General features: G+C 39.7%; 1 protein-coding gene across 3 annotated transcripts; it reads right to left on the bottom strand.

Moving 5' to 3' along the window:
* Window positions 1–38696: 38696 nt before the first annotated feature.
* On the bottom strand, window positions 38697–67132 carry ICOS (inducible T cell costimulator). Of its 3 annotated transcripts, none has more exons than XM_049887938.1 (6): window positions 65326–67132; window positions 51338–51670; window positions 46343–46678; window positions 45317–45423; window positions 43944–44028; window positions 38697–40905 (listed from the first exon to the last, which is right to left on the bottom strand). In XM_049887938.1, the coding sequence occupies exons 2-6, from the start codon at window positions 51648–51650 to the stop codon at window positions 40865–40867; spliced, it is 882 nt and encodes a 293-aa protein (XP_049743895.1). In that variant the 5' UTR covers window positions 51651–51670; window positions 65326–67132; the 3' UTR covers window positions 38697–40864. The 3 variants fall into 3 exon arrangements, with proteins under 3 accessions (XP_049743895.1, XP_049743893.1, XP_049743896.1); XM_049887936.1 differs by having other exon boundaries at window positions 66966–67046; XM_049887939.1 differs by lacking the exon at window positions 51338–51670 and having other exon boundaries at window positions 66966–67046.
* Between the last annotated feature and the right edge of the window lie 4957 nt (window positions 67133–72089).

Here is a 72089-nt window from a genome sequence, read left to right as displayed (position 1 = left end):
TACAAGAAAAGTGGTGGCCAAATATGCCTGAGACATCATATTGATTAATTGATTTATTAATTTAATAAATATTTATTGAGAACTACTGTGTTGGGTGCTAAGAATACAAAAGTTAGAAAAAGAGGTACAGTTCCTGCTCCTTGGAGATGACAGCTAAATGAAGGAGAGGGACATTAATCAAAAAAAACCCGTGTAAGTATAAAGTTACAAATGTGATTAGAACTATGAAGAAAAATTGTATGGCTCAATAAGACTATCTGACAAAGAGTTGTTTGTTTGTCTACTGGTATGCTTGGTGGGGTTGGCTAACTTGTATGCTTGGTGGGGTTGGCTAGAGAAGTTTCTCTAAGGGAATGTTGCTTGAGGTGAGATCTGAAGGATGGGAATAAATTGAGTAGGTTGAAGAAGTTGTGGAAGAGTTTCCCAAGCAAAGGGCATAACACGTGCAAACCCTGTAATGAGAGGAAATGCATATATTCAAAAAATTGAGAGAAGACTGGTGTGGCCAAAGCACGCATGACATAGGCATACTTGGTTTAATACGTGGCTGGTGAACCTGGTGGAGCCCTGGTTAGCAGCTCGGCTGCTAACCAAAAGGTTGGCAGTTCAAATCCACAAGCTGCTTCTTGGAAACCCTATGGGGCCATTCTACTGTGACCTATAGGGTCACTGTGAACTGGAATCGACTCAATGACAACAGGTTTTGGTTTTCAGGTGAACCTGGTAGGTGCCTTGTTAAGGATTATGGTCTTTAACCTGAGAGTCATGGGAAGCTGTTGACAAGCTTTAAAGCATATCAGATTTACATATTGAAAAAAAAAATATATCCCTTCAGCTAAGGTGTTGAAAATGAAGTAGATGGGGACATACAATACTGCAAGATGAGGGGAATTTCCAGTTACGGCTAGATCATTCTTTTAAAAGAGGGAAAATGGGTGACTCGATGATTTGCAAGTAAAAGTTTCTTTTCTGCATCAGAGAAGAGTAATTTAAATTCTTTCTGGCTTATGGAAAATGAAGACAAAATGAATATTTGTATTTCATCACTGTCAACCTTTTTATCTTCTCAATGTTTCTCTTTCAGGACAAAATGCAGATGAATTTGCATAAAGTTTTACTCACACACAGATTTGGTGACCTACTGACTCAACTTGTTTTTCAACTTGACTTATTTTCCACGTTTTATTACAACCCGTCTGCGATCTCAACCACAAACATTGTGGCTGAGATCTCAGACGGGTTGTAATAAAACATTTCTCTTATTGTCTGAACGAAAATACCATGAAACAAAACTATCTGGAAGTAAATAAAGTATTTTCGAAGATTAAAAACTGATAATCCAACTGGAGCGTATATCCTTGGTTACCCATAAACCTAACCTAACCCATTGCCGTTGAGTCGGTAACAACTCACAGCAAACCTATAGGGCAGAAGAGAACTGCCCCATAGAGTTTCCAAGGAGTGCCTGATGAATTTGAACTGCCAACCTTTTGGTTAACAGCCATAGCTCTTAACCACTATGCTACCAGAGTCTCTGGTTACCCATAAAGTGAGGTTTAAAAAAAGAAGAAATAAAATTCTTTTAGGGTCCTTAAATAGTCCATGTTCCTTCTGATGGCACCAAAGACATACAAGTTCTAGCATAGTGGTTCTCCGCAGGGGTGATTTTTCACCCAGGGAATATTTGGCAGTGTCTGGACCCTGGGTGGTGCAAATGGTTTGTGCTTGTCTACTAACCAAACGGTTGAAGATTTGAACCCACCCAGTGGCACCACCAAAGAAAGGCCTGGTGTTCTGCTTCTGTAACGATTACAGCCAAGAAAACACTATGGTGCTCAGTTCCACCCCCTAACAGAATCAACTCAATGGCAATAGGTTTGGTTTTGGTTTGGAGATTTTTGGTTGACATGTTTTGGAAGGGAGGTACTATTGGCATCTAGGGATGTTGCTAAACACCCTACAATGCACAGGACAGCTCCTCCCTCTCTTCCTCCAACAACAAAGAATTATCCAACCCAAAATGTCAATGGTGTCAAGGTTGAGAAATCCTGGTCTAGGACGTTAATTCACCAACCCCATTCCACTCGGTTTGCTATAGGTCTTTCTTTCTTTCTCCCTCCCTCCCTCCCTCCCTCCCTCCCTTTCTCTCCCTCCCTCCTTTTATCGCTCTCCTTCCCTTTCTCTCTCTTTCTTTTCCTTCCTTCCTTCCTTCCTTCCTTCCTTCCTTCCTTCCTTCCTTCCTTCCTTCCTTCCTTCCTTCCTTCCTTCCTTCCTTCCTTCCTTCCTTCCTTCCTTCCTTCCTTCCTTCCTTCCTTCCTTCCTTCCTTCCTTCCTTCTTCCTTCCATCCCACCTTCCTTCCCTCCCTCCCTTCCTTCCATCCCACCTTCCTTCCCTCCCTCCCTTCCTTCCTTCTTTCTTATCTTCCTTCCTTCTTTCTTTCCTTCCTAATATCCATAATCTGAAGTAAGACTTCTCAATTTTTCTCAGATGTCACAAAATATCTCATGGGCATGGGGCACTTCCAACCTGGTGTATCTTGGAATCCATGAATGATTGAATCAGCTGTTATTGCAGTGGCTCCTGTTCTCAATATATCAGCCATTATCTCTCACCAGGACTCACTCATCTCCCTGCATCCATTTAAATCCCTCCTCCTCCACCCAGCAGCCTTTTAAACATGCAGATTTAATCTTGTCAATCTCCTGTTCATTCAAAAAAACAAAAATACTTCAGTGGATTCCCAAGAGGAAGTCCAAAATCTTTATCAACCTATGAGACCCTACATGATCTCCCTCTGCCCCACCACCTCCTACTTTCTCAGTTTCATCTTGCATCACTCTTCCTCCTCACTCCAGCCATGTGGGATTTCTCTCAGTTCCTTGATATGTTACCTTCTGGTCTTACACAGAGACTTCTCATAAGCTCTTCCCTCTGCCTAGAATGGTGTTCCTTTTATTCACTTAACTAACTCCTAGTTATTCTTTAAGTCTCAATTTAAACATAACTTCTCAAGAAAACCTCCCCTGATTCCCAGACTAGGTACAAAGCACTGGAATACTTGAGAATATTTAATTATTCATGTATAATTATTTGTTTAATGCTAACACTGACTCTCTCCACAAGACTATAAAACTAAAAGAACTTCGCATTTCAGACTGTACCACGGACTTCTGATTTTTATTTATAACAACATGTAATGGACTTTATGTTCCCTCCAAGAAAATAGCAGACTTAGGCAAAATTGGGAAATAACCTAGTCTCACAGTAGCATTGCAGAATGACACACATCTGTCCATCCCAATACAAGGTCATTCAGCCTCTAATGTTGGCCTTGCTGGCTATACTAGACCCATCTCATGCGCCCCATCTCCTGTTCTCCCAGACCATTCTTTATTCTAGCCATTGCTGCAGCAGTCAGCTTGTATAATCTTGTATTAGTTGTTCATATATCTCTAGCTTTTAGCCTGGGACTTTTCTGATGTGTCATGGAACACCTGGAGGAATCTGCTTGGACTCATACATGTGCAGTTTGGAAATGCAAGGGGCTTAGTGTCTTGTAGGGCAACTCTTGACCAATGGTTGGCGGGAGATAATATTCTCCCACCATCCCAACTGTCTTGGACAGACTACTCTGGAAGGCATTCTAAATCCTCTTCAGAAGGCCCTGGCTGGTTTGAGCCCCAGGTGCCCACATTGTTGTTCAAATCAATAATACATCCTTGAGATGGCTTTCCCTCCTTCCCTGTTTCCCGATCCATCACTCATGCTCTCCAGGATCACTTCCAAAATAAACTACCTGCACATAAACCCTTTTCTTAGGTTCTTATTTTGTGGGGAACCTGGCCTAAGACAGTTGTATGTTGTGAGTCATGTTAAAGCAGTTATTTATTCACACAGCAAATAAATTCTACAGAAATCTTGGATCTCCCTGTGGTAGGCTAAATAATGGGCCCCTAAACCTGTCCAGGAAACCCTGGTGGCGTAGTGGTTAAGAGTTCAGTTGCTAACCAAAAGGTTGGCAGTTGGAATCCACCAGGCACTCCTTGGAAACTCTATGGGGCAGTTCTGCTCCATCCTATAGGGTCGCTATGAGTCAGAATCAACTCAACAGCAATGGGTTTGATATTTCTTTAAACTGTCCATGTCCTAATCCACGGAGCTTGTGAACAAAAGGGACTTCGCAGATGTGATTGAGTTAAGGTTCTTGAGATGAGGAGATTATCCTCGATTATCTGGGTGGGCTTGTTATAACCACAGTGGTCCTTATAAAAGAGAGGCTGGAGGGTCAGACCCACCTGATATTCTCCATCTTACAGATCAGAAAACTGAGGCTCAGAGTAGTTAAATAACTTACACGTTCCATCCAAGAATAAAATAACCAAAGAATGAGATGAATAAGAGAGGTTTCTTCTGTTTTTGCTGTGATAGGGAACATCACTAATGTTCTCCCCAACTTTAAGAAGAAAATAAAATTTGTTGTTATTAACGTTAGGCACATCAATCACACTCACATTTAATCTGCCTGCATTTTTTATCAGGGCCGTCTCCCTTTAATGTTGTGTCCTCATTTTATAGGTGAACTGTCGAGTATTTTTTAATAATATATGCAAATTTTGTGAAAATATATCATTTCCTATCTTGTTTTGATCATCTTGACACCGCATTTTCCTGTTACACAAACATTTTAGAGTGTGGTTTGTCCTCAAAGACTGTGCCAATTGAGAGGAAATGTTTCTGTGAGTTGTCTGAGTTATATGTGGCCATTTTTGATGAAGTCTGCGATTCTAACAGCTGTGCCCTAAATTAAGAAGAAGATGGGCATTTCTCCAGAGATGATCCAATTCATCAAGAACCTGTCTTGCACATAACATAAAACTTTAATAATTCAGCCCTACTGGAGGCCTGGCCAAGCTGAAACATGTTGTTTAAAGAACTGCAGTTTGATGACTTTGAAATACAAACAAGAACTTAAACTAGGTAAATAGAATTTGGCCAAAAATAGGACTCCAGAAATCTGCTTGAACAAACAACTAGCTAAGAAAGATTTATAACTGGTGTATCAATTATTTCTATGGGAGTGGATGTTTTCATGATGCTTGAGGGTACTTTGAAATTTGTTCTCATAAGTAACTTAAACGTTCTTCTTGAAATACTGTTTGCACTATAAATTTATTTAGCAAATTAATCATGGAATCTTAACATTTTAGAGCTGAAAGAAGCCTCTGAAAAAATCCAGTCCAACTCTTTTCTTTGAAAACAGTTTCTTGGATCACTCTTAATTCCATGATCATAGTACAAGGGCCAGCCCTCCACCCAACCCCTCAATCCAGCACGGGTACCTGGGGGTAGGGGAGGTCCAGAACAACAGGCTCCTTCTTATCTGCTGTAAGAGGAAATCACACAAGAAATCATCTGATTTTATACAACACTGGTCCCACTGCTCCTGCAAATGAAGCCTATGTTCTGTACCCTCTACCAGCTTTCTCCCCAGAACTGGATCCATGGTTTAATATCTTATGTTCCTATACTCTTCGTGGTCACTTCCACTGTGAAAAGCTCAGAGCATAACCATCTTCTCAGCGTCTTGGCTAGTTAATCTTCTGCCAAACTTCACTCCTTCTCCATCCCTCTGTAATCCCCATTCAACTGAAATGTTCTTGAATTCCCATTCTTTGCACTGTTATCCATAATTTGTTGTGATTCACATAGTTGAGTGCCTTTGCATAGTCAGTAAAACGCAGGTAATCATCTTTCTGGTATTCTCTGCTTTCAGCCATCTAACGTCAGCAATGATATCACTCATTCCACATCCTCTTCTGAATCTGGCTTGAATTTTTCTGGCAGTTCCCTGTCGATGTGTTGCTACAACGGCTTTTGGATTATCTTCAGCAAATTTTTACTTGTATGTGATATTAATGATACCATTCAATAATTTCTGCATTCTGTTGGACCACCTTTCTTTGGAATGGGCACAAATATGAATCTCTTGCAGTTGGTTGGCCAGGTAGCTGTCTTCCAAATTTCTTGGTGTAGATGAGTGAGCACTTCCAGAATTGGATCCATTTATTGAAACATTTCAACTGGTATTCGGTCAATTCCTGGAGCCTTATTTTTCATCAATGCCTTCAGTGCAGCTTGGATTTCTTCCTTCAATACTATAGGTTCTCAATCATATGCTATCTCCTGAAATGGTTGAACGTCATCCAATTCTTTTCAGTACAATCACTCTGTGTATTCTTCTTTTGATATTTCCTGCACCATTCAATATTTTGCTCATAGAATTCTTTGGTATTGCAACTCGAAGTTTGATCTTTTTCTGCAGTTCATTCAGCTTGAGAAATGCCGAGCATATTCTTCCCTTTTGGTTTTCTAATTCCAGGTCTTTGCAAATTCTTTTCTAACACTTTACTTCGTCTCCTTGAGCCACCCTTTGAAAGCTTCTTTTCAACTCTTTTACTTTATGATTTCTTCCATTTGCTTTAGGTACTCTGAGTTCAAGAGCAACTTTCAATGGCAGAGCCAACACATCACTATAGACAGAAGCACCACACCATCCACCCACAGAAAAAGCCTAAAAAACTGAGTAAAACAGAGACAAACATTAATCCTGGGACCCTAAGTGTCAAGTGAAGGGTTAAAGAACTCAACCGATCACTGAATGGAATAAGAAACTGGCAAAGAACAGAGGGTAAGGGGAGAAACAGAGTGGAGGTCGCCTATCAGCTAATGGGGCAGTGATTTGTTATCTTGGACTCCTGTCAGAGATCTACAGAAAGAGCGTACAAGAAGGCAGCTTCACAGAGCTCCCAGCAGGAGACAGAGCACTCAGTAACCAGCATATGCGTTTTCCCACCTCCTCTTCCTCCCCCTGCTTGGCCTCCACCACTTTCTGGCAGGCCATGGTTGTACTCCTGGGGAGACACTAGCTCCTTGCCACTTGGATTCGCCCCACCCACACCAGCCAGCTCCTTCAGTGACATTTTTTTGTTGTTGCTGTTGTTGCTTTTTTTGATTTTGTCTCTCTCTCTCATCTCCTTCCTTTCTTTTCTCTTGAACACCTGGCTCCGTGTCCCAGCTCCACTCCTCCTTGACAGGCTGTGAAGTGCTGCTCAGCTGGGTAACCACTTCCTCGGTCCACACCTCCATGCTGGTGGGCTCCCTGGGGGCACTTTTTTTTTTTCCTTTCTGTTTTTCTTCATATCTTGGTTGCTCATCTCTCTCTACCTTCCTTCTTTTCCTGTCTCCTGAATATCTGGTGCTGTGTGCCATCTCTGCTCCTTCTAGATGGGCTGTGCAGTGCTGCTCAGCTTGGGAGCCGCTTCCCTGTTTAGAACCGAGAAGCCAATGAGCTCCTTTGGGTTTTTTTTTTTTTTTTTTCTCAGTTTCTTGTCTCTTTCTGGGGGAAAAACAGAAAACACAGAGGGGATCATTGAAGAATTGTTGGCAGAAAACATCCCTAGTATCATGAAAGATGAAAAGCTAACCATTCAAGAAGCTCAACAAACTCTGTATAGTGTAGACTCCAAAAGAAAATCATCAAGGCATATCATAATCACACCTGCTATAATCAAAGACAAAGAATCCTGACAGCGGCTTGAGAAAAATGAAAAGTTGTATACAGAGAGGAAACAATAAGACTAAGCTCATCTGATTACTCGGCAGAAACCATGCAGGCAAGAAGGCAATGTGATGACATATATAAAACTTTGAAAGAAAGAAATTGCCAACCAAAAATAATACATCCTGCAAAACTCTCACTCAAATATGATGGTGAAACTAGGACATTTCCAGACAAACAGAAATTAAGGGAATATGTAAAAACCAGACCAAGTTTACAAGAATTATTAAAGGGAGACCTTCAGTTGAGAACCAACATCAGATGACAGACTGAATCTAGGACACAAGACCACATCAGCCAGATACCAACCTAGGTAATGAACTCTCAAGAACAAATCAAAACTAAAATATTTAGAACAGGGAACCAGAGAGGTTAATCTGTAAATGACAACAATGTCAGAACAACAAAAGAAGGAATAAATGGTATAGATATAGAGCTTTCAAATGGAGAGGAAGTCAAGGTGATACCAAGTAATAAAAGACTGGTTTAAATTTAGGATGATAAGAGTAGATTTCAAGGTAACCACAAAGAAATTTAGCAAAACTACTCATCAAAATAAAGAAGAAAAACATAAAGTCTTAGTGAACACAAAATCTACAAAAACAAAAGAAATGAAAAAAAAAGATCCACGAACAAAATGTGCAACTTTCAGAGCCTCTTTTGACATCCATTTAGGTCTTTTCTTTCTTTCCTGTCTTTTTAATGACATTTGGCTTTCTTCATGTATGATGTCTTAATGTTGTCACACAACTCTTCTAGTCTTCAGTCATTAGTGTTTAATGTGACAAATCTATTCTTGAGATGGTCTCTAACTTCAGTTGGGATATACTCAAGACTGTACTTTGGCTCTCATGGACTTGTTCTAATTTTCTTCGGCTTCATCTTGAACTTGCCTATGAGTTGGCCCCTTGCCTTATTCTGACTGATGATGATACTGAGCTTTCCCATCATCTCTTTCCACAGACGTACTTGATTTGATTCCTGTGTATTCTATCTGGCAAGGTCCTCATGTGTAGTTGCCATTTATGTTGTTGAAAAAAGGAAAGGTATTTGCACAGAATAAGTCACTGGTCTTGAAAAATTCTATCATGCGATCTCCAGCATCCTCTTTGTCACCAAGCCCATATTTTTCATCTACCGATCCTTCTTTGTTTACAACTTTCAAATTCCAATGACTAATAATTATTAATGCATCTTGGTTGCATGTTTGATCAATTTCAGACTGCAGAAGTTGGTAAAAATCTTCAATTTCTTCATCTTTGACATAAAACCCTTACTAAATTTATGTCTTACATAAATTTGAATAATAGTTTTATTAACTAGTCTTTCTTGTCAGTATATGGATATTTTCCTGTCATTGACAGTGTTGTTGTACTTCAGAATAGATCTTGAAATGTTTTTTTGACAATGAATGTGATGCCATTCCTCTTCAATTTGTCATTCCCAGCGTAGTAGATCATATGATTGTCTGATTCAAAATGACCAACACGAGTCCATTTCAGCTCACTAATGCCTAGGATATCCATCTTAGTCATTCCATTTCATTTTTGACAACTTCCAATTTTCCTAGATTCATACTTCATACCTTCAACATTCTGATTATTAATGGTTGCTTGCAGCTGTTTCTTCTCATTTTGAGTCATGCCACGTCAGCAAATGAAGGTCCCAAAAGCTTGACTCCATCCACATCACTAAAGTTGACACTACTTTGATGAGGCAGCCCTTCCCCAGTCATATTTTGAGTGCCTTTAAACCTGAGGGACTCAACTTCTGGCACTTTATCAGACAACATTCTGCTGCTATTCATAAGGTCTTCATTGACCAATTTTTTTAGAAGTAGACTGCCATGTCCTTCTTCCTAGTCTGTCTTATCTGAAAGCTCCACTGAAACCTGTCCACCGTGGGTAACCCTACTGGTGTTTGAAATACCAGTGGCATAGCTTCCAGCACCAGAGCAAAATACAAGCCACCAGAGTATAACAAACTGACAGATGAGTGATGGGTATAGATTACAGATAGATAGTATCTTAATTATCTAGTGCTGCTATAACAGAAGTACTACAAGTGAATGGCTTTAACAAAGAGAAATTTATTTCCTTACAGTAAAGTAGGCTACAATTCCAAATTCTGGGCGTCAACTTCAGGGGAAGACTTTCTTTGTTGGCTCTGGACAAAGATTCCTGTCATCAATCTTCCTCTGGTCAAGGAGCTTCTCAGGTGCAGGGACCCCAAGTCCAAAGGACATGCTCTGCTCCCAGTGCTGCTTTATTGGTGGTATGAGGTCCCCCACTCTCTGCTTGCTTCCCTTTCCTTTTATCTCTTGTAAGATAAAAGGTGGTGCAGGCCATACCACAGAGAAACTCCCTTTATGTTGGATCAGGAATGTGACGTTAGTAAGGGTGTTACAATCCCACCCGAATCCTCTAACATAATCTAATCTTGCCTCATTAACCACAGGCAGAGATTAGGATTTATAACAGGAAAAATTACAACAATCACAAAATGGAGGACAGCAACACAATACTGGGAATAATGGTCTAACCAAGTTGACAAATATTTTTGAGGGACAAAATTCAATCCATGACAGATAGATAAATAAATAAAGATATAGATAAAGATAGATAGATGATATAGCAAGAACTCACACCTACCTTTACCTTTACCTAGTAGTGCTAAAATTGTGAGGAATGCTAGGCACTGTAAGACATGGCCACAACCCTCAGGGAGCTTATATTCTAGTCAGGGAGATAAGATAAATATCCCTGAGAAGATGAAGGTAAATAAATTAAAATTTATTCCTTCTTTTTTAAATCTAGTTTTTAGATTCAGCATGCTCCCACTGTCCCATTTTTTGGAAGTCTTCTCTTCTTCCAGAACTACCAGAGAGATTCAGAATGAAATTTCATTCAAGTAAAAAGGAGTAGCCATTGTGATAACCACAATTCCTCTTCCTTCTTCTTCAAAATAATAAAATACCTATTTAAAAAAAGAGCAAACAATGATTAAGTTTTATACAAGATCTGATGAAGTACAGGTGGTCAGGAAAGGCTTCTGAAGAGGTGGTGGGATTTGAGCTGAGCCTTGAAGAATAGATGACATTTGGATACATAGAGAAGAGCATCAGGCTTCCAAGAAGGAAGAAAAACAATGCCAAAGGCATAGAAGTAGAAAGTAAATGGTACTGGGGGTAGGATGATGGTGACTAAATCAATAATGCTGAAGAGAAGGCTTTTTGAAGGTTAAGAAAATAATAAGGAAAAAAATCTAGAAAGATAGCTGGAGCAAAATTATGATGAGCCTTGAATGTCAGTCTAAAGTGCTTGGATACTGGAGATTCATTCTAGGTTCATAAACAGAAGAATAGCAGGGCTCTATTTCATGAACCCCCATGTGTCTATCAGTTTGTCATACTGGGGGAGATTGCATGTTGCTGTGATACTGGAAGTTATGCCACCAGTATTCATATACCAGCAGAGTCACCCATAGTGGACAGGTTTCAGCTGAGCTTCCAGACTAAGACAGACTAGGAAGAAGGACCCGGCAGTCTACTCCTGAAAAGAATTAGCGAGTGAAAACCTTATGAATAGCAGTGGAACATTGTTTGATATAGTGCCGGAAGATGAGACCCCCAGCTTAGAAGACACTTCAAAGACGATTGGGGTAGAGCTGCCTCCTCAAAGTAGAGTTGATTTTAATTACATGGATGGAGTCAAACTTTCAGGACCTTCATTTGCTGACGTGGTACGACTCAAAATAAGAAGAAACAGTTGCAAACATCCATTAATAATCGGAATGTGGAATGTATGAAGTATGAATCTAAGAAAATTGGAAATCATCAAAAATGAAATGGAACACATAAAGGTCGATACCCTAGGCATTAGTGAGCTGAAATGGACTGGTACTGGCCATTTTGAATCAATCATATGGTCTACTATGCTGAGAATGACAACTTGAGGAGGAATGGCATTGTATTCATTGTCAAAAAAACATTTCAAGATCTATCCTGAAGTACAACACTGTCAGTGATAGGATAATATCCATACACCTACCAGGAAGACCAGTTATTATGACCATTATTCAAATTTACGCACCAACCACCAAGGCCAAAGATGAAGAAATTGAAGATTTTTACCAGCTTCTGCAGCCTGAAATTGATCAAACACACAATCGGGATGCATTAATAATTACTGGTGATTGGAATTCAAAAGTTGGAAACAAAGAAGAAGGGTTGGTAGTTGGAAAATATGGCCTTGGTAATAGAAAAGATGCTGGAGATGGAGTGATAGAATTTTGCAAGACCAACAACTTCTTCATTGCTAATACCTTTTTTCACAAACATAAACAGCCACTACACACATGGACCTCGCCAGAGAAAATACACAGGAATCAAATCGACTACATTTGTGGAAAGAGATGATGGAAAAGCTCAATATCATTAGTCAGAACAAGGCCAGGGGCCGACTGTGGAACAGACCATCAATCACTCATATGCAAGTTTAAGCTTAAGCTAAAGAAAACTAGAAAAAGTTCATAAAAGCCAAAGTTCGACTTTGAGCATATCCCACCTGAATTTAGAGACCATCTCTAGCATAGACTTGAGCGTTGAACACTAATGACCAAAGACCAGACGAATTGTGGAAGGACATCATATGTAAAGAAAGCAAGATGTGATTAAAAAGACAGGAAAGAAAGAAAAGACCAAAGTGGATGTCAGAAGAGACTCTGAAACTTGCCCTTGAACATCAAGCAGCTAAAGCAAATGGAAGAAATGATGAAGTAAAAGAACTGAAAAGAAGATTTCAAAGGGCAGCTCAAGAAGACAAAGTATTATAATGACATGTGCAAAGACAGAAAACCAAAAGGGAAGAACACTCTCAACTTTTCTCAAGCTAAAAGAACTGAAGAAAAAGTTCAAGCCTCAAGTTGCAGCAGGAAGGATTCTAAGAGGAAAATATTAAACAATGAAGGAAGCATCAAAAGAAGGTGGAAGGAATACACAGAGCCATTATGCCAAAAAAACTGGTCGATGTTCAGTCATTTCAAGAGGTAGCATATGATCAGAAACTGATGGTACTGAAGGAAGAAGTCCAAGCTGCACTGACAGCATTGATGAAAAAGAAGGCTCCAGGAATTGAAAGAATATCAATCAAGATGTTTTGACAGACAGATGCAATGCTAGAAGTGCTGACTTGTCTACGCCAAGAAATTTGGAAGAGAGCTGCCTGGCCAACCAACTGGAAGAAATCCATAATTGTGCTTATTCTCAAGAAAGGTGATCCAACTGAATGCAGGAATTCTCGAACGATATCATTAATATTACAATATCATTAATATCACACACAAGCAAAATTTTGCTGAAGATCATTCAAAAGTGGCTGCAGCAGTACATCAACAAGGAACTGCTAGAAATTCAGGCCACATTTAGAAAATGGTGTGGAACCAGGGATTTTACTGATGTCAGATGGATCCTGGCTAAAAGCAGAGAATACCTGAAAGATGCTTACCTGTGTTTTATTGACTCTGCAGAGGCATTCGACTGTGTGGATCATAACAAATTATGGATAACATTGTGAAGCATGGGATTCCAGAACACTTAGTTGTACATAGATCAAGAGGCAGCTGTTTGGACAGAACAAGGGAATACTGTGTGGTTTAAAGTCAGGAAAGGTGTGTGTCAGGATTATATCATTCCACCATACTTATTCAATCTGTATGCTGAGCAAATAATCCCAGAAACTAGACTATATGAAGAAGAATGGGGCGTCAGGATTGGAAGAAGACTCATTAACAACCTGCATTATGCAGATGACACAACTTTGCTTGCTGAATATGAAGAGGGCTTGAAGCACTTACTGATGAAGATCAAAGACCACAGCCTTCAGTATGGATTACATAAAAATAAAACAAAAATCCTGACAACTGGACCAATAAGCAACATCATGATAAATGGAGAAAAGATTGAAGTTGTCAAGGATTTCATTTTACTTGGATCCACAATCAACACCCATGGAAGCAGCAGTCAAGGCGTCATGGATTGAATTATGCACCCCCCCAAAATCTGTGTATCAACCTGGTTAGGCCATGTGTGGTTGTCCTCCATTTTGTGATCGTAATTTTATGTTAAGAGGATTGTAACACCACCCTTACTCAGGTCACCTCCCTGATCCAACATAAAGGGAGTTTCCCTGGGGTGTGACCTGCACCACCTTTTATCTCTCAAGAGAAAAAATGAAAGGGAGGCAAGCAGAGAATTAGGGGACCTCATGCCACCAAGAAAGCAGTACCAGGAGCAGAGCTCATCCTTTGGACATGGGGTCCCTGCACCTGAGAAGCTCCTCAACCAGGGGAAGATTGAGGACAAGGACTTTCCTCCAGAGCCAACAGGGAAAGAAAGCCTTCCCCGGGAGCCGACACCCTGAATTTGGACTTGTAACCTACCAGATTGTGAGAAAATAAATTTCTCTTTGTTAAAGCCATTCACATGTGGTATTTCTGATATGGTAGCACTACATAACGAAGACACAAGAAATCAAAAGACAAATTGCATTGGGCAAATCTCCTGTAAAGGACCTCTTTAAAGTGTTGAAATGCAAAGAAGTCACCGTGAAGACTAAGGTGCACCTGACCAAAGCCATGGTATTTTCAATTGCATCATACGCATACAAAAGCTGGACAATGAATAAGGAAGACTGAAGAAAACTGACACCTTTGAATTGTGGTGTTGGCAAAGAATATTGAATATACCATGGGCTACCAAAAGAACGAACAAATCTGTCTTGGAAGAAACACAACCAGAATGCTCCTTAGAAGCAAGGATGGTGAGACTGCATCTTACATACTTTGTACATATTGTCAGGAGGAATCAGTCCCTGAAGAAGGACATCATGCTTAGTAAAGTACAGTATCAGCGGAAAAGAGGAAGACCCTCAACGAGGTGGATTGACACGGTGGCTGCAATGATGGGCTCAAGCATAACAACTGTTGTGAGGATGGCACAGGACTGGGCAGTGTTTTGTTCTGGGGTGCATAGGGTTACTGTGAGTTGGAACCAACTTAACGGTGCTTAACAACAACAACATTTCATGAACAGGAGCCCTGGTGGTGCAGTGGTTAAGAGTTCAGCTGCTCACCAAAATGTAGGCAGTTCAAATCCACCAGCTGGTTCTTGGAAACTCTACGGGGCAGTTTTACTACGTCCTATATGGTTGCTATGAGTCAGAACTGAGTCGACAGCAATAGGTTTGGTTTGATTTGGTGGTTTTACTTCATGAACAGCAAGTGAAATAACCCGTTGCCTTTGAGCAGATTCCAACTCATACCGGCCCTATAGGACAGAGTAGAACTGCCTCATAAGATTTCCAAGGAGTGGCTGGTGGATTCGAACTGCTGACCTTTTGGTTAGCAGCTGAGCTCTTAACCACTGTGCCACCAGGGCTCAATATAATGAAAACCATATTCAAGGAATTTTAACATGGCCTCTACCTATAGGAGGAGTTAAGGACAAGAGTAAGGATGAATAGATAGGGGTTACTGAGCCAGTGTAAGTCCTAACTGATAAGATTCTGAACTATGTTATTGGCATTGGGAATAGGAAGAAAAAGAAAGATCCAAGTTGTAATGGAGAATCAATAGTGTTTGGGAGATTAAAGTTGTCTTAATTAGTACCCTGGTGGCACAGTGGTTAAGCGTTTGTCTTTAAGCAAAAGGTCAACAGTTCCAATTCACTAGCCGTTCCTTGGAACCCTCTGGAGCAGTTCTACTCTGTCCTATAAGGTCGCTATGAGTCAGAATTGACCAATGGCAATGGGTTTGGTTTTTTTTGTACACTAAGTAACCATAGCATATGCCATAGATGGGAGATGTCCAACACTATTCCCACTTCTATACTCCTTTGTGCAGGATACTTTCCTGAAATGAAGTGATTCTATTACTCTGTTTATGTAACAACTTCTGTGTGGTTTCTTTCCTTTGAGTTCTAGAGACAGACAGCTTGAGCGCTATTAATCACAACTCTGTGAATATGGAGTAGATAAGAGAAGCATATAAATAGAGAAAAATAAAGATACATGTTTCCCTCTCTGATGCCTTTAACCTTTTAAGTCTAGACATGAGACCAAGCTGAATGACACAAAACGCCAAGAAATCACAAGCAAAAAAGAGGAGATGTCACAGAACCAAAAGCCCAATGAAGAATGCAGGCTGGTGTGGCAAGATGGAGGAAAGGATCTCTCTCTCTCATGTAAACCTCTGTTCATTTTGTCTATTTAGAGCCAGGATGGGGTTGCCCATGACCCTTGTCCGCCATACGGTCTAGCCAAATATTCAGAAATCAATAAAATATCCAAAGATTCTGTAAGTCACAACAGTTTTCGCTTTCTTTCAATTACTTCTAAGACCTCATATGACCACAGCTACTGAAATCAGAGTTCTGAAAGCAATAACAAACAAGCAGTGAGGGGGCAATGAGCTTCCACTCTCTATTATCCATGTACTTTTTTTATATCCTCTGGGTATTAAATGTGTCACATATTTTATCTAACTTGTCTGAACTCCCATGTAAAGCTCTCTGAAAGCAGGTCTCTCGCAACTAAAGGTACTTAATACCTGCTTTCTGGGTTGGAAATACAAAGATAATAAACTGCTGAAATTTGAACTGGAGAAGCAAAAGTCTTAACCATCTTGTTTCCTGGATCAAATCTTCAGTAGTTTTCTTTCGTCCAGTAAACAGCAAGATAAATGGTCTACAATAAAATCAACAAAAGCTGGTGACTTCTTTGGGGATTTTACTGAGTAGAAGGGGGAGGCCTCCCACATGATTAACTTTGGTTGAATCAAAAGTTTTTAAATTATTAAGGAACTGAAACTTGACTAAATCAGGAACCATGTGGTCTATAACAGAAAAGCTTTTAAAGAAAAATAACATAAATTTCCAGATAAACCAAGCAGGTGGTTTCTGTAACATCATGACCAGGATGAGTGCTTCCATTTGTCCTTAGTTCTGGATACAGTCACTGAACTGAGGCCATTCCAGGACAAGAGGAAGGGGGTAACATGTGTTTTCTTAGAAAAGGAAAAATTACCTATTGAAACAGCCCTCTGATTTATTTTAATAATGTTTCCATTTCAGTTGGATGAATTAGTGTGAGGATGGGAGTTTTGATGTGCCTGTTTTGCTAGTATAAATGGCTTTTACTTATTATATTTTCCAACAAAAAGGAAAGAACACAATTCTCACTAGGAGAAAGGATACTCACATTTTATTGAGTCTACCTTTTTTTTTACCATGGAGTACCTAGATGGTGAAAACGATCGATGCACTCAGCTACTAACCAAAAGGTTGGATGTTCAAGTCCACTCAGAGGTGCCTTGGAAGAAAGGTCTCATAATCTACCTCCGAAAAAGCAGCCATTGAAACCCTACTGAGCACAGTTTACTCTGACACACGTGGGGTCGCCATGAGTTGGAGTTCACTCAAAGGCAATTTTTTTTTTTAATGGTACCATAAGCTAGACACTGTGAGGGAGGTTCTTTCATATACGTTCTCACTTACAGAAGTAGTAGCAATCATGATAGAATTGTAGTGGCATAGCTATCATTGACTGAAAACTTACTGTGTACCAGTAAATGCTAAGTGTTTTACACAGATCACCCCATTTCCTCCTCACAAAAACTCTGTGAGGTAGCCATGATTATCCTCCCTTGTTACCGATGACAAAATAAAGGTGCAGAGCCAATAAGTAAATGCTCAGGATCATACAGCTACTAAGAGAAAGATCTAAGATCCCAAGCCAGATCAATCTGGTTATATAATCCATGCTTTTTTCTACTATACCTTCAGCCTTTTTATTATCATTTATCTATAGCAATTGTGTAAATAACTCATATCTACAAGTAAATACATACATTGACTTTTTAAATAATAGTTTTATTAAGATATAGTTCATCTACCATAAATTTCATCCATTTAAACTGTACAATTCAATGGTTTTTAGCATATTCACAGAGTTGTGTAACCTTCAGTACTATCTAATTTTGGTTTTCATCACCCCCCAAAAGAAGCTCAATATCCATTAGCAGTCCCTACTCATTCACCCCATGTATACGGGTTTATTTTAGATCCTACCTCCTTCCTCCATCCCCCGGAAATCATTAATCTACTTCCTATGGATTTGCCTATCCTGAAAATTTCATATAAATGAAATCATACAATATACAGCCTTTTGTGTCAGGCTTCTTTCACATGGTATAACGTTTTCAAAGTCCATCCAAGTGTAGCAGGTATCAGTACTTCATTTACCTCAACTTAAGATAAAACTAATTCAAACTCGTGAAAGATGTCATCACCATTGAATATCCTCTCCCATGTTTGTCTTATTAGCTCTTCTTGTTAATAATGATTCCCATATAATTATTGCAGCCCCTATGTGAGAACAATCAATATTGTATTTTTTAAGGATTCCATGTTGTTTTGAGTTCTCAGGCCAAATGGCTTGGGACTATATCACCCATTTATAAATCAATGGCAAAAGGCCCCAAAGATCCCAGATCTGTTCCAGCACACATGGGAGGACAGGCCAGATTAGAAGAAGTTAGCACTTCTTAAGTCTGCTGGGTAAGGTCTTTGTGTATTTATCTACATGATAATTATCTGTTTTGCTCCTCTGGGATTTGGCTTCCCATGAACTCTCTCTCATGATTCTTTCTATGCCCTGATATCTGATCTCAATGGTACAAATATTTAGATTGAGTGATCAGATTGGGACTGGGTGCACTATTGCTTCCTAGCACTTGGATTCTTTCCCATTCCTTCATTAGGTAATATAATCAGAAAAAGATTTGAAATGTTGGAAGCAACCTTAGTCAACATCATCTTTTTAAGTGGCTTACCAAGGCCACAGAGTCAGTTAGTACCAGAGCTGGTGTTAGAGCCCAGAGAGTAGGGTCTACTTCTTGGTAAGTAGAAAATAACATAGATGGACTTCAGAGTCAAGGCTGTGAATTTCTGCTCTGCCACTTCTTAGGTGTGTGGCTTTGCATAAGTTACTTAACTTCCCTGAGTTGTTTCCTCATGGGGTGTGAACATTAAATGAGATGGAGTGTATAAACTAGCAAACACTGCACAGTTGCATAGCCTGTGTGCTCATTAAGTGTTCATTGCCATCCCTTGTAGTTCATGACTCCTTGGTTTTAGACTTTGAGCTCCCTCCCAGGTAGTTGACCAAAAACTGTGATTATGATTGCCTCCTCCATTTCCAGAGCAAAGAGACTGGTGGGCTCCTGGCTCCCTAAGGTTGCATCCTTTGGTGAGTTGTAACCTGGGTGTCAGTTGTCACAATGCCAGAAGAGACCAAGGGACTGTGGCTTTGAAAGCCACAGCGGGTCCCTTCCATCAAGGAGAATGCTTCATTCAAGTCCTGAAATTATTAGTCTTTTCAATCTCTGTTATCATTATCCCACTCTGAGCAGTTTTTGTAGACTCCTGGTAGGTATTTTTGGATAGAAAGTAGAAGTTTATTGTTCCTACTTTGTGGTTCCCAAGGGCAAGAGTGAACCCAGAATGTGATCTGAACTACCCTCTTATGCCCTAGACACATTACACCATCATATACAACATAATCCTTGTAATTGGATCATATTACATACAGTTAGAATTTTACCATTACAAAATATTGTCTTAATTTTAACTAAGATGCTTACTCCTCAAAATCTAACTGAAAACTTTCTAAGCTACCCAATATCCTAGCTAAACAAACATAGAAACTTTGTCTGGCAGTAATGTACATTCCAAAATTCCTCCTTTGTCATAGATTATTGATATATTTGATCAGTAATAGATCAATAATCATAGATTATTGATCATTTTTACGTTTTGTTATTCTCCCAGATAAGGGTCTATTTGATTCTGAAACATATTTTTTTCTGTCTTGCAATCTTTTAACCCTCACTGGCAGGCCTACTGCTCTGCTTGCTACTGGCTTCTCCAAAATCTCCCCAAGGTTGTTCTGGTGCCGAAGCTAAAACTGTCTAACGTATCAACACCTTTGCTTCAGCCAGTTGGAGGAAAAAACACAAGACACATCCCCTGATAATTAATTATTCAATTGTCAATTCGTTGTACTGTGGTGGCTTGCATGTTGTTACGATGCTGGAAGCTATGCTACTGGCATTTCAAACACCAGCAAGGTCACCCATAGTGAACAGGTTTCAGTAGAGCTTCCAGACTAAGACAGATTAGGAGGAAAAGCCTGACAATCTACTTCTGAAAATTAACCAGTGAAAACTCTATGGATCATACCAGAATATTGTATGATATAGTGTTGGAAGATGAGCCTCGTAGGTTGGAAAGTGCTCAAAACACACAGTGGCCACAACAACAGACTCTAGCATACAAGTGACTATGAAGATGGTGCAAGATAGAGCAATGTTTTGTTCTGTTGTAAATGGGGTAGCCATGAGTTGGAGCCAAAACAACAGCAACCAACAACAACTATATGTAAAAACTGAGCTAGATTCCATCGCTTTCTAGATAACTGAATGTAAATTACTTAGCATTTCTAAGCTTCATTTTCCCCATCTGAAGAATGGAAATAGTAATACTACTCATTACATAGAGTCGTTTTGAGTATTAAGAAAGATAATGAGTATAAAGGACTCAATACACGCATAAATGATCAACCGATGTTAGCTATTACTGTTGTTGTTGTCATTAGATAACAAACAGAAGATACAAAGACACATAAAACATGTTCCCCACCCTCAAGGAATTGCAGTCACAAGACATCAGCATATAACAAAACAATAACATGGGAGATATCCTAATAAAACATGTGATGTTATTATTTGTCAGATGTGTGAGGGGTGGAGTACTGTGAGCTAGAATAAAACCTGGAGAATCTTCAGGAAAAGGTGAGTGATGGATGAAGTACACTTAGCTAGGTAGCAAGTGAAGAGCAACATTCCAGGTTGGAGAAACAGCAACAAGCAAAATACCAAGATAGGAATGAACAAGTGTTTAGAGGACCCTGTGTGGCAGATTAAGTGTAGAATTCATGTCAGTGTAGGCTGGAGCCAGATTATGACAAACACTGAGTGCAACTGTACATTGTAGGCATTGAGGTTTCAAACCGCAAAGCTGTGGAAGCTTAATATGGTAGTGGTATATGGGGTGGGCCAGAGAGACTACAGCAAAAAGTGAATATATTGTTGCAATAGCCTGAATTTAAGGTGAAGTGCAGAGATTTGGATGGCGAGGTGGGAAGGAAAGCCAGGTCTGAAAGATACTTGTTGTTGTTATTGCTGGCAAGTAGGCTCCAACTCATGGTGTCTTAGTCATCTAGGGCTGCTATAACAGAAATACCACAAGCAGATGGCTTTAACAAAGAAATTTATTCTCTCACAGTCTAGTAGGCTAGAAGTCCAAATTCAGGGTGTCAGCTCCAGGGGACGGCTTTCTCTTTCTGTCGGCTCTGGAGGAAGGTCCTTGTCATTAATCTTGCCCTGGTGGAAAAGTTTCTCAGTGCAGGGATCCCAGGTCCAAAGAATACGCTATTCTCCTGGCTCTTGTTTCCTGATGGTATGAGGTCTTCCATGTCTCTCTGCTCACTTCTCTCTTTTATATCTCAAGAGAGATTGGCTCAAGACATAATTCAATCTTGTAAATTAAGTCCTGCTTCATTAACATAACTGCCACTAATCCTATCTCATCAACATCATAGAAATAGGATTTATAATACATAGGAAAATCACATCAGGTGACAAAATGGTGGACCATCACACAATACTGGGAATCATGGAGCAGCCAAGTTGACAGATATTTTGGGAGGACACAATTAAATCCATGACACATGGTGTCATTATATATAACAGAACAAAATGTTACCCAGGATGAAGACGGTACATGAAAGACCCTTAGAGGGAAGAAATGGTTCCTGATTTAATAGGCAAAGGGTGAAGTGGATGGGGGCGTTTTTGCAAGAAGGGAGGGCCAGATGCTCTAAGGTTTTTAATCTCAGGAGGCAGTGAGAATGGGGGAGTAATGGTACATACAGTGTCATTAATGAAATATGAAAGTCATTCATTCTGTCATTGGTTTCAATAACATGAATTCTGAACTATCTTCGCCAGACCCTGTGCCAGGTTATTGAGATCCAGAGATGAACACATCAGTACCTGCCTTCCAGGAAATAACAGTCTAGTCAGAAAGGGAAACTAGTTGGAGGAAGAAAGATAAATTTTTACTCATAAATTGATACTTGTAAAAAAAACTTAAATGTCATCTAGCACACTCCTCTCCCTATCCCACCTGAAACAAACATTAAAGATGAGAAAACTAAAGTCCAAAGAGAGCAAATGGCTTGTCAAAACTCATACCTCTAGTTGCTGTGAGAGCCAGCCCAGAAGGTAAGCCCAGAATTCTTTAAGTCACGTAAGACTGTCATCTCACCACACCTACTGCTTACTGTCATGACCACATATTTGTCACTCAAGCATGCATTGCCTGTGACATTGTTCATAGAGTATCACACAAGGGAATGAAAGCCCATGGCAAGCTGCAAAGTGTGAGGGAAGATAGAGCATTGCTAATTCACTTCTCATGTGTTGGTGCCTTTTTGCCTCCAAAAAGATTATCACTTACTTACATGGATTATGTATACAATGCTTGCAAGAATTAGATATTATCCACCATCTAAACTGAAGCCTGTCTTTCCCCTTTCCCCACTGCCAGTATCTAAACATGCTCTGCTCTTGGCACTACTTTCTTGGTGATACAGATTACGCCTCAAAATAAAGAAAACAAAAATCCTCACAATTGGACCAATTAGCAATAACATGATAAACAGAGAAAAGTTTGAAGTTGTCAAGGATTTCATTTTACTTAGATCCACAATCAACACCCATGGAAGCAGCAGTCAAGAAATCAAAAGGTACATTGCATTGGGCAAATCTGCTGCAAAAGACCTCTTTAAAGTGTTAAAATGCAAAGATGTCACTTTAAGGACCAAGGTGCACCCGACCCAAGCCATGATATTTTCAATCACCTTGCGTACTCACCTACATGGGAAAGCTAGGCAATAAATAAGGAAGACCAAAGAAGAATTGGTGCCTTTGAATTATGGTGTTGGCCAAGAGTATTGAATACACCATGGACTGCCAAAAGAACGAACAAATCTGTCTTGGAAGAAGTATAACCAGATGCTCCTTAGAAGCAAGGATGGCAAGACTTCGTCTCTCATACTTTGGACAAGTTATCAGGAGGGATCAGCCCCTGGAGAAAGACATCATGCTTGATAAAGTAGAGGGTCAGTGAAAAAGAGGAAGACCCTCAATGAGATGGATTGATAAAGGGGCTGTAACAATGGGCTCAAGCATAACAGTGATAGTGAGGATGGTGCTGGATGGTCACTATGAATCGGAGCTGACTTGATGGCACCTAACAATAACAACAAACATGCTTCCGGTCTCGTCACTTTTTTCTCTTCTGTATTTCTCAAACTGGTCATCTTATTTCTATCCTCAACACTGTTCCTTAGTCTAGACTCGCACTACTGTTGCCTCCTAATTTTTTGCCTCCCCGACCCCAATCCATCTTTTTGTATGCCATTACAGAGCTGAACATGTCACTCCTCTGCTTAAAAACTGCCGGTTTATTTATTGGCTACAGATTAAGGTCTAATCTCCTTAGTATAACCAGAAGTTCTTTTCCTTTCAGAGTTCCTTGTCACTCCTTTCAAGGTACTCTACGTCCCACAAAAATAAATAAATAAATAAAGTGACCAACCATTATCTCAATACCCCAAGTTCTTTTATCCTCCTGTGTTGTTAAAATTGTTGTTGTTTTCATTTAAAACGACAGAAATTTATTGTCTCATGTTTCTGGAGGCTAGAGGTCTGAATTTAGGGTGTCAACAGGGCCATGCTCTCTCCGAAGCCTCGAAGAGAAGATTCTTTCTAGTCTCTCCCAGATCTGGTATCCCCAGGTGTTCTTTGACTTGCAGCAATAGCATAAATTCAATCTTTGCCATTTTCACATGGCCTTCTCTCTGTGGCGTTTCTTTTGAAGGACACCATACATATTAGATGAAGACCCACCCTGCTTCAGCATAACTTCATGTTAACTAATAACTTCTTCAAAGACCCTATTTCCAAATACGGTCACATTCACAGGTACCAGGTATTAAGACTCCAACGTATCTTTTGGAGGAACACAATTTGATTTACAACAGTGGGCTATATGGTCCCTGTGGCAACTACTCAGTTCTGCCACTTAGTGCAAAAGCAACCGTAGACAATGTGTAAACTTATGGGTGTGGCTGTGATCCAATCCAATTTTATTTATAGAATAGACAGCAGGCTGGATTTGGTCCACTATAGTTTGATATTCCATATCTTCCTATGTTTTTTGCACATGCTGTTTATTCTGCATCTTTCCCTCCTTCTTGCTATCTGAACACCTACTCATCCTTTAGTGCCCACCTCAGAAATTATCTTCCTTGAACATAGATTTCTCTTAATAGTATATATTTATAACACATACCTTTGCAAAAAATATGTGGATACAATGTTACATACAGAATATACACTATAAAAAAAAAACTGTTGCCATTGAATCGAGTCTGACTTATAGTGACCCTATGTTGTTGTTGTTGTTAGGTGCCATCAAGTTAGTTGCAACTCATAGTGACCCTACATACAACAGGATGAAATACTGTTCAGTCCTGTGCCATCCTCACAATTGTTGTTATGCTTAAGCCCATTGTTGTAGCCACTGTGTCAGTCCATCTCATTGAGGATCTTCCTTTTTTTCCATTGAGGGTCTTCCACTTTTTCGCTGACCCTCTACTTTATGGAGCATGATGTCTTTCTCCAGGGACTGGTCCCTGCTTATAACATGTTCAAAGTATGTGAGATATAGTCTTGCTGTCCTTGCTTCTAAGAAGCATTCTGGCTGTACTTCTTCCAAGACAGATTTTTTCATTCTTTTGGCCGTCCATGGTATTACTCAATATTCTTCTCCAACACCACAATTCAAAGGCATAAATTCTTCTTCAGCCTTCTTTATTCATCGTCCAGCTTTCAGATGCATAGGAAGCAATTGAAAACACCGTGGCTTGGGTCAGGCGCGCCTCAGTCTTCAAGGTGACATCTTTGCTTTTCAACACTTTAAAGAGGTCTTTTGCAGCAGATTTGCCCAAAGCAATGCATCTTTTGATTTCCATGGGTATTGATTGTGGATACAAGTAAAATGAAATCCTTAGCAACTTCAGTCTTTTTGCTGGTTATCATGATGTTGCTTATTGGTCCAGTTGTGAGGATTTTTGTTTTATCTTGAGGTGTAATCTGTACTGAAGGCTGTGGTCTTTGATCTTCATCAGAAAGTGCTTCAAGTCCTCTACACTTTCAGCAACCAAGGTTGTGTCATCTGCGTAACGCAGGTTGTTAATGAGTCTTCCGCCAATCCTGATACCCTGTTTTTCTTCATGTAGTTCAGCTTCTCGGATTATTTGCTCAGCATACAGATTGAATAGATATGGTGAAAGGATGCAACCTCTGATGCACGCCTTTCCTGACTTTAAACCATGCAGTACCCTCGTGTTCTGTTCAAACGACTGCCTTTTGATCTATGTACACGTTCCTCATGAGCACAATTAAGTGTTCTAGAATTCCCATTCTTCACAATGCTATCCATGATTTGTTATGATCCACACAGTTAAATGCCTTTGCAGAGTCGATAAAACCGAGGTAAACATCTAGCAACCCTGTAGGACAGAGTAGAACTGCCCTATACTGTTCTCAAGGAGTGGCTGGAGGATTTGAACTGTCAACCTTTTGTTTAGCATCCAAGCTTTTAACCACTACACCACCAGGGCTTCAGATATGCTATATAGAAAGGTAAAACATATTCTAAAATATAACAAATGATAGGAAAATAAGATGAAGCCAGGAGTGATGTTAGAACGTAAAACGCTTCTCATATAATCCTACCCATTTGCTATCCCTTTACAGTTATTCACTTAAGCCTCTGGGGCCCTTATGCCTTTATGTCTCTTACTCCTCCCCTAGACTGCAAGTACTTGAGGACAAGAAATTCATCTTAATCGTTCTTGTATCTCCAGTACCTCAACTAAAGCATGGCACTTGTTCATAAGTACTTGTTGGGTGAATGAGTAAATAAATGAATGAATGTATATCATAATCGTCTTTATCACCTCTCCCTCACCACCCCCCACCCCGTTACTGAATAATGATGTCTTGGTTTGAACCCATCCAGAGGTACCTTGGAAGAAAAGCCTGGCAATCTGCTTCTGAAAGGTCACAACCCTGAACACTTCCTGGAGCACAGTTCTACTCTGAAACACATGGGGTTGCCATGTGTCGAAATTAACAGGATGGCATTTGGTTTGGTGTTTTGTTTGATTTTTGATTTTATATATAATGTGTAAAGTAATGGAGAGAAATTCAGAGAGAAATGTCTGAGTACCTGGAGGTATGGTCATCCTCTTTGGTGAAAGTAGATTAATCTTTGGGAATACATTTAATATCAAGAAAGAAAATCTAGAAAGAAAAGAAATGGAAAAGAGAGCCAGTAAAAGAGAATGAAAGGGAGGCTTCAAAGAGGAAGGAGTGGTAGGGGAGGTAGGAGAGACAGGAAAGATGGTCAACAGTTGTGAACGCTCAAGAGACCGCAAGCTTTCTTGAGTCTGATATGTTTTGCACTCCCCATGCCCTGAATGTGGTAGGTGTTAAATAAACATTGTCAGGTCAGAAGTTAGGCAGATAAACTTTAAAGCCTCAGGAGCACAGCATGTTGAGTGACTTCCTTGTCTTCAGATTTTAGTTTGGGCCTCCATGTAAACACATCATCATACTACTTACTGTAGTTATGTTTATGTCATCTTTAACCCACTTCTGGCTACCTGTTCCTCTGGACACTAGAGCTCTCAGAAACAAACCTTTTGCCTACATTTACCCAGACTCTAGAGCTGTCATTAATACCTTCCGATGAAGATCAAAGACTACAGCCTTCAGTATAGATTATACCTCAACATAAAGAAAACAAAAATCCTCACAATTGGACCAGTAAACTGCACTTGAGAAATGAAGCAACGCATTGCATTAGGCAAATCTGCTGTGAATGACCTCTTTAAAGTGTTAAAAATCAAAGATGTCACTTTGAGGACGAAGGTGTTCCTGATGCAAGTCATGGTATTTTCAACAGCCTTCTACACCTGTGAAAGCCAAGCAGTGAATAAGGAAGACCAAAGAATTGATGCCTTTGAATTATGGTGTTCATGAAGAACATTGAATATACCATGAACTGCCAGAAGAACGAACAAGTCTGTCTTGGAAGAAGTACAACCAGAATGCTGCTTAGAAGCGAGGATAGCCAGACTTCGTCTCACATACTTTGCACATGTTATCAGCAGGGTCCAGTCCCTGGAGAAGAACATCATGCTTGATAAAGCAGAGGATCAGTAAAAAGAGGAAAACCCTCGATGAGATGGATTGACACAGTGGCTACAATAATGGGCTCAAGCATAGCAACAATAGTGAACATGGCACAAGGCCAGGCCATGTTTCATTCTCTTGTGCATGGGGTCGCTACAAGTTGAAACCAACTCAACCAGTACTTAACAACAACAACAGAGGTCTCAGAAGCAACCATTTTATCTACATTTATCTACTCTGGTTGTTAACTCTTTGAAGAATAAGCATTACTTATAGAACCAGTTTGATTTCTGTACCTGTCTAGGCATTCCTGACTTACTCGTGCCCTAAGGTGTAACCTCTGGGTCCCTCTGCACAGTCCTGGGTAGTCTCACCTTACTCTTCAAAGTGCATATGCCAAGCTGGGCACTTACATTGTTTCTATCTTTTTGCTATTTTGAATGATGTTGCAATGAACATAGGTGTGCATACGTCTATTCATGTCACGGCTCTTATTTCTTTAGGGTATGTACCTAGGAGTAGGATTGCTGGATCATACGGTATTTCTATTTCTAGCTTTTTAAGAAAGTGCCATACTGTTTTTCATAGTGGTTGTACCACTTTACATCCTGACCAGCAGTGTATAAGAGTTCCAATCTCCCAACAACCTTGCTAACATTTGTTATTTTCTCTTTTTTTGATTAGTGCCATTATTATTGGGGTGATTTTTTTTTATGGTATCTCATTGTAGGTTTAATTTGCATCTCTCTATTTTTTGTTGGTTTAATGGCTAATGATTTGAGCATTTCTTCATGTGTTTCTTAGCAGCCTAAATGTCTCTTCTTTGGTGAAGTGTCTGTTCATGTCCTTTGCCCATTTTCAACTGCATCATTTGTCTTTTTTGTTGTTGAAATGTTGAAGTTTTCCATAAATTTTAGAGATTAGACCCTTGTCAGATGTGTCATAGCCCAAAATTTTTTCCCAGTCTGTAGGTTCCCTTTTGACTCTTTTGGAGAAGTCTTTTGGTAAGCATAAGTGTATAATTTTTAGGAGGTCCCATTTATCTAGTTCATCTTCTGCTGTTTGTACATTTTTAGTTATGTCTGGTATTCTATTTATGCCATATATTAGGGCCCCTAGAATTGTCTCTATTTTTTCTTCCATGATCTTTATAGTATTAGTTTTAATATTTAGATCTTTGAACCATTTTGAGTTAGTTTTTGTGTATGGTGTGAGATATGGATCTTACTTCATTTTTCTACAGATAGATATCCAGCTTTGCCAGAATCATTTGTCAAAGAGACTGTCTCTTCCCCATTTAATGGACTTTATGCCGTTGTCAAAGATAAGCTGTCCATGGGTGGGTGGGTTTAGGTCTGGGTTCTCAATTCTGTTCCACTGGTTTATTTGTCCTACCAGTACCAGGCTGTTTTGACTACCGTGGCTATATAAGTAGTTTCTGAGATCAAGCTGTGTGAGGCCTGGTACTTTGTTATTCTTCTTCAGTAATGCTTTACTTATCCTGGGACTCTTTCCTTTCTATATAAAGTTGATGATTAGTTTTTCCATCTTGTTAAAGAATGCTGTTGGAATTTGGATAGGGATTGCATTATATCTACAGATCGCTTTGGAAAGTATTGACAGTTTCACAATGTGATGTCTTCCTATCCATGAGCATGGTATGTTTTCACCTATAACATTTTCAAAGTTTTATCTCTCACTATGGAAAATAAGGTGCCTCCTTCAAAAGCTAGAAATAGAAATAATATATGATCCAGCAATCCTATTCCTAGGAATATATCCTAGAGAAATAAGAACCATCACATGAATTGACATACGCACACCCATGTTCATTACAGCATTATTCACAATAGCAAAAAGATGGAAACAACCTAAGAGTCCATTGACTGATGAATGAATGAACAAATTACGGTACATACACACAATGGAATACTATGCAATGATAAAGAACAATGATGAATCCACGAAACATCTCACAACAAGAATGAATCTGGAGGGCATTATGCTGAGTGAAATAAGTCATTCAAAAAAGGACAAATATTCTATGAGACCACTATTATAAAAACCCAAGAAAAATTTTACCCACAGGAGAAAACAATATTTAATGGTAATGAGGGAGAGAAAGAGAGGGAGGCGAAATCACTAAATAAATAGAGACAAGTGTCAACTTTGGTGAAAGGAAAGACAACACACATTGTAGGCGAAGTCAGTACAACCTGATCAAGGTGAAACCATAGACACTTCCTAGGCACATCCCCTGAGCGACCAAGTTGCTGGGGCTAAGGGCTAGGAACCATGTTCAGAGGATATCTATGTCAATTGACATAACATAGTTCATAAAGAAAATGTTCTACATCCTACTTTGGTGAATAGCATCTGGCATCTTAAAAGTTTGCAAGCAGCCATCTAAGATACATATGTTGGTCCCATCCCATCCAGCAGAAAGGAGAATGAATAAAACCAAAGACACAAGAAAAACATTATTCCAAATGACTAATGGGCCACATGAACCACAGCCTCCACCAGCCCGAGCCGTGAAGAACTAGATGGTGCCCAGTTACCACCACCAACCACTCTGACAAGCATCACAATAGAGGGTCCCAGACAGAGCAGGAGAAAAATGTAGAACAAAATTCAAATTCACAGAAGACCAGGCTTACTGGTCTGACACAGACAGGAGAAACCCCCGAGACTATGGCCCCTGCACACCCTGCTAACTCAAAACTGAAGCCACTCCTGAAGTCCACCTTTCAGCCAAAGATTAGACAGGCCTATAAAACAATAACACACATGAGGAGCAGTGCTTCTTAGTTCAGTCATGTATATGAGACCAAACAAACAACACCTGCCCAAAAGCAAAGATGAGAAGGCAGGCAGGGACAGGGAAACGGTGAATGGACATGGAGAACCCAGGGTAGAAATGGGGAGCGTGCTGACACATTGCGACGATTGCAAGCAATGTCACAAAACAATTTATGCATAAATTTTTGAGTGAGAAACTAATTTGTGCTGTACACTTTCACCCTATGCACAATAAAACTTTTAAAAAAGATTTTATTCATTTGACATCAAATAAAAAACACTCGTATCATGTATATTCTTATTCTACAACACCTAAATATTAGGTGGTTGCTATAGGGTCACTCTGAGCCAGAATCAACTCGATGCCAATGGGTTTGGTTTTTTGGTTTAATTCATGTATATTTTCTGTGTAGGATTGCCACAAATCAAATTGCTTGTTTTAGTTTGTAAAGTCTTTCCTTCCTACCCATTCTCATAGGGGTAAACCCCTTCTCCCCATCTAACTTTCAAGAGATAAATAAATATATGCTGCTATATAAAAGCACTAAGAATGGGAAAATGGGAACTTCCAAATTGAAATAAAATCTAAATAGCCTGCTTTTTTCTTCAGCAAGCTATCAGAAAGTAGATGGAGGAAATATCTGGTGATTTCAGTGATTTCCACAGTGATTTGGGGACTTCAGGAATTTCTCAGAAATTTAAGAGGTAAATTGTGAAATGGCTGACTGTGTGGCTTGAAGAAGTACAAGACCATACCAAAAGAAATTCTTTAAAGATCTGAATTCATCTTCCAAACTTAATTTGTGTCCATTTTGCATATAGAGGGTTGTCCTTTCACCCACCCGAGGAAAATAAAGAGCTGAGGCACAAGCTGTCAGCAGTGACCTAAATAACACAGCAAGAGTCTGATAGACCCAGAAATTATCACCAGATAAAGATTTTAAGAAATGCTGAAATTCACCTCCTGGGGATGGAACTAAAGTTCTTAAAATGATAGAACAGTAAAATTGTAGAGATAAAAGACACTTCAGAAATTATGTCGTAGATGAGGAAACAGAGACTGAGTGTGTTGGACAGTGGAATCAGTAGAAGGCGAAGATGTGTGCACACACTAAAGCAAAGGCACTTCCACTATTTAAAAAAAAAATCACTTGCAAAGGTTAGAATTAAATGGAATTGAGTGTAATTGCAGGGCTTTACCTGCAACAAGCCCAGGTTTCATAAGTCTGGAATTGCTACACCCCTAGCTCCTGTACCCAACTACAAAGAACGTGAGGACAATGAAAGTGGTAATACCGAGAAAGAAATTGGAAAACTCAAAACTAGTGACAACTGTGGGAAAATGAAGAGGTGTGAGGTGCAAAAGCCAAAAACCAAAACCAAACCAAACCCACTACCGTCAAGTTGATTCCCACTCGTAGCAATACTATACTTCAGAGTAGAATTGCCCCTTAGGGTTTCCAAGGCTGTAAATCTTTACCACATCTTTCTCCTGCGGAGTAGCGGGTGGGTTCAAATTGCCAACCTTTTGGTTAGCAGCCCAGCACTTAAACCACCAGGACTCCTTAAAAGCCAAAAAGTTTATAATTACGAGAATAGAAAATTGTAAAATCACATTGTAAACTGCTTTCATGTAATTAAAAAAAAAAAAAAAGTCCTAAGCTATTTTTTTTAAAGAAAATGTTTTAAACTCAGGTTTGTCTTTTTTTTTTTTTTTTTTAACAATTCATATGTTAATTTGATCTACAGCAGCATTAACTACCGCTTCTTTGGAAAAGCAAATTATACTACGGAAAAAATGCTTAGCAAGACTTTTTGTTTTGTTTCTTTGTGGGGGTGGTAGAATTTCTAGACTGTAGGCATCAGAACTCAGCCTCGTTATCTCTTCTGAGCCCTGTGTCCTACCTCTGCTCTGCCTTTAAGTAAAAAAGGCTTCCAAATGGCTCCCACAGCCAGTTGTGGCTGCAGGTGCTCTTCACGACCACAGTAGGGGAGAGCTTGAATTGGGTGGGGTGCTTGAAATGGTAATATTCAATGCCTCCAGGAGCCAGTGTTTGTTGTTGGTGATGAAAATAGTCAAAGGAGGGAAAAACCCAAACGACTTCAAATAAGCCAAAACTTCAAAAGTTTAAACACTCAGAGGCTGGCATTTGAGTTAAGGATCTTTTGCAGGTTGAGCTTTGCTTAATTAATGCCCCACCCCGGCCTTTACCAATAATACATTTAAAAAAAAAAAAGAGAAATCGAAACTGTCTTTTGGAAATCAGATAAGGGGAAAATTAGGTTCATTTAGCTCAGAAGGTGAGGAAGAGGTTTACTAACTTCAAGGGTATAGTATGATCTCAGGAGAGGCTTGGTGGACTTGTCCTAGCAAACATTCAGCACAAGTTAGTCTGAGCTATTTTTATTAATGGCCAGAAGAAATTGGTTTAAATTTTAACAAATAAGAAATACATTCTAGTAAGAACTACTGAAAAAAAGATTGTTTATACAGGAAATACCCATCTCTGCATATTTTAAGAAGTCAGGGAGCCATAGCTGGAGGGGCTGGGGGGCACTGAGCTTCTATTAAGGGTGATGGAAAGATATGGAAACAGACAGTGGTGATCGTTGTACAACGTAATGAATGTAATTAATGTCCCTGAATGGTACATGTAAAAAATGTTGAAATAGAAAATGTTTTAACCAAAACCAAGCGCACTGCTGCGGAGTTCATTCCAACTCGTAGTGACCCTATAGGACAGAGTAGAACTGCCCCATGGGGTCTCCAAGACTGTAATCTTACAGAAGCAGACTGCCACATCTTTCTCCCAAACAGCAGCTGGTTCGAACTGCTGACCCTTCGGTTAGCAGCTGAGTGCTTAACCACTACGTCGTGAGGGCTCACTCCTTTGTGTATGTATATATATTTACCACAATAAAAAATAAAAATAAATTTAAAAAGAATGGATTAGAAGGCAGGAGAATGATTACATTTCTTCCCTAAGTTATATATGTATTTGAGCATATCAAAGCTCATCTCACTTCTGTGATACCTCTAGATTTATTTGAATTATTATTTCAAACTTCTGCTGATATATTTTACACAAGGAAGCAGATGAAAGCTTTCTGTGACTACAAGCTTCTCCTGTTGTTCTAAGAGCAACAGAGGATGGTGAAGTGGGATAAGAAGCCTAGTGGAATGGAGGAAAGGTGCTACAGAACTTAAGAGAGCTGTCTCGGAGCCAAGTAAACAAGAGACACCTGAGAACTGGAGTCAGGCAGGTATCAGGGACTCCACTTCCACCCAGGGCTTCCAACCCTGCTGAGAGTATGCTTTTTCACCCCAGATATGCTGGATCAGAATCCAGAGTTTAACAAGATCCCCAGGTGATTCTTACGTATAATACATTCTCTGAGAGCCAGGGCTCTACTAGTAAGGAGCACTGGTGGTATAGTGGTTACAGTGATGGAAAGGTCATCAGTTTGAAACCACCAGCAGTTCCTCAGGAGAAAGCTGTAGCAGTCTGATTTACAGCCTTGGAAACCCTATAGGACTGATCTCTCTGAGTTAGAATCTACCTGGGGGCAGTGGGTTTGATTTTGGTTTGGCTGTATTAGTGGTTCTCAGAATCGGTCCCTAACCAGCAGAATTAGCATCACCCGGGAACTTGTTAGAAATGCAAATTCTCAGCAGGTGTTCAAACCTAACAAACTGGTTCAAAGCCCTGCTTCCACCAGAGCCTGAGCTGTTCCATCTGAAAGATAAGGAGTTTTGGGAACACTAACTCCGAGGTCAAGATGGTAGCCACTAACCCTAACTGTCCTATATCATACCATCTGAGTCCATGTTAGTAGGACTCTCCCCTCCTCCCCAAGTGACTACCCCTCTCTGCAAAATTCCAAGTTGAGGCAAAAAACGTGGTTCTGAGAGTCTATTCCTTATCAGAAGGGGCCCCTGGGTAGTACAAGCAGTTTGCACTCAACTACTAACCTAGAGATTGGTGGTTCAAAACCCATCGAGTGGCATTGCAGAAAAAAATCCTGACAATCTGCTTCCTTAAAGATTACAGCCAAGAAAACTCTATGGAGCACAATTCTATTCTGTAACACATGGGGATGCCAGGAGTCAGAATCAACTCAGTGAAAATGAGTTTGGGTTTTTGGGTTATGCCTTATCACATTGACCAAAGAATATTTTCCAAACATTTTTCCCTTCTTTGAAGCTACCAGGCTTTCAAAAACCTCAGCAGATGACCTTGTCACTATTTTCCTGAAAAGAATAATGATATCTAATGATATCTTTCAACTGTCAACTCTCCAGAAGACCACCAGAAAAACCTGTTAAGTGAAGCCAAACTCATTAAACTTATTGAAGAAAAAAAGAACACCACCTTGCTAGTCTCAATCAGAAAATTGGGACAGGGTATCTATAGGGAAAACTTGAGTATGCAAAATGAAACACTACGGAGGATCTCTGCCTCACGTGGATCTAAAATGGAGAGAAAATAATAAAGATAAACATCCTAGTGGTTGGAAATTTGTAACTGATCAGCTCTTTCAAGTCAATAAACATGGACCAATAGATGGTACAGTGGTTAAGAGCTCAGCTGCTAACCAAAAAAGTTGGCAGTTCAAATCCACCAGCTGCTTCTTGGAAACCCCATGGGGCAGTTCTACCTCCAACTTGCTATGAGTTGGAGTTTTTTAATTTTTTACCAATCATAAGGGGTGGAGCAAAAAAGTATGTTTAAAGGCCAGGGTGTTAGTCTAGAACCCTCACATAAGAAAACAAATTGAGGGACACAATTTCCCTAATCGTTTCCCATCTTTCTTTGTCCTATCCCCTGGGATTAACCATAAAGAATATGATCAACCAAGAGTGTGACGCAAGGGAGGAGATGAGCTGTTCATCAGGACAGTTCTGCTCCAATCTCCGTGGCTGCATCAATACCACTTATGGCTCCTTTGGTATCCTCCTGTGACTACAGGTGGGAAGCATAAAATTACTCCCAGACGGTACATTAATTAGATTAACTGCAAGTCCACACTGTATCTAAGGCTGTGAATTTGCTCCCTCTTCTATTTCCCAAACCAAATTACGCCCAACTACACTGCCCAATATAGCTCACCAGAGGTTATGCGATGTGATTAAATGGCAAGACTAACATATTCCAATAGTGAATTTCCAACAACGTAAAAATGCCTGAAATTTGCATATGAACTCCCTCCCATTGTGAAATTCACAGAAGAAATTGAAGTTCAAAGACTAAATTCTCTTGCAAGTTAGAGTCCAAATAATTTAAAGTGCAAAAGAATTAAAATCCTTAATTCTTCCTCCCCCAAATCTTATTCTGCTTAAGCTCAGATATTTGGTAGAGTCTGAGTTCTTTCAACTACTACTGCCTGGAATTTTTATCACTGAAATGAGAGTGTTGTCTTCTGTTCCCTCACATTTCATGAATCCAAAGACACACAAAGATGATCACAGCAGCAGCCCCACACCCACGGAACTTAGCAAACAAGACAAATCCCAGCCCCTAAAGAGATCATTCCAGGCAAAACTGTTTCCTGAACACAACACAGTAATGTGGCCAAGGATTAGGGCAGCGAATCAGTGGTATTGAAAGAAGAAGTGTAGTCAGAGAGAAGTGAGTCTCTATTTTAGTCTTGCGAGGATGCCAAGGCACTGATGTCAATTATCTAAAGTTCATGACTGTGAACTTAAGCCCAATTGGCAGAAATTTCTCATTCTCTCTTCTCAGAAGGTGTTAATATGACATTTGAGGGAAAAACCACCTGCATACTATCTCTTCCGGAGAGAGATTACTTGAGACAGTGTAGCCTCCTTAGAATGTTTAGAAATTTACAGTGGTTACAGTATCAGTCAGGAGGTCTTATCTCCATGTCCCTTCCCCTTCAAACCTTGTTTTTTAGTGCCCTGGTGCCACACCAAGTGTGGTGTCTATTTAAAGACTACAGTTTCCTGGGCCAGAAGCCAGTCCAAACTAGTGGCCAGCACAGAGCCTGAATATGCGCCATTTTATGGTTAGTGGTTAGGTAAGGCGATTATTACTCCAGCTAGAGTTTTGGTTAACAGAGCAAAATATAGATTCTGATAAGGTTGCAGTATGGCACTGAAAATTTGGTGACTGACAGGAACTACTTCTCTTATTCCAAATGCTTACCAGAAGAAACCCTAGAAAGAGTGGTTAGTGCTAGCAAGTTATTTCTTACTGGAGTGATCAGGAGATAAATGATCTTAATGAGAGACAATGGAGTATTAGAGTATTAAAGCTGCAAATAAACTCTAGGAAGTAAAAGCATAGGATCTGAGTTGCAGAATGCAGGGATCCAGCTCTTATTCCCACTGACCCTTTCATCCAAAAAATTGTTGTTGGCTAGAGAGCTTCTCATGTGTGGTTAGAACCTGGATAAGGAGGGGGTTTAGCACCATCACCATTGGATCAGAGGCAGAGTAGAGTGTTGGGAGAACACTGGCTCTGGAGGATGGGTGGGGCTTGAGGTAGGGGACAAGTCTTGTTGAAGAGAGAGAAGCTTCTTCTCCCACAGCTTAGCTAAAGGTTAGCCTTCCTGTACCCACTGCCCACCCAGAACCTTTCTTCCACCTTCCTTATCCTCTTCATGGTCTCCTCCTGTGGATGGAAGAGGATGAAAGGTAAGAGAGAATGAATCCTGTTATTTAGGGAAAGGATATAGGATATATGAAGTTAGATTGGGTAAGATAAAGCAAGTGGAGAAAGAGGTAAGCAATGAGGTCAGAAATAAGACGTATTGTTTCCGGTCTGCTTCTGATACTTACTGGGTATGTAAAAAAAAAAAAAAAAACCACAGGTAAATCATTTCATTTCTTTGGACCAGCTATGACGTTAGACTGGAGGTTGTTGGGATTCTCTCCAGCATTAATATCCTGTGGGCGAGGAGCCTCTATCCTCCTGAACCTCATAAGTACTTCTCCTTGTAATCAAATTTGATATTTCAGATATAACTGATTATTCTAGAGACTTTGAAAATCTGGACTGTCAGGTTTCTGAAACGTTTTGCTTTAAAGCCACAATTCAAGCACAGGGAAGGAAAGGGTAGGGAGGCATTTGATTATTTTAAATCACTCCTTTGCTCCTCATATACCGATAGGATGCACTCTTAAAACACTGTTCGGGGAATGTTAGGCTAGATCCAAGTTCCGACCGAAGGTAGTCAATGGTTCCCATATTTCTAATGTTCATTCACGTGGGTTTTTTTTTTTTTATGTTAAAAGAAGAGTGCTTCCCAGAAACAGCCTTTTTTTTTGGGGGGGGGTGGGGGGCTGTTGCTAGGAAATAAATTCAGACACCATAGCATTTAATATAGATCAAGGAATGGAGGAAAATAGACAATCCCCACCGTGATTTCCATTAAAGGAAAACTGTGACCCAAAATAATTTAATTAAGTTTAGCCCATGTCCCACATTAATAGAGAACAGCCATTAAAAGCTAGTGCCAAATTCTTTTAGAATTCTGGCAGGCCCTGCCAGATTAAGCAAGAAAATAATTTATTTCACAGTGATAGGGACCCAGTGGCACCAAGGGCGAGGCAGGTTCCTGGCTAAGTGAGACAATAGTTTTTTCTTAACATGGGTTCAGGCTGTACTGACTCCCAAGTACAGTTTATTGTTCAGGGATGTGCTCACTTTAATAGACCAAGTAGCAAGGAAGCCAATAGGTCCACAGCTTCTTTCAGTGGAAGTAATGAAAAGGAAAGTGGAATTGAAGGACTTGAGTTCATCATTACCCACAGGACTGAAGCGCAGACCCCCAGCCCTTCCTCTACCCCAGCACCTACACAGCTGAGTATGAGGTTCAACCCAAAACTCTACTCATGACTGCAGGACTCCGACTTGGAACATGATCCACTGGACAAGACCAAGAGTCTAAATGAGATAATAACTAGAGTTTTCTCAAGGAAGTGATGGAGAGTTTCAAAAAGAGATTTAGAGAAGGAGGTGGGACATCCTAAGTATAGGAAACCCCAGTTGAGAGTGAAAGGAAAGGTTATAGGGGAACCCCCCAGCAAAGTCCTTAGTCTCTTAGTGACTTTCTTTTAAGACTGAAGGGATAATGCTGTAGCCAATGTTATTTGCTAGAAATCAAACACAGCACAAAAAGAACAATGCTTCCCAGAATGTGTCCTAGTAAGATGCAATGAAAAGAACACGGCATCAGTTCTGTATATTTTTGTCAAAAATAGATAACCTGATTTTAATCATGAAGAAGCACCATAACACCCAGATTGAAGGACATTGTATAAAATAACTGGCTTATAATCTTCAAAAGTGCCAAGGTTATGAAAGTCTAGACTGAGGAGCTGTCCAGACTGAAGGACACTAGAGACATGACAACTAAATCCCAAGGAAGATTCTGAATGCAATCTTTTGCTGTAACAACTTGAGCCAGGTCCGAAGATCAGATGGTAACAATGTATCATTGTTGATTTTCTGATATTGATGGTTGTAATTGTAGTTATGGAGAAGAGTGTTCTCGTTTGTAAGAAATACATACTGAGGTATTCGGAGGTGACAGGGCATTAGGTCAGAAACTTACTCAAGAAAAGATCAGTCCTTTTGCTGTATCTTCAACTTTTTTAATAAGACTGTGCTTGTTTGAACATTTTTTAAAATGAAGGAAAGAAAGAGGGGAGGGGAGAAGAAGGGAAAGGAAAGGAAAAGTAGAAAACCAGCTGTTCCAAGCAATGTAACTACTTTAAAAAATTCAAGGTCAAATTTGAAACTGCTGGCTAAAATGATCATTTCCCTCCCCCAAAGAAAACACCGTGAGATATTTTCAGATGCTGAATATCAAATGTTTATTCTTTAGCTTACTATTACTGCTAAAAATCAATTTGATAAGTGGCTCCCATACAAAAAGTTTTCATTTCACAGAAATTTTGTTCTTTAATGATTGAAATGTCCAGTTTGGGGATAAGGGAGCTGCAGGGACAGAGCTTGGGTAACCAGGCCAGATACACCACACGAAGGCAGTCCTCCCCCGACACAGAAAGCTGCGATCTACCCAGTATACATCTCTGCAAAGCCAGACAAGTTGTCCAAGTCATCTGAAAACAGAGTACACCACACTTGATTCAAATGACAAATTCAGTACTGTACTGTACACATCCACATTACACATACTTAAAATAATATAGGTATGCATAATGGTACATAGGAGCTCACTTTTAACGTAAACTACAGGCAGGCAACTACAAATTTAAAACTACTAAATAACCCCATTTTACCTAAAGTTTAAAATGTTGCATACACATTAGTTACTTCCGAAAACTCGGGCCTGCAGACAGGAAGTGAAGAAAATAGTCCAACTGAGAATAATCACGTTACACGTATTTAAGACTCTTTCCAGCCAAATCATATTCAAAGGGAGCCTATTTTGAAGGCCCAGGGCCAGTTTCTGTGCTGAATGATTTCTAGGCGCGTGGAAGCTTCCTGTTCCCCTGGCAAATCTGTCCTTCTCCGCAGATCATAGAGTCATGGGTGCAGGTCAAGTCACTGTGGTTCCCAAGGTGATTTTAACCTCTGGGGCCAAGAGCATCCAATTGCCCCTGGTTCTGGGGAGTCTCTCAGCCCTTGGAATTCCTCCCAGGTCCAGAGAGCTGCTCCAGGCTCAGGAGGATGGAATTTCTCCATTTTGACCTGTCAAGCCCAGAGGTAGCATGGCTGCGGTTTGGCAGCAACCTCTAGTAGCTACAGCTTTTGTGCTAAACGGGTAAGTGGCTGTACCGCAGGACAACGTTTGACAGCTAAAGATGGTTTTGTTTGTCTGTTTACAGTTTTAATCTGATCTGTAAAAATAGCCTAGCTGGTAATTAATAGCACCATAAACACATAGGTAATGATAGAAAATGGGATAACAATATAAAGTTGTGTTTGATTTTGGGCAATGTTCCCTGCCACTAATGTTACCAAAGTAACCCATTTTAACTGAATTTGGGAAAATAAGACGTATTCTGGGGCAAATGTACTCTTATAGAGAGAACATAGGCAAATTATGTCCATTACGGTATTTGACTGAGCAGCAGAGGGAAAAAAATGTAGAAGTAGCTCCCTTATTCAGAGTGGCTATCAAGTAGTCAGGTCCTTGGGTGGCACAAACAGTTCGTGTTCAACTACTAACCTAAAGGTTGGTGGTTCGAACCCACCCAGTGGTGCTGTGGAAGAAAGGCCTGGAATTCTGCCTTCTTAAAGATTATGGCCGAGAAAACCCTATGGAGCACAGTTCTACTCCATAATATATGGAATCTCCATGAGTCAGAATCAACTCAATGACAATAGGTTTTTGTTTTTTCTGTTAGTCAAGTACTCATGTACAAGTATTTTAGCAGATAAATTTGAGGGCAAGAGAAGGTATTTAAACTGCTGGTGGGGTGGTCGACTGAGGTTTGGAAATATCCGAAGTTGAACAAGAGAGTACTGTGAACTATTGTATTAGGACAGTATAAAACATAATGAAACAGCAATAAAATAGCAACAGTTTTGAAGTACCTCCCTCTACCGTCTGATTAAAAAAGGAATGCTCATCTCTACGGAAAGAAGAGGTAATGTGTTAGTGACATGTGGACAGATGCTGGCCAGGGCTGCCCATTTGCTCTGCAGATTCAGTACCCTTAACATCTTTTAAAGAATTTTGTAGATGTGTTTGTTTTACTGGCTGCTGCTTTCCTAGGAGCAGATATGAAGACAGGGATTCCTCCCCAACGAGGTCTATTTGCTGAGCACACAGGAGCTGGGCTTTCTATACAGCTCTTTTCAAGAAGGTGTTTGTTTTGCGAGAACTCAGCAGTATGGAGGCAGTCTACTGAAATAAATCCCTGTTGACTGATAGAGTCACTGGTTCAGACTGAACAAAACACCAGCAGGCGATGCATGTAGTCAAGTCAGGTCAGACTCTCTGGTCCAGGAAAGGAGATAATCTTGTACTTCAAGTTGTGGGGAGCTGGCCAGTGTGGTTCAGGCCTGGGGGCCAGAGAGTTCCAGGTTAAAGGGCACATCTGTAACAGAATTTTAGAATAAACTCTTAAAAAGCTCTCCATATGCCAATTCTCTTCAAAAGGTTTCCCTTTTCGCTGCCTTGTATAAATACACACACACACACACACGCACACACACGCACCATTGAAACCCTTATTTATGCTTCAAAAACCAGCACCATTTCCACATTTTCTATGAAGTCTTACCCAGCCTGCTATTGACTTCTGTAACAGACATTATTGAAACTCTTCTTTTTGTGATTAATTGTGTAATTCTGACTCTATCATGCTATCCCAACTTAGTCCAAACACATCACCTCTCCAAGACTGTCTTGGGTCTTCTCTCCTCTTTCCCAACACACAGGCTCAACATGGTGTTATTCACATAATAATGATACAGTTAAAATTTGACTTAGATGGAATATTCATTTATTTACTTAATAAACACCTATCGAGCACCTACCTATTCAGCCAAAGGAACGAACAAATCTGTCTTGGAAGAAGTACAACAAGAGTGCTCCTTAGAAGCAAAGACAGCGACACTATGTCTCACGTACTTTGGACATGTTATCAGAAGGGATCAGTCCCTGGAGAAGGACATCATGCTTGGGAAAGTAGAGGGTCATTGAAAAAGAGGAAGACCCTCAACGAGGTGGATTGACACAGTGGCTGCAACAATGGGCTCAAGCATAGCAACAGTTGTGAGATGGCACAGGACTGAGCAGTGTTTCGTTCTGTTGTGCAAAATGTCACTGTAAGTTGGGACTGACTTGATGGAACCATTGAGCACCTGCTGTGTGCTAAATCTGTGGCGTCATCAGTTTGGGGACCTAGCATACAGAAATTTCAAGAAGCATATTTTACAGAATTGCTGATTTATGCCCTGCTTGGAATCGGGTGCAATGCTTTCAAAACACAGAAGAGAGACCCTTTCTACCTTTAAGAAACTTACACTGTGATCATTCAGATTATTATTTGTTTAAAACTAATTGTAGGATACATGCTGGGCTCCACAGGTGAGGTAGATTCCACCAGTTCTGCACAAGCTGGCCGTTCTACCACCAGAGCCCAGTGGGGCAATTCTCTGCTTTTCTGCCTCAGGGATTTCTCAGATGACTTCAGAGCCTGCTCATCCCATACCCAGGGCATAGCACAAGGATGAGGAGAGTTATTGCTCCTAACTGTAACCCCAAACCAGTGAGGCACACAGCCAGTGGCTAAATGCTACACTTCCCACACTTCAGAATAACAATTCCGGGAGGCTCTTAAGCCTCCCATTTATTAAGTCTGTACACATCTCTGAGGTCCCAATGAAACCAAGTCCCTCATGTCCTAGGTCTGAGACCTTCATTTGCCTCTCCTCCTTCCCTGTCTCACTTTCTCTCCTCCCTCACTCTTTCTTCCTAGGACCACCTCCCAAGTATTAAGCCACTTGCACCCAAGTTCCTATCTCAGGTTCTTACATCCAAACGAAGGCAGAATACCTTACTATGAGCACAGAAGTTGAGACAAAATATATTTTTTCAACAGCAAAGAAAGTCATGAAAAACAAGCTCTGGGCCTGTGTCACAGCTTTAGCATTACATCTGGGCAACCGAGAGACTCTCTTGACACTCTGAGCATTGATTTTTCCCATCTAAACAATGATGGATGGACTAAAGGAACGTGTAAGTTCCCTCTCATTCTGTGATTCCGTGGTAATGGAAGCTATGTGTTTCCCTCTTACACAGTCCTTAACCACTAACTGATGACAAAAATAAAGCGAACTTTGCTTCATTAGGTTCTCTGGGTGACTCAACCACTAGCAGAAAGTTTGGTGGTTCAAACCCACCCAGAGGCACCTCAGAAGACAGGCCTGGTGATCTGCTTTTGAAAAGTCACAGCCTTGAAAACCCTATAGAGCAGTTCTACTCTGCACACGCGGGGTCACCATGACTTGGAATCAACTAGATGGCAAATAGCAATAACAACTGCCTCATGACTTCTCTCACATCACTCCAATCCCAAAGCCATAAGACTTACAGATTTTTTTCCACTAGGGATGTTTCAGACTTTTTAGATGTTCCCCAACCTGATAGCACGCAATAGAAAAGTTCTCTCAACAGAAAAGTTCAAATTTCTACCTTATTGAAATGCTACTGAGGTTATTTAAGCTCTCTAAATTTGCATTCTCTTTGCATCAAATGTTATGGATTGAATTGTATCCCCCAAAAAGATATGTTGAAGTCCTAACTCCTATACCTGTGAATGTGACCTTATTTGGAAATACGGTCTTTGAAGATGTTATCAGTTAGTTTTACATCAGGTCATACCCCAGTGGGGTGGATCCTGATTCAATATATGTACTGTCCTTAGAAAAGAGCAGACAGAGAGATACACAGAGGGAAGAATGCCATGTGAAAAAGTACCTACAAACCAACAACACCAGGGGCTACCAGAAGCTGGAGAAACACAAAAGGTTCTTCCTCTAGAGCCTTCAAAGAGGGCATGGCCCTACTGATACTCTAATCTTGGACTCCCAGCCCCCACACTGTAAAGAAATAGATTTCTATTCTTATAAGACACCCACTTGTGGTATCTTGATATGGCATCCCTAGGAAACTAGTACATCAAAATAATTAAATACCTTTACCAATTTCCTCTTCATTCCAGCCCAGATCTCTCTTCCAAGTTTCAGCCAAAATCTCCATACATACATGCATCCCACCACAACAGTTTTCACTTAAATGATGCTCAATAAATGTTCATTGTCTACCGTAATGTACCTTTCAATGTGTAAGACTTAGAATCATCACAATTTTTGAAACAGCAAGGGAGAAATTGCCTTGATACAATAGTGGTTTATAATCATATTTTTTGTTTGTACTACAGGAAGCATAAATTCAGTTAAAGTGAATATCCAGATTTTTGCAGGAAAAAAAATAAAATTAGGCCTAAGAGATATTTTCACTTCCTTTAAAATAAAATTTAAAAAAAATTAAAATTTCAGGCATAACATGGAGACCACCATCCCCCACACACATCCACACTGCTGACCAAACCCCCAAGGGGAGCCATACCTCTGGGTCCAGGTATTTTAGCTGTGTTCACTGCCGCCATGGACATGTATTCACTGTTAGGTTCATGCACAATGGACTGATACTTCTGAAAGAAAAAACGCCAGAAATGTGGTTTGTCATCTGTCTGTCTCATCTCCATCCCTGGTTTTTTCTGTTTTCTATTCTTTCTTGGAAGTGGTGTGTGTCTCATCTCCATCCCTGGTTTTTTCTGTTTTCTATTCTTTCTTGGAAGTGGTATGTGACAAAAGCATTAAAACGTGACTTAGGCTCCTGACTTTAGGCTAAATAGAACATTTCTGGAAAGAGCTTTAAATAACAAGAGCTTTCTGCTGAACTTCCTCCTCATTTTTACCTTTATGTTCCTTCCCCAATAGACATGAGTCATGGACCCTATCTTACTCTCTTTTTTCTTTACCTGTCTTTTCAGATTCGAGTTTGGCACAGACAGACATACTGTCTGGCCAATGAGCACACTGTGGATATACTTGAATATTAACACACTTGCATAACATGGCAGATTGACAAATTATTTGATTGAGAACCTAGAATGTGAAAGAAAGGAGCCCTGGTGGTGCAGTGGTTAAAGCACTTGGCTGCTAACCAAAAGGTCAGTGGTTCAAATCCACCAGCCACTCGTCAGGAGAAAGACATGGCAGTCTGCTTTGTAAAGGTGTACAGCCTCGGAAACCAACCAGGACACTTTTATTCTGTCTTACAGAGTCACTAAGAGTCAGAATCAACTCCACAGCCGTGGGTTTTTGGTTTAATATAAGAGATTAAAAAGAATATTCTCCAGGACAGAGAGGTTATTGTTGTTGTTGTATTGCTGTTTTATCTTTCTGAGTAGGTTTTCTGTGGTTTTCTTTAAAAGCAAGGGGTATAAGCATTTATCATGTGAAAAAAAAGGGCAATTTCTTTCTCAGCTGCTCATGGCAGCTTGTACAACTTTTTCACTGATTGTTTTTATCTTACCAGTTGAGTGAAACTTACAGCTAATTGTTTCATCTTTGCCTTGACTCTTAGGAAGCTTAGATTCAAATTTACAGCCCACCTATAATAACTTTTAAAAATTATAGCCATCTCTTTTTATGCTTTGACCTCCCTCTTTATCGTTTAAAAATAACAATAATAACATATCTTACTGTTGGCCATGCAGTCCTTTTGGCAGTGAAATGATCTATAAAATAAATAATTAAGCTTCCATTCCAAAGTATTATTTACTAGGTGTATCTTAAAAAAAAAAATCTTAGGGAAAAGGAATTGGCTACCTGGTGATCCCATGACTTTGGCATGGGCAATGTGTACTTTTAATGAGGAAGCAATCATTGATATTCTTCAGAAAGAAGAAGCAAGAAAAAATAGAATTTGCTTACCTTTTTTGTAAGCCAACAAATAAATATACATCCAAAAATGTAGAGTACAACAGAAGCTGCACATATGATGGGCAACCAGAGCTTCAGTTGGCAGCAAAGCTGTGATTCTGGGTTGGAAAAAAAGGTAAGAAAAAAAATCTGAGAATCACATTTCCTTTTTCAGTGCTGAATCACAAATCTCTTACCAAGTTTAGAAGTTATTTAATCAAATGGAGATTTTCTTCATTACAGTAATGTTCTTCAATAAATGGTAACTAGCATCATCATCTTAGTATTACAGCAAGCTGCCAGAAACTAAAACCTAAAAGACTCTATGTTTCCACTCTATACACTTCTGTGTACGTGTGTATTTAGAAATGGGGTTAATAGAAAGCAATTTTCTGTCTCCATTTTTGCAAACCAGTAAGTAGGAAAAATATTATTATGTTTCAATCATCTCACTCCATTACACAACCCCAGCACAAATCCAAAATTATAAACCTTAGGTGAACAGAGGAAAAAGCCATTAAGCCATGGGTTTGTGTATTTGTCTTAATTTCTTTTTCTGATTTTTATGGGGATATGTGTTTTAAAAACAGCACGAGTTATTTCTAACTCAGCAGTCTCTATGATTAAACTGGATATTAGTTACTAACAATAATTATTAGTAATAAATTGTCCCTTGCATAGTTGTATCATAAATGATTGCCTTTAACTGCACCCAAATGAACTCCGACATAAAACCCACCACCATCGAGTCAATTCCAACTTGTAGCCACCCTATAGGACAGAGTAGAAGTCTCACTTGGGTTTCCAAGACTGTGAACCTTTACTGAAGCAGACTGCCACATCTTCCTCCCGCGGAGCAGCTAGTGGGATTGAACCATCGACCTTTGGGTTGGCAGCCAAGCACTTGAACCAGGGCGCCACCGCAGCTCAGACCCCCAACATAAAAGATGCTTATTTGTTTAATTATTTTCATTAGTGATAAAAATTGTCAAAATGTGTGTGTATTCTTAAACTAGGAAGATAAAAGCAATGCCTTACCATAAACATGCAAATATTCTGCACTGAGAGTCTCTACACGATAAGGAGGAGGATCAAAAATTACTAGTTGGCAAAAGTAGTAGCTGGCATGGGAGCTGTTCAAGTTATAGAGAAAAAACGAGACGCTGTTATTGGATAACTGACAGAACTCCAGATTCTTAACGGTGGACACCGTGTTTCCACTTTCCTTCGTTTTGGTGAGCTCGCAGAGTAATTGCCCCCCTTTCAGCAACCGCATTTTAAATTGCTGGATAGTCTCAGGGTGTTTACATATAATTTGCACTCCTCCGTTGTGAAATGCGAACATCTCAGGCTTAGCAGAATCATTTATTTCTCCTGGACAAAAAGAAAGAAAACAAAGCAAAAATGACATTTTAAGAATACATTGCTGTAATAATTATATTTGAATCCAAAAGTAATTTCTTTCTGTAAAGTTACCTCTATTGCACCAAAATGAAAGAACTTAACTTTCAAAAATAAAGAACATGGCAAAAGGTAAGACTGCGCCCTAGAAACCTAACCAGCAACTTGCTTATCATATACGCATATAATAAAAAAAAAAAAAAAAAAACCTCATTGCCTTCAAGTTGATTCTGACCCATAGTGACCCTATAGGAAAGAGTAGAATTGCCCCATAAGGTTTCCAAGAAGTGGCCTGTGGATTCGAACTGCCACACTTTTGGTTAGCAGCCTGAGCTCTTAAGCACTGTGCCACCAGGGCTCCAAATGCATATAAAATATGTAATTTATTAAATACTGTATTAACATACTATGAATCAGACAGATGTGGCCCCTGCCTTTTAGGAGCTTTTATATTTGAGATGGATATTAAAAAAAAAAAAAAAACACGTAGTAATTCTCTACGGAAAGAACAGAGTACTACTCAAATAAATGTAGCAGGGTTGGAATGAGTTCTAATTTCCTTTGGAGAATCAGAGAAATGCCTCTTCGAGGAAGTGACTTTTAAATTCAGACTGAAGGATGAGTAGCACTTAGTCACACAAGGGGAGATTTAAGAAAAGCATGTAGTTTAGGAAAAAAAAAAAAACTTCTAAAGGTACCGTACAGCTTAAACTAAAAACGAATGATTGTATATAAACATATATTTATATTACCCTCTCCTGACGGAGAGCATGGAGCCCTGGTGGCCCACTGGTTAAGAACATGTTTGCTAACCAAAAGGTCAGCAGTTCAAATCCACCAGCTGCTCCTTGGAAACCCTTTGTCTTCCTTTTTTCCTTAATATACAAAATTTCTATCCTGAAATTGGGGGGAAATTATTTGCATGACAGTTTTTTACCCAAGATTTGAAATCTCTGATTTTACTCTTGAGACTACTACATAGCAAGTGTAAAGAGTTTTTACGGAAAAAAATTTCCAGTCCTCCAATGAAATACAAATTCTTTTTTATACTTTTGGTCTATGTCTTTAAGAGATATACTTGTTTTATGTAGTAAACAGGCTATTGTCATTTAGTGTTATATCATAAGCATGATTCTTTTTACATAGTCATCATAATTTTTCTTTTTAATGACCATATAATGTACCATATGTCGATCCATCATAATTTGTTAAACCATTCCATTAATGTTGGATATTGAGGCCATTTTCAACAGTTAGCCTTTATGTAAACACTATGAAAACTGGTCAAATGTTTAAAGATTACTATAACACTCTGTATTTCCATATTTCTTTCTGAAAGCACTAACCAATTTATAAAAGGACAAGCAATATGCAAGAGGGTCCATTTGCCACAATTCTGTTTGTATTAGTTGCCTTAATTTTATTTATGATTCATAACTAATGTTTATTCTTCTGAATACTCTAGGCCTAAAAAAAAAAAAAAAAAAAAAGCCTAGAGGGGATAAATTTTCAGTTTGGGGATTTAATCCTGAACTATAAGGACAAGTGTTCTAATGTTCAGTTCTGGCAGTTCAAATTATTCAAACTAATTCCCATACCGATAACAACCAAATGCTGAACAAAATGTCAAATTATCAGGTTAAATTTGAGGAGGAAGCCAGAACCTAGATAGATGAGCAGAGCTTGGATGCTGCTTTTACGCTGAGAGCTGATCTCCCAAATTCAAACTTTTGCTTTGATATCTCAACTCTCAGAGTCTTTAAAGCGAGGAATCTAATAAGAGATTGTGATTGTTAAAGTTGTGTGTTGACTTGGCTGAGCCATGATTCTCAGTGGTGTGGCAGTCTGCTTAGTCTTAAAGATGTTGACGACTCTGCTTCCAGTAGTAAAGAGGGCAGTGCTAAACCATGGCATAAGGTGGCAATAGAAATATGCAAAATATCACCGTCAATAGATCATGTATTGGTGAAAGGCGAGGCTCTGGGTGATCACATGTGAGATACCATTCTACAATTTTGTTATAATAAGAATTATAAGGAAGCTCGTTAGTTGGTCTTATTTTTACTAGACAAAGAGGTGAAAGAAAGAGATGAGCTCAGGGCTTCAGAGTCAAAGCTCAAGTACAACATATATGACCTCAAAGTTTCCACTTGTGCCTTGAAAGAAAACCTTATTTCTTGTAGTAACAGAGCTGATATTGCTGAAAACCAAACCCAGGGTCTTATCATAAGAGTGGCTGAAATACAATACCAACTCAATTCCCAACCTCAAGTGGTGTCTGAAGTTAAAGCGAGGGTATTGATTGGGAAGAAATGGGATCCTGAAACTTGGGATGGGGGCATGTGGTGGGCAGGTGATCAGGAAGCTGGGGACACTGAGTCCCTAAATGCCTTTGAATCACGCCAGCCAACAAAACCAGCCATCTCACTTTCATCTGAAGAGATTGCTCAATCTTTGTCTGCTAAGCCACCTCCCTCAGTAAAACCATTAGGCCCTCCACACTCACCTGATGAGATCAACCTAGCTGTGTCTAAAGAGTCTTTGTCTGAGTCATTGCATGAGACATCACCTAAAGCAGGTACCTTACAAAATAATGCCAATTGTTCCCAAAGCACACCCCAACCATTTTGACTTCCAGACCTAGGACTAGGCTTACGTCCTAGTGAGCCCCAAAAGATGAAGTACAAAGTGTGACCATGAGGAGGTATGGTACACTCCAAAAGAACTGCTTGACCATTCTAATATGTACAAACAGAAACCTGGGAAATACGTGTGGGAATGGCTATTAAGGGTGTGGGATAACAGTCCAAGGAACATAAAGACGGGTCAGTCTGAGTTTGTTGATATTGGTCTACTAAGCCTAGATTTTTCATTCAGTGTTTCAGCTCAAGAAGTTAGGAAAGGATCTAATTATTTGGTTGGGTTGCTGAGGCATGGATTATGCAGTGGCCTACACTAAATCGAGCTGAAGTACCAGACCTGCCTTGGTATACTGCAGAAGAAGGTATCCAAAAATGCAGGGAAATTGGCATGTGAGAGTGGATTTTTCAGCTTAGACCCACAGACCCACACGTGGAGTGCCCAGAGGAAACACCTTTTTCCACAACAGCGAAGAACAAATTTGTGAAGGGAGGCCCAGCATCTTTAAAGACTGCTGTGATTGCTATTTTATGTAAGTTAGATTTCACAGTGGGAACCGCCCTAACTGAATTAAAACACCTAACTACAGTGGGGCTGATTGGACCCTGTGGTAGTAGGGGCTAAGTGGCAACACTCAATCAACAAAGACAATATGGGCATGGTTACTGTAATGGACAACAAAATTAAAACTGTAATCAGAGTCGTCTGACTTGTATGGGCTTATGGTGTTGACTACTTTGTCACGGTGTCCCTAGGAGTGAAACAGATAGGAAATCTACTGAATGTTTACTTGATCTGTGCAAATGGAAGAATCCTAGGTCAAGTGAACAGCAGTCTAACTTGAACTGCCAAAATAGAGAGTCATGGCCCCTCAATCAATTCCCAGACTTCAGCAAGTTTAAAGGCCTACAATGCCTAGAATGATTGGTAGGCTGTGTCCCTTTGAAGAAGGACATCACTACACTGCCAAAAATTTATACTGTTAATCTTTCTCCTCCTGTTACCTGTTGCCGTCAAGTCAATTCTGACTCATAGTGACCCTATGGGACAGAGTAGAACTGCCCCATAGAGTTTTTAAGGAGCACCTGGGGGATTTGAACTGCCGACCTTTTGGTTAGCAGCTGTAGCACTTAACCACTACACCACCAGGGTCTCCATCTTTCTCCTAGCCTTCCCCAAAGGGATCTACAGCTTTTTACTAGAGTGACAGTTGACTGAGGAAAAGAAAATAATCAGACTTTTAGGGAATGATTAGATACTGCCTCTGAACTGACATTAATTCCAGGAGACCCAAAATGTCACTGGCCCACCAGTCAGAGTGGGGGCATATGGATGTCAGGTTATTAATGGAGTCGTAGCTCATGTCCATCTCACAGAAGGTCCAGTGGGTCCCCAAACCCATCCTGCAGTGATTTCCCCATTTCCGGACTGCATAATTGGAATAGACATACTCAACAACCGGCAGAACCCTCACATTGGATCACCTTCCACCTCAGTGAAATTTCTACGAGTTCAGCAGTGTGGGGCATGTCGAGATAGCCTTTCTAAAGTGAAGGATAATTTATTGTATCTGGCCCCTCCCACAACTAAAAAGAAGGCACAACACCTAGTGGACCTCTTTGGATTTTGGAGGCAACATATCCCTCATTGGGTGTGCTACTCAGGCCTAGTTTTCAAGCGACTCAAAAAGCTGTTAGTTTTGAGTGGGGCCCAGACCAAGAGAAAGCTCTGAGACATGTGCAGGCTGCTGTGCAAGTGGCTCTGCCACTTGGGCCATATGATTCAGATGATCCAATGGTGCCTGAAGTGTCAGTGGCAGATATAGGTACTATCTGAAGTCTTTGGCAGGTCCCTATTGGTGAATCACAGTGCAGGCCCTCAGGATTTTGGAGCAAAGCCCTGCCATCCTCTGCAGATAACTACTCTCCTTTTGAGAAAATTATCAAAACGCATATGTACTCTTAAACCAGGAAGATAAAAGCAATGCCTTACCATGAACATGCAAGTATTCTCCACTAAAAGTCTCTACACGATAAGGAGGAGGATCAAAAATTATTAGTTGGCAGAAGTAATAGCTGGCATGATAACTGTCCAGGTTATATAGAAAAAAAGAGATGCTGTTATTGGTTAACTGAGGTTGACAGAACTCCAAATTCTTAACGGTGGACACCAAGTTTCCACTTTCCTTTGTTTTGGTGAGCTCACAGAGTATTTGCCTCCCTTTCAGCAACTGCATTTTAAATTGCTGGATAGCCTCAGGGTGTTTGCATATAATTTGCACACCTCCATTGTGAAATGCGAACATCTTAGAATCATTTATTTCTCCTGGACAAAAAGAAAACAAAGCAAAAATGACCTTTTAAGAATAAAAATTAAAAACCCAGAATATATTGCCATAATAATTATATTCAAACATAAAGGTAAATTCTCTCTATAAAGTCACATCTATTACATCAAAATGAAAAAACTTCACTTTCAAAAAGAAAGAACATGACAAAAGGTAAGATGGTGTCCTAGAAAAACCTAATAAGAAACTTGCTTATTATATATGCATATATAATTTGAAATTTATTGAATAATATATATACATAGTATGAATCAAACAGATGTGATCTCTGCCCTTTTGTTGTTGTTGAAGTTAGGTGCTGTCAGGTTGGTTCTACTCATGGTGACCCTATGTACAACAGAATGAAACACTGCCCAGTCCTGGGCCATCCTCATGATTGTTGTTATGCTTGAGCCCATTGTCGTAGCCACTGTGTCAATCCATCTTGTTGAGGGTCTTCCTCTTTTTTGCTGATCCTCTACTTTACCAAGCCTGATGTCCTTCTCCAGGGCCTGATCCCTCCTGATAACACATTCTGGCTGTACTTCTTCCAAAACAGATTTGTTCATTCTTTTGGCAATCCAAAATGGTATATTCAATATTCTTCACCAACACCACAATTCGAAGGCGTCAATTCTTCTTCAGTCTTCCTTATTCATTGTCTACCTTTCGCATGCATGTGCGGTGATTAAAAACATCACGGCTTTGGTCAGGTGCACCCAGTCCTTAAAGTGACATCTTTGCTTTTTAACACTTTGAAGAGGTCTTTTGAAGCAGATGTGCCCAATGCAATCCGTCCTTTGATTTCTTGACTGCTGCTTCCATAGGTGTTGATTATGGGTCCGAGTAAAATGAAATCCTTCAGAACTTCAATCTTTTCTTCGGTTATCATGATGTTGCTTACTGGTCCAGTTGTCAGGATTTTTGTTTTCTTTATGTTGAGGTGTAATCCATACTGAAAGCTGTGGTCTTTGATCTTCATCAGTAAGTGCTTCAAGTCCTCTTCACTTTCAGCAAGCAAGGTTGTGTCATCTGTATATTGCCAGTTGTTAACGAATCTTCCTCCAATCCTGATGTTCCATTCTTCTTCATATAGTCCAACTTCTTGAATTATTCGCTCAGCATAGTTTGAATAAGTATGGTGAAAAGATACAACCCTGATGCACATCTTTCCTGACTTTAAACCACACACCATCCTCTTGTTCTGTTTGAATGACTGCCTCTTGATCTATGTACACATTCCTCATGAGCATGTTCTGAAATTCCCATTGTTCTCAATGTTATCCATAATTTGTCATGATCGACACAGTTGAATGCCTTTGCATAATCAATACAACACAGGTAAACATCTTCCTGGTATTCTCTGCTTTCATTCAGGATCCATCTGACATCAGCAATGCTATCCCTCATTCCACATGCTCATCTGAGTCTGGCTTGAATTTCTGGCAGTTCCATGTCAGAGTACTGCTGCACCTGCTTTTGAATGATCTTCAGTAAAATTTTAATTGCGTGTGATATTAATGTTATTGTTTGATAATTTCCCCATTTTTGTTGGGTTACCTTTCTTTGGAATAGGCACTAATATGAATCTCTTCCAGTCAGTTGGCCAGGTAGTGCTTTCGGAGCTTATATATTTGAGATGAATAATAAACAAATAAATATGTAATAATTCTCTGTAAGTCATGTTAGGAATGGAAATAACTGAGTACTTTTTTTTTTTTTTTACTCAAATAAAAGTGGTGGGGTTGGAATGAGTTCTAATTTCCATTGGAGAATCAGAGAAATGCCTCTTTAAGGAAGTGACTTTAAAATTCAGATTGGAAGATGAGTAGCACTTAGTCACACAAGGGGAGATTTAAGAAAAGCATGTAGTTTAGAAAAAAAAAAAACTTTTAAAGGTACCATACAGCTTAAACTGAAACAAATGATTGTATATAAACATATACATATACATATTACCCCCTCCTGCTGGTAAGCATGTCACCCTGGTGGCCCACTGGTTGAGAGCATGGTTGCTAACCAAAGGTCAGCAGTTCAAATCCACCAGCTGCTCCTTGGAAACCCTATGCTGCAGTTCTATTCTGTCCTATAGGATTGCTATGGGTCAGAATCAACTGGACAGCAACAGGTTTGTTTTTTCATTTGTTTTGTTTTTGCTGGAGAGCAAAAGAATCATTTTCAAATAATGGCAATGTGTCTTCCCTAACCTCACCCACTAAGAACTGGTTTGAGGCTTGATAATAAAGGTAAGGCTCCAGATTTTTACTTTTTCATTTCGTTTGTTTTGTTTTATTTTTTAGTAACTTTTAAGCTTACAGGAAGCTAAGGCTCTTTTTACGAGCTACATGGGAATCACAGAGGGAAGAAACGAAATGACTTTGGCCTGGATGCAGATCCTGAGTTATTAAATCAGTTCAAATTACTTAGTCTTCCTTTTCTCATTTTTTTTTTTTCAATATGACAAAATTGCCATCTTGAAATCGGGGAAAAATTATTTGCATGAGAGCTTTTTACCTCAGTTTTGAAATCTCTGTCTTTATTCTGGAGACCACTACATAGCAAATGTAAAGAATTTTTAAGAAGAAAAAAAAAAAAACCTGTCCTCCAGTGAAATGGAAATTCCGTTTTTATCTATTTGCTCTTTATCTTCAAGAGATATACTTGTTTTATGTAGTAAACAAGGTACTGTCAGTTAATATTGTATCATAAGCATGCATTCTTTTTACATAGTCATCATAATTATCCTTTTTAATGGCCATTTAATATGCCATATATTGATCTATTATAATTGGTTAAAGCATTCCACTAATGTTGGATATTGAGACCATCTTCAGCATTTAGCCTTTATGTAAATATTATGAAATTTGTTCAAATGTTTAAAGATTATTACAACACTCTGTATTTCCATATTTCTTTCTGAAAGCACTGACCAATTTATAAAAGGACAAGCAATATGCAAGAGGGAGGGTTCATTTGCCACAATTCTGTACTAGTTGCCTTAATTTTATTTAAGATGTATAAACTAATACTTATTCTTCTGAATACTCTAGGCTGTAATTTGTGTACTTCATATTACTAGGGGATAAATTTTCAGTTTGGGCATTTGATCCTGAACTATAAGGATAAGTATTCCAATATGCGTTTATGGCAGTCCAGATTATTCAGACTGATTCCCACGCTGACAATAACCTAATGCTTAACAAAATTATCAGGTTAAATTTGAAGAGGGAGCCAGAACCTAGATAGATGAGCAGAGCTTGGATGCTGCTTTTATGCTGAAAGCTTACCTCCCATATTCAGACTTTTGCTTTGATATCTCAACTCTTGGAGTTTTTAAAGTGAAAAATCTAGTAGTTTGTCAACTTGGCTGGGCCATGATTCTCAGTGGTTTGGCAGTCGTATGATGTTTTGATCACTTCCATGATGAGATTTGATTTAATGTGATCACCTCCATGATGGAAACTGCTGTGAGTAGCCAATCGGTTGAAAGAGAGAGTTCCTTGGGGTGTGGCTTACATCCAATATAGGTGGACACTCTGGCAAGGCTCATGGGCTTTTGCTCGCTCTGGATCCTGCAGCTGGCTCTTGTTCATCTGATCTCCAGTTCTTGGTACTTGAGCTTGCAGCTTACCTGCTGTCTTGCTTGCCAGTCTTAGGATTCATTGATCTTTGCAGCCTGTGACCAAGCGCCCTGCTGTCTGACCTATAGATCCAGGGTTCGCCAACCCCTGTGGCTACATGAATCAGGGGAAGCCTCTAGCCTGACCCACTTGGGACTTAGGATGTTCCAGCCTCTACAACCACTTCAGCCATTTCCTTGATATAAATCTCTCTATATAGATATTTATACGCTTTACTGGTTTTACTTCTCTAGAGAACCCAGCCTAAGATACAGACCCTCTTGCCTATAAGCTCGGTTTTCAAAGATTTACATCCTTGGCATGCAGATAAACCAGAAGTAAACCAGCCCTCATGCAGACTACAGCTCATCTTTAAAAAGCTTGGATAGTCCAGGAAATCTAAACTCTTGAACTTTGTGTAAGGTGATCTTGGACTATTACTACCCCTAAGTTTTTCAAAGTAAAAATGCAACCTATTTCTGGAAGAAAAGATTATACCCTATGCCTCAAATCATTCCCACAATCATATTTAAATACAATGACAGGCACGTCCTTAAAAATATTCAGTCACACAAGAAAACAAGGCAACAACAGAAACAAACCCAGTTTATATATTTGAATTGTCAGATCCCCAAACTAAAACAATTAAACTTACAATGTTTAAGGAAATAGAAGACAATGTTGTAATAATACATTGCTTTATTTCTTGATCTGTAATGAATGTGGTGGGGGGTTGTGATATATTTTATAATCATTTATTAAATGTGTATTTATGTTTCATTCATTTTTCTATAAAGATGTTTTCTTCTACAATAAAAAGGTATAAAAGTATACAGAAGGAAAATAATGCTTGTTTCATTTTAAAAAATAGAGGGAATAATGCAAGCAAAAAGCAAGAGGAAAAGAACTGACAGTGTGAGAATAGGTGCAATCCACATTAAATTTAAATGAAGTGCATCTTGTTCAGGGACTTGTTTGTCTGAGCAAATTACATTGCACTGCTGTTTATGCTTATGTGTCTCTTCTATCTTTGCTGCAGAAGATAAAGTCAGGAAGCTGACTCTCAGTTCCCTTAAAAATATTGAGAGCTAATTTCTCAGAGACCAGAGTGGCAGCAAGTAAGCCACAAAGCGGCCTTGGAGCATAAGTGTCTGCGGCCACTGTGTGCTCACACAGGTGTAAACGCACCGTCTTCTATTTCTGAAGATCGTCTTGTCAGCAACTTTTTCTTCTTTTGTGCCCACGCTGTGGCTTACAACCCAGTGCCAGACAAACTGAAATGGTAGGCGATGCAGTGAGGTGGAAGTGCAATGTCGTGGTTCCCTAGGAAACCAGAGGCAAATTCTCTCTCTGCCACCAGCGAGGTTCTACGACTAGGGTGTTCTTCTGTACCTAAGCCTCCACATCTTTAAAATAAGCAAGTGAGATGAAAAGGTCTTAAAGTTCTTTCCACTTTCTATGAATTCAGGGTCAGAACACATTCAGACGAGACTACAAACAACCAAGAGGGCTAAAAGTTTGCTGTCAGACGAGTCCTCCAGAGAGGAAGCCATTTTCTCATAATCCCCTCTTTGTGCCTCTATCTTAATGGGCTTTATTCCAGGGAGTCAGGAGAGATGGAAGTGAATGTGACTATTTTGCTTGTCCATTAAAGTGGTTTCTAGGGCTAGGAAGATAGTGCTTCAGCTTCTCTTGAACGACAGCATCAAGGTTGTGTACCGTTGGCATCTGGGGGGTCCAGCCTGTCATTTCCATTGGACACTCTTAACTTTTTGTTTTATAGTTTTTAACCTAAAAACTGTACTGTTGTTGTTGTATGCTATTGAGTCAATTCCAACTCATGGTGACCCTAAAGGACAGAGTAGAACTGCCCCATACGGTTTCCTAGGCTGTAATCTCTACAGGAGCAGATTACCAGGCCTTTTCTTCTGTAGAGCATCCGAGTGGGTTCAAATCAGTGACTGTTCGCTTAGCAGCCAAACGCTTTAAACATTGCACCACCCGGGCTCCTTAAGAACTATGTAGGTGACCTTTTTATTATTAAGTGTAGTAATGAGAGGCCTGATTCATGTTTCCACATACCTAATGTCTAAAATTTCCATCTAGAAAACCTTTTGGCAACTCTAAGCCTGCAGTATGAATGCTTTCAGCTAAAGGAACAAGGTACGGCATTTGGTCGATATTTCATAATGCTTTGGTACCTGTTGAACAGATATGCTCAAATACCCAGTCACAAATTCTCTGTAGCCTTCAGTGGCATTTGAAAAATAGCATCAAAAGGAGATCACCCCTTATAACTATGATTAAAGTGTTTAATGGATAAACAAGTTAAGGAAAATCTGAATATATTAGTTTCTTATAACTTTAGAAGTAGCTAATATCGCCTTCCTTACCCTCCCCGGATGTTCCTATCTCCAAGTCTAAAATTTAACCAGGAGTACTGCTTTGATACTGTCAATTATTAGAGCAAGTATTTGCTCTGATAGGTTGAGTGTCAAATCTGTTTGATCAGTTTACCTGCCACACCAGTGATTAAAAATGTATAGCCCTCACCAATCTTTCTTCTTACTCTCCCTTCCTTTCTCTCTTGTTTACCTTTTCTTCACACACCACTTCCAAATATAAAATCTTCTTCCTAAATATCTTCTATCACACTACCTTTGATATGATGTTCATTCTCTGTAACATACCATCTCTATCTCCAATACCCATAAATTCTCGTAAACATTATCTGTCCATGTTTCAAGTATCTTTTAAATAAGATCACCTTCACACCTTTTCTGTTATATGATTCAACCTCTGCTCAATATCATAGACAGTTTGATCTAGTGAACTTAAACACAAAATAGCAATTCAAATTCTTTCATGTACAGATAACTGAAGGCCCAGGGTCACAGAAATTCTTGGGTGCATGACATAGCTTTGGTCCAATCCAAGACTAAAGTGCCATTAGCCACAACCAAGGAAAGTGAGACAAAAGCAGGCAACTGCATGAAGCTAGACAGTGGTCACTGCAGCCTGAGTCTTACAGGATGACTGCCAAAATCTGTTTGCGGAAAAAGGCCTAATTTCTGTACCTCCCTTTTACGTCCGACAGAATCTCCATTGTTACTGTCACTTCCCAAGACACCGTCTTCTCTCTGTGGGACAAGGGTTTCCTCTTCCTGCTTTCACTCTTACCTATTTATAATCCATTTTCCACAGAGCAGGGAAAATGATTTTCTTAAAACATAATCAGGTAGTGTCATTGCCCTGCTTTTTAAAACCTCCAGGGCCTTCCCGTCTCACTCAAAATAAAATCTAACTCCTTACGCTGGCTTCCCAGGACCTGTGTGACCCATGCACCTCGCCAACACTGTCTCATTACAGTCACTCACTACACTGAAGTCACACTACCCTTCTTTCTTTCCCTCACAAGCATGAAGTGTATTCCCAGGGCATTGAATTTGCTGTTTCTATGCCTGGAAAATTCTTCTCTCTGATCCTCATATGGTGGCTTCTTTCTCATCATTTAAGAGTAATAACACTTCCTCAATGACGTCTACCCAAAGGACAGCCCCAACGTCATTTTCTACCGTATTATCCTAAGAAAAAGTGTTAGTCACCGTCTAAAATTATCTGGCCTATTTGTTTGTTTACTTTTTTATTGCCTAGCTATCCCACTCCAATGTAGTCTTTAAAAAATCAGATCTTGTTGGTCTTCTTCACCAGTTTATCCCCAGTGCCTATGATAATAATTGCCATGAAGCAAGTCTCAGTATTTTTTGGATGGCTGGATGCACAAATGAATGTTTGTTCACATGAAGAAACAAATGAACCTATATCTCAAGATGTGAAGTTATAAATCAGGAAAGATGAAGTATAGAATATAAAGTGTAAGAACCAAAAAGGCTTTTACAATTAATCAAGTTAAATTCTTCGTTTCACATTTTGCATTTACATTTATCAAGTTAAGCTAGAGCCAGAAAAGTGAGCTTCTTGCCCAGCTTATAAGAGGGACATGATCCCAGGTTAGCTACAGCAAGTTGCTTTTGTTCTAGAAACAAATACATGCAGATGTTCAAACATTCATACAAGACGCCTTCCATAGTGGGAAGTCAGATTCTAATGAGAAGTATCTGTGAGTTTGAAAGAAAAAGTGCTTTGCCTGAAAATACCAACCAGCTTTACAAGGACTTACTTAGATGGTTGATTAAGTCTCCTGGCTCTTCCATGTCTGTAACAGGGAGGACAGGGTTAAGCCTGGTTGATCGTTTGGATCCCCCAAAAGTACATAGTCATTAAATTTGGTCATGGCCTGACCAGGACAGGAGCCCTTGGACCAATGATTGTTCTAATACACCCAAATGTTTCATGACCATAGCACTTTAGTGGTTTGTGATATAGACATCATGCTATATCTTTTAGCACTTGATACATTGTTAAAAACACAAATAGGAATACACTTGGCCTCTGTATCCATGGGTTCTGCAACGGTGGATTCAGCCAACCTAGGATTGCAAATATTTGGAAAAAAAAATTCCAAAAAGCAAAGCTTGAAATTGTCATGTGTCAAGCTCTACTAGAATGAAATGACATGTAGGCATACCCAGCTGTATCCTTCCACCATTTCACAGATCTCAGTCTCTCTCCAGGACAAAGACTGAGAACGCAGTAAGCCTTAAGCGTAAGCATTAACGACCATTTGTATAGCATTCACATTGTCTTAGGTATTATAAGTTACCTAGAGGTGATTTAAAGTATATGGGAGGATGTGCATAGATCAGATGCAAATACTACACCATTTTATGTAAGGGGTTTGAGCATCCGTAGATACCGGGGGATAAGTATGTTCTTTTTGAATGCTGGTGATGAGTCTTAAAATCTGAATATTAAGGATTAGTTTTTATTTTTCAACCCATACTTGTTTACTTTTTACTGGCATTTTTAGATTCTAATCACCCTAGAGAACAAGTAGGAGCCCCGGTGGGTCACCGGTGAAGTGCTCGGCTGCTAACCGGAAGGTTGGCCATGGAACCCACTCACCAGCTCCAAAGGAGAAAGATCAGACCCTATGGGGCAGTTCTATTCTGTCATATGGGGTCACTATGAGTTGAAATCTACTGCACCACAACCGACAACAACAGACAACGGGTCCTGTGTCTCTTTAATCACATTGAGTGGCATATCTGATAGGCTACATTCTTCTCAGATGCTCAAAACTATTAAAATGTTGCTGACTATGATTTTAACATTTCTGTTGATACCCATAGAGGTAATGTTCTGAAGGATAAAACCAGAATTTTTATATTAGATGGTTTCTTTAGGTTTTTTAATTTTTCTGAAGAAGAGCATTTACAGCTTCTGTTTAAGGGCTGATAAGAAAAACTTTGAAGAAAAGGTCATTGGCCTGACAATTGCACTATGGTTCAGAAGAATTCATATGCAGGCTGACTCTTTCAGTATCTATGTTATTTCATTTCTCTGGTATAAGATGGCCTTGCTGGGACTCATCCTGCTGGGACTGTTTGTAACCAGTTGTACTAACCCCAGTTGAAAATCTTTTTGGAGAAAACATCAAGAAAACCTCCACACTGCAGAGGGTGCAAGACGGATTAGAAATGTAATTTTATTCTCCTTAACTCAGTCTTCTAACCACAAACCTCTACAAAGGTCCCAGAGCGATTGAAAGATAAGATCTCCTGAGTTTGCAATAATTGATGGTGCTTATTAAACAAATTTTCTGTAATCAAACAATGACAAGCTTTAGCTTAACACAGAACGTGAATGTCTCGCAATAGGCAAAGCTCTAAAAATTGCAAAGCGTGTAGTTGGTGTTAGTTACATTTGATCTTTTACAAAGAAATTCTAGCATTTTTTTTTTTAATAATGTCTTTCTACCACTGTTTTTCACTTTTCAAAAGCTGTAGCTTTTGGAGTCCTGATTAGTAGATTATATACTTGCCTGTATTTACATTACTATTCAAGGCATCTATAATCTTAAGAAGTGATTGGGACCAGGAAAGGATAGGTAGAATAAACCCAATCCAATCTAAATCCTTAACATTTACAGAAAGAAAGCCAAAAACACACACACACACTCTGAATGTGTGAATTATTTTTACTCTCCAGGGAACTCTATGCGGGGAATAAAACAACCTTCTATTCTCTAATTGTTTATGATAAGAAAAATGAAAGATGGATTTTCTTCCAGTAAAAACGGATTTTCTTTGTGAAAATGGGAAAATTCTAGAAGTGTTACAAAATTTTGTAGCAATAGTCACAAAGTAATTAATTTGCAAACAAGGTACTTTGTTAGTTATTCCATTGAGATTTTTTTGAAATTGTCCTCCTAGCGAAATCACATGAGACTGAGGGAACCCAGCTCTCTTCCTCAAATGGGGAGGGAGGCAGAATTTTATCTGCACCCAGGAAATCCCAGGTTGTTTCCATCCCTCGGCTGATGTGCAAATCTCTCTGGGCAGACAGACAGGGACAGGGTGCTTGCTGGGTGAACTCATTTACATCATGGTTCCAACTACCATCTCTCTACGCCAGTAACCCACATCTTCATCTCCAGCTTGCCCCTTCCGTTGGCTCCAGATTCCTATTTCCAATGTGCTTTCAATATCTGAATCTGGATATTCCTTGACACATCAAGCTTACCATTCCCAAACTGATCTCAACGTTCACTTGTCAAACCCAAGCCCCGTTACTTAAAGAGATCACTGGTCCATCTCTAGGAATCTGAGTCTTTCTCATTTCTCTCTGTTCCTGATTCTTCTCATCCAGTTGGTCAGCAAGTCCAGCTGACTGTAGCTCATGAATGTCTCTTGAATTCGATCCCTTTTCTCTGTTCCCATTGCCAGTCCTGACCTTTGTCATGTCTTCTCTCATCTGTGGAAACAGATTCTTTTTCTTTTCTTTTTTTTCTTTTTACTGCGCTTTCGATGAGTGTTTACAGCTCAAGTTAATTTCTCATTCAAAAATTTATACACATATTGTTTTGTGACATTGGTTGCAATCCCCACAATGTGACAGCATGCTCCCCTTTCCACCCCGGGTTCCCTGTGTCTATTCATCCAGTTCTTTCCCTTCCTGCCTTCTCATCCTGTTTTTGGACAAGAACTGCCCATTTGGTCTCATACATTTGATTGAGCCTAGAACATTTCTCACATGTGTTATTTTTTGTTTTATAGGCCTGTCTAATCTTTGTCTGAAAAGTGGGCTTCAGGAATGGTTTCAGTTCTGGGTTAGCAGAGTGTTCAAGGGCCATAGTTTTGGGGGTTCCTCCAGTCTGGTCTTTTTATGTGAATTTGAATTTTGTTCTACATTTTTCTCCTCTTCTGTCCAGAACTCTCTGTTGTGATCCCTGTTAGGACAGTCACTGGGGGTAGACAGGCATCATCTAGTTCTTTTGGTTGACTGATCTTCTCAACATCAGTCTCTCCCCTTCCAGTGCATCTCCATAAAAAACCAAACCTGTTGCCATCAAGTTGATTCTGACTCATAGCAATGCTACAGGACACAATAGAATTACCCCCATAGGATTTTCAAGCAGCAGCTGGTAGATTTGAACTGTTGACCTTTTGGTTAGCAGCCAAGCTCTTAACTCCTGCACCACCAGGTCTCCTGTCCATCTCCATGTTACTCCTAAAATTGTACTTCTAAAAGCATTTTTTTTTTTTTGCTCCCCAGCTTCAAAGTCTTCATTACCTTCCTGTTGCTCATGAGATAAAAATCAAATTCCTTGGCATGACACAAAATCCTTTCACAATCTTGCAGACTATATTCAAACCAGACTAAACCTTTTGGTGATTCCTTTCACATTGTTACTTCTGTTCCCATAGAGTAGAATATCCCGGTACTTTTTATTTTTTCTTTTATCTGCCTAGAAACCTTCATTTGTTCTTTAAGAACCGTTTCAAATGCCACCTCCTCTCTCTCCCCTGAGACCCTCAGACAGAGTCTCTTATTTCCATGTTCTCAATAATACTTTGTCTACAACAATACATTTATAATGCAGATTATCTTGTATCCTAATTAATTTTGTCTATTTTATGTATTTAACCATGAGCTCCACAAGGATAAGGACTGTATCAATGGTCACCTAAATAATCCCAGGACCTGGAACAAAGTAGAAGTTCAATCGTATTAAATAAATAAATAGAAGAATATGGAGGCTGAACATGGTTGGGAAATATCCCTATAATGGACCTAAGAGAGGAATGAGAAAGTACAGCAAGGGATTCTATTTACTCCTATATTGGAGAAAAACTCATTTCTCAGTATGAAGGCAAAGGCTCAAACTGAATGATGCCCAGCCAATTCTATGAAACCCAATAGGTCTAAGAATTACTTAAGTATCTAAGCTTTCAGTAGCTGCCAAAAATAAAATAATAACAATAATAATAACAAAAGCAACAACTTATAAGTAGTGAGTGCTTATTATGCATTGGGTACTATGTTAAGTGTTTTACATACAATATAACATTTAATTCTCATAACAGCCTTTAAAGTCAGATTTTTGTTAACAACCCTATTTACAGATGAGGAAACTGGGGCTGGAATAACTTCCCCAAGGTCTTCAGTCAATATATGCTGAAGCCATGATTTGAACCTAGACGATCTGACACCAGAATTCATACTTTTAACAAATCTTAGTCCAATACCTTAGTCCAAGCCTCTCATTTTACAGAAATGAAAGCACAGTAGGTAAAGACAGTTCATAAGAAATAAGAAAAAAAGAAAGAAGAAGAAGGAATAAAATCAAGTATAGGATTATCATGCTGAATGAGAGTGGCCTGAATTTGTTTATAAAAAGAAAAGATTGACAGATTTGGATTTTTAAAACTTCAGCATGGGTCCTGGCAGGTGACAATGCCAGGAGACAGCATTTATACAAGATTTTTTTTATTGGAGAGGCTGGGAGGGGCTCAAAGGTCAGCTCAGCAACACAATTTAATCTCTTAACTCTTGGGGAGAAGCAGGTGCAGGAGACACCAAAGGACTGTTTTCCCTGAGGTGGGGAAATTCAAGAATCAAGAATACCTGGGTTAGAAAGTAAGGTTTAAAGTGGACACGAGAGGTATCCTTCCAGTTTCCTTACAGAACACATCATGAAATATACACATGTCTCATAAGTCCAGTGCCTTTTTCACACTGCTTCCAGAGCCATCTTTCTAAAACCAGAATTCATCAAGTCACCCCCATGGTCCCCATTGTCTCTAAGGTCTAGAAAGAGTGTCTTCTAATTGTAGTTAGAGGTTCACATCTTTCCCAGATCCTTGTACAAAGAGGAATTTCCCATTGTTCCAGAATCATTTAAAAGAACAAGACTGCTAAATTTCACATTGAGATCAATAGAAAACCTTACTTGCCACCCAAATATCAACAGTGATGAAAATTTCTCTCCTTTGAGATTCATGCTATACCTCTACGACTTCAACATGCTGTACAAAGAGTTCGATGATGGAGTCAGACACTTTTGAGTTCTAATCTTGATCCTGCCACTAATTACTGTCTTCTTCATCTGAGTTTCTTCAAACATTAACTGAAGGTAATAATACCTTTCTCTTAGTAGGGTGGACACCTAGGTGGGAGGCAGCCTTTCTAGTTGAGAGGATTACAAATATGACGATAAAAAGAACCTGCAAGTTCTTACTTCACTTCTGTTTGGCTCCTGCATTTTGAGCTTTTAAAATTGTAGTTGCTGGGTAAATCCATTTCTGTGGTGTTTTGAATATGATCATTACCATATTTATTATCACCATGTAGCTCTCATGCCTGTTAAAGAAAATGGCATGCCACATAGCGTTTGCTGTGTGATGAGAGTGAACACCGGTTTTATTCATTTAAAATCTAAGATGAATAACATTCTAGAATTACAATTTATTCATCAACTGGATTTATCAACTCACAGAAATAATGCCAGTGCTAATTCAAATCTCCTGAAAAGGAATCTCCTGTATCATCATAGCCATGCAAACGAGTATGGCATACTGGGATGCTTTTTAGCAGTACAAACAAACCCTTCAATGACTTGTCCCACTCACCTGAGAAGAAAAACCAAAGTCTTTAACAAGGCCCATGCACTCTGAATGATCTAGTCTCTGCTTCGCTTTCCAGCCTCATCTTGCACCACTCCAACCCTGTCCCTCTCTGTTTCCAAACACATCTGCCTCCTTCAAGGCCCTTGACCTCACCTCATTCACTCCTGCCGTAAGTCCTTTGTACTTGCTCTTCCCTTGACATGGACTGTTCTTCCCCACCTCCATACCATTCTCCCCATTTACTCCTACTTGTCTTTCAATCTCAACAGCAGCTGGCACAGTGCCTCCTACATGAAAGATACTCAGTGACACAAGACTGAATACATGAGTGAATGAATGAATGAATGAATATCAATTCAAAAACACTATACATATGCCATTCATATGGCTAAAGGATTTCTTTAGGTTGTAGAAAAGGCATAGTCAAGTAAGTAACTTCAGTGACCTAGAACTGCTGTTGGGACTTATTGTAAGTAGACTTTATATCCTCATTCCTTATTCCTCTTAAGAGTGTATAAGCCACCTTGAGCTATCACTAATCAAGTGTCTGATCAATCTGCTATAAGAAAAATTTTTTGGAGAGAAAGGTAAAATCTATTTCTTCATACTACTACAAAATTTATTTCTTGGTGGGATTAGAGCTACTAAATGTTTTGCTTTTACTTTTAGTGGTAATAGAACTTCCCCATTTAATATTTCACTTTGCTTTTCCAGCCACAAGAACATGGCTCAGAATTCAAAAGAAAATAAAAACAATATAAAAAGGCACAGAGTAAGAAACAAAAGAAACACCTTCAATAGTAGGTAGCATTATTTAAATTATTCATATAGAGGCTGATATATATCTGTTTACAAAAGAAAGAATCAAGGACTCCAGAATAATTTTTTTTTTTTTTTTTAACATCCACAGAACTGGGAGTGTTTTTACCTCATCCACATCTCCTCGACCTTTTGGAGGGGCACTGATGTTTTGTGTCAATAAAAGCTCTGTGGCTGCCTGGGCATTGCAGACAACAAAACATCCAGATAAGACTGAAATCAAAATCCTTCTTTTCCAAGCCCTCCCATTTTATTTTCTCCCACAGAAAAAAATTCCCAACCCAAATGCCAAAAACCCACCCAGTGCCGTTGAGTCGATTCCGACTCATAGCGACCCTGTAGGACAGAGTAGAACTGCCCCATAGAGTTTCCAAGGAGCGCCTGGCAGATTCGAACTGCCAACCTTTTGGTTAGCAGCCGTAGCGCTTAACCACTATGCCACCAGCGTTTCCAACCCAAATGCCAGGAGTATTTAATTTTTATTCTGTTGAGACAGTCATTTTTCTTTTCATCTTTCTCAGAGAACAGTAGGCCACTCTTCCACTTTATCCACTTACAGGTAACTCCAAGGAAACAATTCAAAAATGTAATGATCTCATGAAACAATTTTTTGACCATCTTAAAACATAATATCAAAGGCAGCAATGCAAACAATGACATTAACAATGACATGGATGACATGGTGCCCTTAGCCATGTGCTTGGGATCTTCTTTTAAAAAGAAAAAAAAAAAGTCTTTCTATTTGGTGTTCAATTTTTCTACCTTTTATTTTTCTCAGTATTCACTTCAATTATAACTTAAGAAATATTCAATAGGCCACTTACCTCTTAGAACTTCAAGTTGGAAGCAGAAGAGAAAGAAATACCAGATGTCTGACTTCATGTTTGCCAGAAACACGTTCAGTCTCCTCCTTCAGTGTTTAAAGCTGACAGTGAATTCATGCTCTCAATTGTTTCTATTTGCTGGAAAGGAAGTGGTTTTTGTGGAGGATGATGTCACATCACATTTACCATCAAGCCAAGGAGGTGTCTTTTAATTGATGTCAACGGCTATGTGGGAGGCATTATTGCTTATGGAAGGAGTACTGGCGGCACAGTGGTTAAGTGCTTGACTGCTAACCAAAAAGTTGGCCATTCGAACCCACCAGCCACTCCACAGGAGAAAGATGTGGCAGTCTGCTTCTGTGAAGACTGCTACCTTGAAAACCCTATGGGGCAGTTCTACTCTGCCCTATAGGGTCGCCTTGAGTCAGAATCGACTTGATGGCAAGGGGTTTATTGCTTATGGAGTGAAAGCACTTAGTCCATGGATTGTTGATGATTTGGAAGACAGAGGAAAACTTTACCTTCATTCTAGTTACAAGAAAACAAGTTAAAGAGACGATATTGGGAATAACAGGATCTAAAAATACCCACAGAATGAATGATACATTTATTTGGACACGTTTCTATCTTACGCTATTTGCTGCAGAGATGAGAAAGTTTTAGAATAAGACAAGAAATAAAGAAAATTATTACATAAATTGAAATGAAGAAATTCAAAAGAGGAGCAACTAAGTGTTACAGATTGAATTGTGACCCCCCCAAATTACGTGTGTCAACTTGGCCTGTCTATGATTCCCAGTATTGTGTGATTGTCTACCATTTTGTCATTTGATGTGATTTTCCTATGTGTTGTAAATCCTACCTCTATGATGTTAATGACATGGGATTAGTGGCAGTTTTGTTAATGAGGCAGGACTCGATCTACAAGATTAGTTGTGTCTTAAGTCAAAAAAAAAAAATTTTTTTTTTTTAAGTCAATCTCTTTTGTGATATAAAAGAGAGAAGTGAGCAGAGATACAGGGGTACCTCGTACCACCAAGAAAGCTGCGCCAGGAGCAGAGCGTGTCCTTTGGGCCCGGGGTTCCTGCTAGAAGAAACTCCTAGACCAGGAGAAGATTGATGACAAGGATCTTCCTCCAGAGCCAACAGAGAGAGGAAGCCTTCCCCTGGAGCTGACGCTCTGAGTTTGTTTGGACTTCTAGTCTACCAGACCATGACAATAAATTCTGTTTGTTTAAGCAATCCATTTGTGGTATTTCTGTTGTAGCAGCACTAAGATAACTAAGATAATAGGATTCTGAGAAATAATATTTGCATGATATTTACTGTAAATTATAATTTTCCAAACGATGGGGTCAACTTTAAACTAATAAATCCTACTCTGCATATCACAGCAGAGTCTGGGAAACCAGGGATTGTGCACCTATAGTCTCAGTTGAAAGCAAGAAAGTTGAAGAGCCTACCCATGGTCTCTCTGTCCCCATAGGGAGATCCCCATAGGGAGATAGACTAGACAATAATAATAATAGTATTAATATATTATTATTTATTATATTTATATATATTTAAATGTTTTATATGAAATAATGCATCTTAATGGAAAGCATATATGAAATTAATTGTAAAATAATATATGTTATTGTTGTGTGTCCCCGAATGGATTCCGACTCTTAGAGACCCTATAGGACAGAGTAGAACTGCCCCATAAGATTTCCAAGGAGTGGCTGGTTGATACGAAGTGGTGACCTTTTGGTTAGCAGCCTGAGCTCTTAACCACTACACCACCAGGGCTCCGAATAATATATAGTATATCTAAATAAATATATACAATATCATAAATACGGAAACCCTGGTGGCGTAGTTGTTAAGTGCAACCTACGGCTGCTAACCAAAGGTTTGGCAGTTTGAGTCTGCCAGGCGCTCCTTCGAAACTCTGTTGGGCAGTTCTACTCTGTCCTATAGGGTCGCTATGAGTAGGAATCAACTCGATGGCACTGGGTTTGGGCACTGGGCACCATAAATACAGCTAATATTATTATATTTACATTGTTTTACATGTATTTAAGTGTATTATATATTTAGATTATGTTTTATGCATATATTAACTCCTTTAATCCCGTTAACAACCCCATGAGGCGGGGACCACTATTCTTCCCATTTCACAGATAAGGAAAACTGAGACACAGAGTGGTAAAGGACCTGAACCGAGGCCATATGGTTAGTAAGTGGCAGTGCTAGAATCTGCAGAGTCTGGCTCCAGAGTCCTCACTCAACCAAAGCAGGTGGAATCACCAATGCTAAGGTCTGCTGATCCTGCCCTCCTGAGGCCTAAACCAGCTTCCAGGATTCTGGATCCAGGTTGGGTCCAGGGAGTGACAGGTGGGACTGACTCTCAGTTTGCAGAGGTGGTATCCAGATGAGAAGATGAAATCAAAGGTTAGGCAGCACAGTCAAGGTGTCAGTGCAAAATGCCCAGGCCCTGAAGCAGAAGCCATGGCTGGAGTAATAGAAACAGTGATTACGGAGACTTGGCCAGAGCCAAGGGATTTGAAAGGCAAGTTAGGAGCTTGATCTTGCTGTGATTTCCTCCAAGCTGCAGGGGCTTCCCCTAGGCACCCTTTTTATGACTCCTGGGCCTCAGCAGTGGGTGCAAAAGAAGCTAATTAAACAACCTACAGACTGGGAAAAAAAATTGGCCGTGACATATCTGATCAGGGTCTAATCTCTAAAATTTACAAGATACTGCAAAACTTCCACAACAAAAAGACAAATAACCCAATTAAAAAGTGGGCAAAGGATATGAATGGGCACTTCACCAAAGAAGACATTCAAGCAGCTAAGAGATAAATGAGGAAATGCTCACAATCATTAGCAATTACAGAAACGCAAATCAAAACTACATCTCACCCCAACAAGGCTAGCATTAATTGAAAAAACACAAAGTAATAAATGCTGGGGAGGTTGTGGAGAGACTGGGGCACTTATACACCGCTGGCGAGAATGTAAAATAGTACAGCCACTTCGGAAATCTATTTGGCGCTTCCTTAAAAAGCTAGAAATAGACTACCATATGATCCAGCAATCCCACTCCTTGGAATATATCCTAGAGAAATAAGAGGCATCACACAAATAGATATATGCACACCCATTTCATTGCAGCACTGTTCACAATAGCAAAAAGATGGGAACAAACTAGGTGCCCATCAATGGACAAATGGATAAACAAATTACGAAATATTCACACAATGGAATACTACCCAACGATAAAGAGCAATGGTGAATCTGCGAAACATCTCACAACTCATGGATGAATCTGGAAGTCTTTATTCTGCATGAAATCAGTCAGTCCCGAAAGGACAAATATTATATGAGACCACTATTATAAGAACTCAAGAAAAGTTTTAAACACAGAAGAAAATATTCTTTAATGATTATGAGGGTGGAGAGGGAGGGAGAAGGGAATTCACTAACTAGATTTAAAAAAAAAAAAAAAAAACAGTAGAACTGTTCCCATAGAGTTTCCAAGGAGCACTTTGGTGGACTCAAACTGCCGACATTTTGGTTAGCAGCCGTAGCACTTAACCACTATGCCACCAGGGTTTCCAGTAGGTAGACACTAGACAAGAATTATCGTAGGTTTTTTTTAAGGGGAAAGACAACACACAATACAGGGTAAATCGGCATGACTGGACTAAACCAAAAGCTAAGAACACAACCAGACACTTCGAGGGACAGAGTAGCAGGGGCAGGGGTCTGGGGGCCATGGTTTTGAGGGATATCTAGGTCAATTGGCATAACAAAGTTTGTTAAGAAAATGTTCTGCATACCACTTTGGTGAGTGGCACCTGGGGTCTTAAAAGCTTGTGAGCAGCCATCTAAGATACATCAATTTGCCCCAACCTACCTGGAGCAAAGGAGAATGATGAGCCCTAAAAACACAAGGAAAATATTAGCCCAAGAGACAAAAGGGCCACATAAAGCAAAGACTCCATCAGAGTAAGACCAGAAGAGCCATATGGTGCCCGGCTACCACCAATGATAGCCCTGACAGGGAACACAGCAGAGATTCCCTGATGGAGCAGGAGAACAGTGGGCTGCAGAACTCAAATTCATGTAAAAAGATCAGACTTAATGGTCTGACTGAGACTAGAGGAACCCCAGAAGACATGGCCCCCAGACTCTCTGTTAACCCAGAACTAAAACCATTCCCGAAGCCAACTCATCAGACCAAGATTAGACTGGATTATATAACATAAAATAATTCTCGTGAAGAGTGTGCTTCTTAGTTCAAGTAGGTTGGTGGTGGGTACACGAGACTAAATGGGCAGCTCCTGTCCAGAGGCAGGATGAGAAGGCAGAAAGGGACAGGAGCTGATTGAAATGGACACAGGAAACCTGGGGTAGACAGGGGAGTGTGTTGTCACGTTATAGGGATTGCAACTAGGGTCACATAACAATATGTGTATAAATTTTTGTATGCGAAGCTAACTTGAGCTGTAAACTTTCACCTAAAGCACAATTCAAAAAAAGAAGCTAGCTGAGGTACTGAGCTGCCTGAGCAGTGAAGATTGGGTCCCGCCAACATCGGCTACCCTGATTTCCTTCAGTTCTCTTCCCTTCCACTCTGCCCCTTGACAGCATCAAGAGGAGAGGCTCCCAGACCCACTGCTGTGCTGAGTCCTCTTTTGGAAAACAGACGGCAGTGGGGAATCATCCACTTTTCCTAACCTAGTTGTGGCCTGGCTCTGGAACGAAACATAGGGCACTTCTACTTCAATTGATAAAAGCTGCCATGTATTCTAGAGCTCAGCTGCTGTGACACAGAGGAAGGCAGGAAGCTAATAACATTTACTGGGTACAAACTATGTGCCAGACACTGTCTTCACATGAATTATCTCATTCAGTTCTCACAACGACCCTATGAGGTAAAAATTATTCCAGCTTCATAGATGAGGAAACGAGAGTCACACAGCTGAGAAGTGTCCGAACTGGGGCAAACCCAAGTGATGAAACTTCGAAACCCTCACTCTAAATTTCCAAGGGACACCCTCACACTAATTCTCATTTGTTTGGCTGTAAATGATTTGCAGCATCATCATTTGGCCTCATATTTTGCAGAAGTAA

The sequence above is a fragment of the Elephas maximus genome, chromosome 6 (genome assembly GCF_024166365.1).
Source record: "Elephas maximus indicus isolate mEleMax1 chromosome 6, mEleMax1 primary haplotype, whole genome shotgun sequence".
In the NCBI taxonomy this organism is placed as follows: Eukaryota; Metazoa; Chordata; class Mammalia; order Proboscidea; family Elephantidae; genus Elephas; species Elephas maximus.
Note: the sequence above shows the minus strand (reverse complement) of the source record. Positions and strands in the feature narration are given on the sequence as shown.

Coding starts and splice junctions, on each gene's coding strand:
- ICOS (XM_049887936.1), bottom strand. CDS start 67,023: ATGAAGTCAGACATCTGGTATTTCTTTCTCTTCTGCTTCCAACTTGAA. Junction 46,679..51,337: donor AGAATACTTGCATGTTCATG/GTAAGGCATTGC, acceptor CTTTTTGTCCAG/GAGAAATAAATGATTCTGCT. Junction 45,424..46,342: donor AGAATATTTGCATGTTTATG/GTAAGGCATTGC, acceptor TTTCCAACCCAG/AATCACAGCTTTGCTGCCAA.